The sequence below is a fragment of the Natator depressus genome, chromosome 5, assembly GCF_965152275.1.
Source record: "Natator depressus isolate rNatDep1 chromosome 5, rNatDep2.hap1, whole genome shotgun sequence".
NCBI classification, from domain to species: domain Eukaryota; kingdom Metazoa; phylum Chordata; order Testudines; family Cheloniidae; genus Natator; species Natator depressus.
Window position 1 is genome coordinate 96,369,140 of NC_134238.1, and position 72,089 is coordinate 96,441,228.

Genomic DNA, 72,089 nt, shown 5'->3' on the forward strand with positions numbered 1-72,089 from the left:
GATATAGGTGTGAGGTTTTTTTTGTAGGAGTGGTGGGTGAAATTCTGTGGCCTGTGTTGTGCAGGAGGTCAGACTAGATGATCATAATGGTCCCTTCAGACCTAAATATCTATGAGAATTTTTCTAGGCCCTTGATCATTCTTGTTGGTCCTCCCCTCTAATTCTGCAATATCCTTTTTGAGATGGGGGTGACAGTACTGCATACAGTATTCCAGATAAAGCTTTACCATTGATTTATATAAATGCATTATAAAATTCAAAAGCTACACATCTTGTCATGCGTTATTGATTACCTATAGGAACACTTAAAACTATACATGTTTTGAAGTCCTTGTCTGATTATGCTGGTAATATCTTTGATTTTTGGAACTGAAATATTCTTTAAAAGAACTCCAATTTACTTTTGTCCATTTATGTTGCTTTTTGTTGTGCTTTGCTGTCCACACTACAGGCTAAATTTAAAAGCCTGTTTCCACAGAGCTTTTCTTAATTCAATGAAAATATTTCTATTCATATCAGGTTTTATAAATCCATTAAAGGACCCCTCCTCTGGTCCCCACAACCTACACTTGAGCATAAACTACTTGACGGGGTTCCTTTAACTCTTTCCTTACTAGCAGAAATTACACTCCAGCAACGAAAACATTCAGTACAAATGAACAAATACAAAATCTCTCTCTTCAGTCTACAATGCCTTCTGCTGGCAAAAATCACAGAATAACTATAAACATTAGGCCAAGGCAACATTTTAAAGTGCAGATCACCACTTGCTACACATGAATAATTCAAATAATGCTGCATAAAGCATAGGCAATATTTAGGAGCAATTTCATTAATAACTAAAAGCGGAAGTTTAACAAGTGACACAGTAAGATAAAGACATAAAATTTCAAATAGATTCCATTTATAATAAATAAAAAGTGCTGGTCTTAACATAGTATACATTAAGCATATTGGTCCAGCAAGCTAGCCTCCCACAGCCCATCTTTTTTTCTGAATTGCATGCTGCCATTGAACATAAATGAAAGACACAAATAACATCAAAGATTCCATCCAGAGTCTGGGTAGACAACTGGAAGCAGTTGGTTATATATGCTTCAGAGGTTCTCTCGCCCATTTGTACTCTTTGGGCCAGATGCTCAGCTGAAGTTCATTGTGCTATGGCAAGTTACACCAGCTGAGGATCTGGCTTTGTCCTTAGTTCCGTTTCGTATCTTCTCTTTATGCCTTGTGGCCAGCTCATATTTTGTTTGTGGTGTATTTTTTTTTTGGGGGGGGGGGAACACGGGACGGGGGGAAGAGGTTGTGCTTTGTCTTTATTTAGGCAATTTTGTGCAAATGGTGGGGGGGGGGGTGCAGAATTTCATAGAAAACCTTTGGGGGAGTAAAATTCCACAATGGGATCCTCAGTTACTTTTCCCCAAATTGTTGTGCTGTGTTTTGGCTGCTATATCTTGCAGATTTTTAGGGATCCTCTGGCACTGTAATGGGCAACCTGCAGGCCGCCGCTTCCTGCAGCTCCCATTGGCCGGGAATGGCGAACTGCGGCCACTGGCAGCTTCGTATGGCTGTGCAAATGTAAACAAATGGTTTGGCGGCCCACCAGCAGATTACCCTGACGGGCCACGTGTGGCCCACCGGCCGCAGGTTTTCCACCACTGACCTACGCCAATGGGAGGCTTCTCCTATCAGCATAGGTACTCCACCTCCCTGAGAAGTAGTCGCTATGTCCACAGGAGAATTCTGCAGTTGACCTAGCGCTGTCTATGCCTGGGATTAGGTCTTCGCTCAGGGGTGTGGATTTTTCACACCCCTGAACAATATATAGTTTATACTGACCTAATTGCCTAGTGTAGACCTGGCCTAGAGGAAAGGTCTCTGAGGGTATTTAAATTCAAGTGCACTTCCATTGTGTTACAAAGCAATCATGAAAAAGAGGCATTAGGCCAGCAGGAGGTAAACCAACTGCCTAACCCCAGAAGCAAAATGGCAGAGCTAAAATGTAGGGAAATGTGCTCTTCAAGGGAAGAGTTTAATCACTTTTTCAAAAATTAAAAGGGCATCTTTAAACTGGAAGCGAACCGGACTGGGATTATGTCTGCCTCTGTGCTCAAACACAGATAATAGTTCCTGACAAGCGCTTGCAGGAACAAGTAAATTCTATAAATTTTAAACTTCTCTGGTTTTGCTATTAAAAATCTATCTCAGTTCAAAACTATATTCTACAGGAATTACAAATACTGTGAACACACAGGGAATATTTATGGATCCTCTGTTTTTAGCCACTCATTTCTCTCATAAAAAAGGAAAAGCTTTTTATACAAAGCTTCTTGATCATTTGGAAGTTATGACAGTTGGGGTGAGAGAACTTTCCCTTTCTGGCCTTAAAAACTATAAATTTTCTTTACCAAAACTTGGTTTATGCAGAAATCATGGGGCCTGAGTCTGATCTCTCACCAGTTTAAATCAGGAGTAATCCCACTGAAGTCCATTCAGTTAACTGGTATAAATTGCTGTGTGCGAAGAGAATCAGGCCCAGAACACAACTAAAAACATGCAAGGTTTGAATTCCATTTGGCTCTGGCAATCTGTGAGCTTCAGACAGCTGCACGGTATTCATCTGGAACCTCTGCTAGAGTAGGTATACCACACTAGCTTTAATCTAGCTGCCCCTGCTTTCTCTTCCACCCACCCCCCACTGCTCATGGATGTGAATTGTAAAGATGGACTTAAAAGCCTTTTTCCTTATACAAATGTGATCATCTTGCTAAGGTAAACTGTAATCTAACAAGGCTCGTAATTATTTTGCAAATTCATAGCATTAAACAAAGAAAGTGAGGTGTCACTCTTGACAATGAGGCACTGCATTTAACCAATCCCTTCAAACTTAGATGCAGAATGATCCATAGAATGTTTTGCAGAAGGGAAATGAAATTATACTGAACTTGAAAAAGGAACCACTTGCTTGCCTGCCACATATACTTCATTAATATTCCGATCATCACCTGAAACAATAAAGCCAAAAGATTTTTGCATAAATCTATATGTCTTATGCAACTAGTGTAAGTGACACAATACTCAGCATCAGGTGTGGAACTGATCACTTCCACAGACTGCAGCACCCAGCCCCCTCTTAAACTGGGAAAGGGTTCATGTGGCATGGGCCTTCTATTAGGAAGATTTCTCTCCTGTACGCTAAATCTTAAAAGGACGAAACTGGCAGTGCTAGTCCTGTAGATCTAAAGGCTGGTCTACACTCAGTTTTTGCACTAATTAAAAAATTTGGTTATTCAAACAATTCCATTAAATTGATGCCAAAATTGAGTGTAAACAAGCCCTTAGTACAGCCAATCCCAAGTAGAGAGTGTGTATGTTTTCATGAGAAGTGACTTCCCATCTTTCTTGCTGAGAACAAAGGCATACTACATGAAAGGGCATTTGGCTCTTTATAGACTGGGCAAGTGATTTGTGTTAGCATTAATACACTGTTAAACACCACTTAGCTTCCAGTGTAGACACAAATAGTCATGGTTAAAAACCTGCTAGCTGGTTGGGTTAACCTTAGCCTAGCAGATCATAGGATTTTGTGTAAAACATATGTTGTGTAACCACAGAACAGCAAAAATGCTGTACTTCTCAATTCTTATTTAAACATTTGTGATTTTAAAAAAACAACAAGGAAAAGCAATCAATCTCTATATTATGTCAGAAGATTATCTAGATAAGTATGAGATGAAAAGAATTTTTCTGTATAGTGAAGGTTGGGACATACCTAGATACAGGAACTTCTGGATAATATCCTGAAAACATGGAAAAAGCACAAATTTCAGAAAGCAGTTCCTCTCCTCCCAAAACACACCTGTATGAAACTAAAAAAAGACTGCAAAAACAAATTCACATAACACGTGCTTTTTAACTGTAAAATCAAATTTTGATTTGTCTATTTGCTAATAACTATGTATCTTTTAAATAAAGAGGCTATATCTTTTAGAAGAGCCAATATCAGAAAAATGTGGCGCTATAAGTTAGATAACACTTCAACAGGCATATTGTTCAAGTCATAACATTTTCCTCTCCCCACTCTTTTGTCTTCCCACTGATCAGCTAATAACCTTGTTTAATTCTGCCCATTAAAATCTTTGTTCTTTTCTCTTTACTAAATAAACCCAGCTAAAAGGTTATGCTAGCATTAAAAAACAAGTTTTATGTCACTGGAATCAACAGGTTCAAATTCATGACACTAGATTTCAGTGGAAGAGTCCTAGGGATTAATCTGGCCTATTGTTTTTACCAGAGGTAATGGGATAATGCCAACATTCAGGAGCAACTGGTCATTAGGGACTAATGGGGCTAACCCTCACGCATATTGTCACTGAGTAGTGTGGCTGATATACTGTAGGATGCAGTATCCTGGCTGTCACTTAGGTACTCCTGGAAGAACTGGTGCTGCTTTAGCCCCTGAATGCTACAGCATCCTGTCACCTTCCCGGATCTGCAGCTTGCTGTTTTCAGCAACTTTTGGGAGCATTTCAATAACTCAGTGCTTTGATTACCTCAAAAGTATCTGCAGCAAACAAGTCAAAAGGACTGTCTGAAGCCTTGGGGTTGATCAGCAGTGCATCAAATTCTTTGCCAACTTCAAAGTTTCCAATCACATCATCTAGTCCGAGGACTGTGAAACAAAATTAGTTAATAAACAAGCCTCTGGTCTTCTGCACATTCCACTTTCCACTTTGTACAAGTGTCTGGCAACTTGTTTGGGATCTATGTCCAGGTGGAAACCTGCAGATGTTTAGACTACTATGACAAAAAACAGACCTTTAAAATAGTGATATAACGTAACATCTGAATTCTTAAGAGACTTTTTTTCATACAAAATGTCTTTCTTGGGATTAGAGAGAAATGATAAGCAAGTAAGGCAAGTGAGAATGAAATTTATGGCACCTTTTAAATGTTAATTAAATATCTTTTTGTTTTACCTTTTTTACATCATCCTATGTCTAGGTTCCACTACGTCATAAAGTGATTGATTATTCTAATTTCAAACACCTAGGATGAGCAATCTCTTACATTTGCAAAAGTCCTTTCATCCTGAAGAATCCAAAAGCAAAAGAATATAAAACTACATACTTATCCCAAAATGCAGCCACTTATGGGGATAACATGGACATAATATTTGCCTATCTCGCAATGGGGATGTTAGGCTTAGTTCATTAATGTCTGTAAAGTCCTTTTGAGGGTGACGGAGGGTTATATAGACTAGAAAGTATTTATTATGACCATAATATAGGTATGTTTTATTATTCTGGAAGGTGTAACAACCAATAAGCACCCAGAACATTATTAGGGAAAATTTTGGGCCAGGACAATGGAGCACACCCCTAACTTTTTATTAAAAATGTCACGGGATGTCTAATGTCCACACAGTGAAATTGGTTTACATAATTTTACGCAATATGAACCCACTCAAGTATCATAGGTGCAAATGTTTTTTTTTAAAAAATTCAATGACACTTGCAATATAATGGGCTTAAACTATAAATAGAAATTGGTTTGTGTACTCAGACTAGCTTTGCAACCCCCCAAAAACTGTCCTAGCGGCTTCCACAACCTCACGCTTCAGAAGGTTCACTCTATCCTGATTTTTTTCAAGTTCAGATCTAACAGATCCTCGCATAAAGTCAGATCATGCACAGTGCTGAGTGCCCTTAATGGCAGCTGAAAGTGCTGAGTACCTCACAGAAGGAGTGAAGCTCTAATTCTTTAGTGTGAAGGGTGCAGAGCTAAACTGACCCTGCCAGATTTGAACATGTGGTGTGAATAGTTTAGCTAATGCAACCCTGAACACAGTGTGGCCTCAGTCCTGCGCCTAGATCTGCATGGGCAGTGCCTGCATACAGCCCCACTGATTTCAAGCATTTGCCTGTGCAGAGCCATTTGCAGGATAGAGGAGATGGCTTAGGCTCCAAGACAACTCTTGGGCAAATTCCAGTTATGTAGTTATTACGTTTTGCCTGCAGACCTATCGTTCTATAGGGCCAATCAGATAAAGCATTCTTCACTTACAGGCTGATTCAATGTCTAATGAAGTCAAGGGAAAGACTCAAATGGACTTTAATGGGCACTGGATTAGGCCCTTTAGTTTCAATGACTGGTGTCTACATAGGTTGTCATAAGGCGGGCATGGTGTGCAGACTGCTTTGGGATCTCTGGGTGAAAGTGCTCTTTATAAAGTCATTCGTTATCAACTAAAACACAGCAAAAATTGTGTTGTGATGTTACTGAGTCTGCAACCAGTTTATATTTTTCTGGTTCATCTCCAACTGATCTAGCATTCTGCTAATTAATTCAACTGGGTAAATCTCACAAGAAGGTACTGGATATGAAGCCTTGCTGAAAAGAACTCCAGAGTCTTTAAGGCTGTATGTTGTCTGCAGAATTGTTCCTTGCACTTGGACAGCAGAGCATGAAATGAAGGCCAAACAGAGGGCTGAAAGGCTTGTTTTATTTGTTAGCAGGATCTCTTTCCCTCCCCTGGCCCCTCCATCCCCCTACTTTTTTTTCTTTATTATTTTGAGCCTCATACAGTAATATAAAATGACAGCCCTTTGGGTCTGATTTTCAGAGGTGCTAAGCATCCACAGTCCCTGCTGAAGTTAATGGGATTTGCTCAGCACTTCTAAAAATCAGGGCTTTTGTCATTCTAGTCTCCTTTGAAATGATCTAGGATAATTTTAAGTTTGTATGAATAATTTGTAATGTGAAATAAACTTTACAAATACCCCAAAATTGTCTTAGAAGGCATTGGGATTGCATAGGGTGTAATGTTGAAGCAGAATTTGCTCTTTTGGTTTTTTAGATGGTTAATGGGTGGCAATGGAATTTCAGTCTCTGAAGAAATTTGAGAGCTACAGACATTTCACAGCATTCTAGAGACATTTTAAAAAAATACCAGAAATGATAAAACGTTAGCTTTGTGGAATATTAGGTTTGAATGAAATTAAACACCAAAGGTATGTTTAGACAGCTACTAGACAACTGTGGCTGGCCCAGGCCAGCCAACTCAGGCTCACAGGGTTTGGGCTGCAGGGCTGTTTAACTGCAGTGTAGATGCCCACGCTTCAGATTGCAGGCCAGGGTCTAGGACACTGCAAAGTGGGAGGGTCCCAGAGCTCTAGCTGCAGCCAGAGCCCGGAAGTCTACACTGCAATGAAACAGCCCTGCAGCCCGAGTCAGCTGTCATGGGCCAGCTGCGGGTTTTCCTTTGCAGTGTGGACATATCCCTCGTTCCCCTGACAGGGTATAGTGAGATTTTTCTCTAGTGTGCAGTTTCTATGTTAAACACAAGAGGGTGTTAAAAGATCAGTAGCCTCAGCAGTCAAATCTAATAATAACAGCACATGTCAACAAAAAGAAATCTACATAATCCACAGTTTCCTAAACTGCAGAGGTCTAAGAGAGATAGGGGAATGTGTAAATAACTAATTTAGAAAAAGGAGATTCAATAAAATTAAAACAGTTTTAAAAATCGATATATGACATAAGCCAGGGGTCTCAAACATGCGGCCCGCGGAGTTATTTCCTTCGGCCTGCCATAGCTCCCCTCACTCCCCGCCTCCACCCCCCAAAGCGTGCCACGTCCCCGCTCCTCCGCCTACCTCCCAATGCTTCCCACTGCCAAACAGCTGTTTGGCAGTGCTTAGGACTTTTCAGGAAGGAGGGGGGAGGAGCGGGGATGCAGCGCACTCAGGGGAGGAGGCGGAGACGAGGCAGGGCTGGGGCAGGGATTTGGGGAAGGGGTTGGAATGGGGGCAGGGAAGGGGTGGGAAGAAGTGGGGCAGGGGTGAGGCCTCATGCAAGGGGTGGAGTGGGGGCAGGGCCTGGGGAAAAGGGAGGGGCTTTTGTATCTTTGTATGAAAAGGTGTCAGTGATGAGGCCTCAGGCCAATATACTAGTCCTCATGTGGACCTTGTGGTGATTTGAGTTTGAGATCCCTGACATAAGCTCTATAACGGTGTGTCTCTTTAAAGACACCATATTGCTGGAACCTGAGAACCTCAGTTTGTGGCAAATGTAGAATAGTGCAAAATGTGACTGAGGACAATGCCTCTGCTAGTTAAACAGTATTAAATCTGTACCCGTGCTTGGATTTGCTTTCCACTGAACAGTAGAAAGTACATTAAATACCTTATTACAGAAAACATGAAGTGTAGGTATTCATTCAAAACATATCATTAACTGGAACACTGCATGTGCTGGCTATATTCCTATCAGTTAAGGATGCTACTGAGTCTCACAAAAAACATGTTGTATATGTTGTTTATACTTTCTTGGAGCTCAAGTCTGGCTGAGAAGTGATTTGGCAAGAAGGACTGGTTTGTGAAAAAGATTGTGGCAGGACTCAAAAAGAAGAAAGAAAATCACGAATGTGATGACAAATATAAGATACATGGTTTTGCAGTGATTGCGCAGTGTTTTGAAGCGTTGGCTGCTGAGAATACAAAGCATTTTAAGTTACTGCAACATTTAGAAATCCATCATTCGCAAGTGAAAGAAACGTCTGAGGATTTAAAAAAATGAAGAAGCACTTAGCCAGTTTGAGTAGTTGAATCTTGTTAATTTCTACCTCCAACATGAATGTCCTTCTGACATCATACGTTATCTCCATGAAACATCCACCAGTGTTAGGTTCAGTGTTAGGTTTCATGCAGAAAATCTTATCCTTCTGTGCACAACAGATGTGATTGTAAAAGTAAGAGCCAAAAAAATTCGACCAAACTGAAAGCAAGGCCATTGTCAAATAACTCCATGTTGGTGCCAAAAGTTTTACAATGGAGGGATCCTAAAATCTGGCCCCATTTTAAGGATGGAGGACAGTATACTGCAAAGCTGTAATCAAAGCATCACATACATATTCTAGAGGGGAAAAAAAAAAGTTTCTTTACCTTGGCTCCCTCCAAGAGTTGCTAGTCTGAAAGCTTCTTTAAGAGTTAAGCCTGTCTCGTTCACTTTATTAATTTGAAAGATATTAGATGCAGACATCGATTTCCTGATAGCATCAAGCATGGAGGCTGAATACCCACCAGCAACATCTACAATAGATCAAAATCTTAACAATTAGCTTTTGTTGGGGATAATGATCTGGGTGGAAACTGTATAAGTTTTAATTTAATATTACATAATGGCAGACAAGCTAAAAAGAAAAATGTTCATCATGATGCCATCTTCAATGAGTCTATTGCCTAATTCCTAAAGAAGGTTTTATTATCTGTGCATGAGCATCTCTGTAAGGGTAACAGAGATCATAAACAGAACAATACAGATTATCTTCCTACAATCTAGAAAATAATTCCAGACCCCATTCCAGTTCTTTTTTGACTAGTAGAACAAAACTAGCTTCCTTCACTTTCAAAACATGTCTCTAAAATTTTTTTTGACCCGTTCCAGATGCAAGGCAATGGAAAATCAGGTGCATTGGTTGGGAGCATGTTAGTGCTTTGACGTGAAAATGTGGCGAGCCATTTGTGCACTAAATGGGCTCTAAATAAGTGATTTGCAGTAAATTACTAACCTGTGCCAAGACCAATCTTCACATTGTGCTTCAGAACATTTTGTATGTTTAAAATGCCACTGCACAACCTGGATTGGAAAGAAACAGATCCTCCATGACAAATACAGAAAAAGACTTAAGGCTCATTCTTGCATTCAAATAGTATGTAGGGGGGAAGGGAGGGGTTTCCAGTGACAACAGAAAAAGAGGGCCCTAACACAGTTCCATGGCAATGTCTCTTCAGTATACTAAGCACTTCCCAAAATGTATGTAGTGGATGATGCCTACACAATAGAAATAAACAATTTGCATTCATAAACCTGAATTATAAAACCTTGATCATTAAAAGGATAAAGTAAAATTAAAATAAAAACTCACTATGCTACTTTTGTAGTGTTGTATTCATTGTGTGCCTCACTTACTGAAAATCAGGGCCTTAATACATTCAAGAAAGAAGACGGCAAAGAAGGCCAAAAATCAAAAGCAAAGATGAAGATATGTAAATTATAAACTGGCCATGTGTAACGTAATGCCATAAATGAATCAACTGAGCAGGAAGGGAAGGTTCCATGGGACTTGGAAGGTGGTTGATGGGGTTACTGGGCGTAAGGTGCATTGACATGATTGCTTAGATACTTGGCATGTCACCAGGGACTGTTTTGGGGCTGAGATTGGTGACCACAGCTCTCCAGAGACCCCATGAAGGGACAATGGTTACATTACACAAGAGGGCAGGAGCTAGAGGAGAGCAAGTGGTGGGAGAAGCCACTGAGGAGGCTATGAGTTAAGGCAAGGACGGGGGCTAAATTCCCTGCTTCTTTAATTTACGTCTTCCAGCCTTTGGCATGAAAATAATACCAGTAAAATAAGACTTCTTTATTTAGGGCCTGAGTTTGATCTTGCTTACACCAGTGTAAGTCAGGAGTAAATACACTGAAGTCAACAGAAGCGGTTAAGTGCTTTTGAGAATCACGTCACTTATTTAGTCCCCTAAATAAACACTGAGAGCTTAGCTGCAGGTTTCCATTTTTAATATCTTGGCCTTCTCTCATATATAATGTGATATGTTGATGTAGAAAGTCAAGATAGTTGATCTATAAATATGAAAAATAAAAAAAATCCATTTTATGATAAAATCTGTTTCAGGAGAACAGTTTCAACAAATCTGGGATTCCTTATGGAGCCAATTAATTGAGGCTACTGGGTTGCAGGGCTTGTCTAGTTCTAGGGAAATTATGCAACGCTCTAATGTAAAACCACTCCACTAGAGCAAAATGGGGCTTGCCCCAGTGTGACTTATCTTGGTAACATGCAGTGATAGGTTTCAGAGTAGCAGCCGTGTTAGTCTGTATCTGCAAAAAGGAGGACTTGTGGCACCTTAGAGACTAACAAATTTGTGCCACAAGTCCTCCTTTTCTTTATGCAGTGACAGTGTTTCCAGGGTAAGTCACACCTGTGCAAACCCTAATGTAAACAAGCATGGAACTAGAGCTGTGCAAGAACTGGAATTTCTGTTTCATGGGCAATTCCATGATTTTGAAATCTGTTTTCAGTCCAAATAAGAACACAATCAGAAAACTGAGAAATTTCCTGAAAAGTATTTTTGTTTTGAAGTCAAATGTTTAGTTCAAATGTTGATATTTTTATATTATAATATAAAGTAAATTTTGAAACAAAAGATTGTTTTGAAATGAGAAATTATAACTTTCCATTCCAATGAGAACATTGTCAGAATGCTTTGTTTCGCTTTTTTAAAATAAAATTTAATCAAAATCAACACATTTCAGGAAGCTTCAATTTTGACAAAACAGCATTTTTCAAATGAAAAATGTTCCATTGGGAAATTTTTGATCAACTGTACATAACACAAACCTCACTAATCTGGACAACCCCTCAGTATGCAACATTCTTCCCTTGTACCTTCCCCAAACTGCTCGGCCATGTCAGCTGGGTGCTATTCAGTCCTACAAGGAATATGTGGAGAGAGTGAGGGAACAGTAGATGGAGATTTCCTGTAAACCAGAGGTGAGAGTGGGGGTTTCCTGCTAAATCTGTAATGTGCTTCAACAAGGGCAATGTACTAAAAGGGGAGATATCCCAGTTCTTACAGTTCAATGTTGGACCAAAGAGCTCTGTCAGCACAAAGCAGTTCCTATTCCACATCATGCATCAATGGAACATGAGCGAGTATTCCTCACTCTAGTGCAGGGTAGTCAGTAGGCCGACTGAGGGACAAATCTGGACCCCCAGATGCTTTTGAATGGAGCCCCTAATCTTTTTATTTACTTATAATCATGATTATTGGTGGTGTTTTATTATTTTATCTGGAGTCTGGATCTTGACCAAGAAATTTGGACCTTGACCAAAAAAATTGACTACCCCTGGTTGCCCATGGTCCTATAAATCCTGACATCTAGTCACTACAGGTAGAAGTGACGCCACTGAACCACAGCCCTGCCTATTGTATCTCATTAGCTATTTCTTTACTTACATAAAGTTTGAATTGGGGCAATGGGCAATTGCAGCTCCTCGAAGACTAAAAAGTTTCAGCTCTTCGTCAGAGAGATAACAGCCATGGGCCATCACAGTCTGGAGAGAAACAACATAACACAGAAATTACTACTTTTTTTTTTTGCCTGTGAATTTATTATTATTTTGTTTTTATTATCCACAATGCCATTTCCCATTGTCAGAGGCAAAGCGTGTATTAAGGACTTCATCCAAGATCTATTGAAGTCAGTAGAAACCTCCCATTAACGTGAGTGAGCTTTGAATCAGGCCTTAAATGACTAATCACTTCAATTGGCTTTCTCTCCTTGCTTTAGACGAAAAATAATGGAGCTGATTCTTGCCCTGGCTCTATAGCTGGTCACACAGGAGCCACAAGGGACTGGGCAAGAATTCCCCAGGTGCATGAGCAGTGTACGTCTGATTTAATCACCCTTATGCTGCACCCCACACAGCCCTGAGATAGGGAATATGCTGGGGTACACTGACGACAAGAGGATAGCACTAAACACTACAGAGATTCTGGGTTATTTTCTAGCAGCAACCTGTTTCCTGCAATCCCGGTTTATGTTTTGCACAAGTATATCGGCTCTGGAACGTTTTTAAATTAAAGTTTGGTGTGGCAATTACGTTTTTTTTTCTTTTTGTAACCTCCTACAATGTGTGTGTGTGTGTATATATATACACACATATATGTATGTATATATAAAGATCCTATACCTATATGCTTTATGTTATTTAACATGGACATAAACCCAGTGCTCTCCAACCAGCAGTCTGACATTTCAAAATATAACAAGTATCTCTCCCTTGCCCCAAATAAATCTCAGTTATTTTTTTAAAGTATTTGGCGTCATCTTTGGAATGATCAGATTTCCTGGAGGAGCCAAAGGGCTATACTGTTCATTTCACTGTTTTAGAACACAGTATGTTAGGGTGCCCAAAAGCTTAAAATTGCTTTTGTAATTTGGGTAAAGAGCTTGCAGCATTTTGGATCACAGTAGAAGTGTGTTGATGAAGTATTTATCTGTCACACACTACTTTATGACTGAGGCATGCCACCTAGCCTGTGAAGGTGCCACCTAGCCTGTGAAGCATCTAGAAATATAGTAAAAGTTTTGGACAGTGATATTTTGCACAGTGAGCACTCAACATTTACAGGGGCTTCAACTCAGCAGAAAACTTAAGCATATTCTTAACTTTAAACACTTGAGTAGTTCCACCTGAGTAGTCCCATTGGAGTCATGGGCTGGATTCTCTATTCTGCGGAGTCTACCTTGTGCCACATAATTATGCCAGATGCCCCCTCCACACCTGGTGTAGGAGTGAGAGTGGCTATGGCAGAGTGGAACTCTGCTAGGCCCAATCTTCTGCTGACAAATAAGTTACAACTGTTCCCTTAAAGCCCTAACTTGCACAAGGGCCATCTGGCTCAGGACTCCCTAAATTCAGACTCAGTCGAAAATCCAGCCCAATGAGACTGGTCACATTTAAAGTTAAGCACATGCATAAAGTTATCCACTGAATCAGGTCTTAGAGAAGAAAAACCCTTCATCTCCAAACCTGAAAATGTGTATTTTGAAATGTTGGCATTACTTGTTAAAAAGTAAAACACAATGACATGTTGTTTTAGAAATTTTTACTCTTTAATTATGATTAGTTTTAAAGGAACAATTTATAGAGCAAGGAGTCTTGTGTCAGAAAGCACTGTTTGGTTCCTAGATTTTCCATAGGAATGTTCAGTGCTTTACATAACAGTACAACAGGGCAGGGATATGTACTTTAGTAAGTCCTGTTTTATCATTAGTCAGCCTTGATCTGTGGTATTGTCAGGTGCATAACAGCTTATTGTGCATAGACTTTATCATTGTATGATAAGGGATGTTAATACTGCATTATAAACTAGTAATTTTATATTTATTTGTCTAATAAAAATGCTATGTATATGTGTACACTTGGAGGAGGCTTCCCAAGGCACAAAGTTCAGTGCCTCATTCCCAATGTCTTTCAACTGCCCTTTGTGCCTTGGAAAATCTCCCCCTAAGATTTTAAATGTTTGACAATTTTAAGAAACGTATGCATATTTCTGCCCCAAATGTACATGTTAATATAAACCTAATAGTAACACTAAACACAACTGTATCCACTGATAAAGCAGAAGTTGACACTGCACCCTTTAAATATAGTTTGGAAAACATCACACACCCAAGATGTGTGTGGAAAAACTGGGGATTTATATTGCCACTAGTTCAAACACACACGTAGATAAACAAGTTTTCATGCAACTTATTAGGAATTTGTAAACATCATTTGAAATATCTTGAAATTGCATGTCTACTACTCAGTGGGAAAAAAAGCGTGGGTGGGACAGGAGCTAGTAATAAAAATTAAAAATGTGCAATTCATATAGTTTTAAAATGAAGTGGATCATACACAAGTCAATAGGCCAAACCCTCAGGCAGCAGAAAGGGGTAGGAAAACTACAGGAGCAGGGTAGCTGGAGATTTCTCTGGGGAAATCCCCAAATGCTGCATAGACAGTTCTAAACCATCTGCTCCTATCCCTTCTCCACCCCACTTCTCTAGGGGGCCATTACAAACCAGATTGGGAGCACAAATTGTCTTTACCTTTGTCCTCTCCTAAAGAGTGCTGAGCATAGCTCTGACACACCTGACTATTTAAAGCTTTTATTGTCTGTGATCAGTAACTATCTCTATAGTAAATCATAGTTACATTATCTTCTCTCAGATTTCATTGCATCTCCTTGGATGTACAGCAATGCAACTCAGTCAAGCCTGAGGGCAGTGAATAAAATTCACCAGTATATTGTCCATATTGATAAATCTCATAACCTGTACTATAGAGTGTTCCATAACTACCTTGCTTGTAAGTAGCTTGTTTTTATCATATAAATCAGTATAATTTTTATAGGCAGGAAACATTTGCTTCACAAGTTTGATTTCTCCATCATTCTCGCTTATATGACTCTGTAAGGGGGGAAAAAAACAGTAATCAGTATTTGCTTTTTTATTTAGATTTAAACAATACAAACTGACCATACAAATACTCTGGGTGGCCTAACAGTTAACTAGACTTGCAACTGTGATGCTGGCAGATCAGGTGTCGGCTCATGCCAAAGCCCCAAGCCTCAGTGAACACTGACAAAGAGATAGCTGGAAACCAGTCTGGCTTACTTGTGCGTTAGCATTGTTAAGATAAATATTAGAGTTGTAAGAATGTGTTTGGTGATTAGGTCTTATGAATAGTGCAGGATGCTGCATGTATTGATCTCTCTCATAACCTCTGTAGTACGTCCTTTGCATTGTAAACGTCTGTAATTGTGTAACTCACCGAACAGGAAAGAAGCATTAATTAGTGTAAAGTGCTGGTCATGCAGACAAGAGGGCCTTTGAAACCAAAGGAGCCATTGTAAGACATCACAATGCCAAAGACTTTGTTGATTGCCTTCCCCACTCATATGAAGAGGAATCAGGGGCCAACACTTGTTCTATCAGTTTGGACTCTGCGGAAAAGGGAATGAAAATCCCTGATAAGGAGAAACTGGATCTTTATGCTATCTAGAGTCTGAGGAGCAAAGATTCCTAAACATAAGCAAGAGATCCCCATGCTGTTTGGCATGGGTCAGCCTCAAAGGACATGTAGAGCTGCTTATTATAGAAGATCATATTACCTTTTTAAATCTAAGACTGGTACTCATTTGTGTGCATTTGTTTCCTATTTTAACCTTGTAAATAACTCCCATTTCTTTTCTTAATTAATAAATCTTTAGTTAGTTCATTACAGGATGAGTTACAAGCATTCTTACTGGTGTGAGATCTAAGGTGCAAAATTGACCTGGGCTAAGTGACTGGCCCTTTGGGACTGGAAGTAACCTGAATATTTTTTGTCTTTTGGTGTAAAAAGTGACTATCTGTCACACAGACAAGCTTGCCTGGATGGCAAGAGAGATCAGAATGCCCAAGGGTACCGTCTGCGACCTCACGTTAAGGCTGCATAGTGCCTGAGGAGTTTACACTAGTTACTGGGTGGATGAAATCTAAGTATAGAACATGCAGCCATTTGGGATTTCTGTCCTTTTTTGAGGGTCTGCACTGACGTTGGCACTCATGGTCATGAGCCACTCCAGACAGCATGACAACAATCACAGAACGATGGCTAGACACTTTGTGCTCCTCTACTAGTGCAAAGCAATTCTAAACCTGTGGACTCTGTCTCTGGAAGGTCTCCCCACCACAGGAGAAATCCTCAGATGGCACAGCACCAGTATAGCAGCTCCTACACTCCTCTTTTCCTAAACCTGGCATGCGTGGGACCAGGAAAAGGGGGTATGGCTGGGGTATCCAAGCACCAGGAGCGCAAGTACAGTGGTACCCTCCAGTACCCCAAGAGATTTCTATTCAGTATGGGGTACCGGAAGGACGTGGGGCTGCCAGATGGCCCCATGCCGGCAGCTCCGCACCTTCCCCCCACCCCCACAGAGCTGTGTAGCCCTGCTGGAGGTCATGTCTGGGGTGGGCAGGGCTGTGCTCTGCTCCTTTCCCCGCTGCCGCAGCAGGGAAAGGAGCAGAACGCAGCTATGGCATTCATTCTTAACAGCACAATACATATGCTAACAAACTTAAACCAAGGCTTTGTTTAAGTTTGCTAGCATATGTACTGCTGTTTTACGTTGGTCAGGAACAAGTCAAAGGCACAGGAGTTGGTCATTCGTGTCCTCCACCCACAAACAGTGCTATTAAGAAGCTGACTGAAATCAGTATGGGCACAGAACTAAAGGACTTAAGTGGCCTGGTTGACTGGATAAATGAAAGATGCACTTTTGGGCAGCAGCTCTTGTGGTTTTGCAGGCTGAGCAGCCTCTGTCCCTCCATATCTGGCTACATGCCTTTGGGGTTTGTTTTCTATTCCGCATGTGACAGCTCTGCTGCTATTGTTTCCAGATGTGACCTTCATGTTCTGGAAAAATGTCTGATGATGAAGCTGGCACTACAAGATGAATCTAATACCAAACAATAAAATAGGGGAAAGATGTAGGTCTCTGTCTAGAATAATATACAAGGGAGTTCAATCTAATTATGCAACAAGAAAATTTAGCTAACCTGTAGTGAAAAAAAATAAATTTCCCCTTGTAACACTTGGAGCTATGTTAGACCAAATATAGGGCTGAAATACTGGGGGAATTATTGTATATAAGCCACTGTCTAGAAACAATGCACTATACCTGGCTAAAAGAGAGAACTCAAGGATCAAGAATGATTCTCCTATAAATCTTTCCTCCTTTCATTTCCTCTCCTTTTCTCCATTCATATCTTCCTTCCCTCTCTGCTCCTTCCCTTATCTGTATCCTTGTGTGCAGTAGATGTGACAGTTTTATTTTTTGTATCTTTCGATTTCTAGGAATTTTTCACATCTGCAGAGCTCATTGCCTGTTTTGTTCCCAGAGGTGCTCAGTGTCCATAAACCAGGAGACATACACAGACTTTGTTCTCCCATGAAGATTTTATTTTTGTTGTTTTCCTTTGTCAAAAGTAAAACTCATTTGAGGTTGAAAAAATTTATGCTTTATTCTTTGTATGTGGAAGCATAGTATCCCCTTTTATAGTGGAGTGAGATTTGAACAAAGTTCCAACAGATGGAAAATCAGTTGCATTTTACAGCTGGCCTCAATGTGTTTAAGCATTAACCTGAATGAGTGCCAGTATGCCTTCACTGACTATGTTCAAAGGTGCAGTCACACCTGAACAGCTAAAAATTAACCTTGCCCTTTTAGGCTAAACAGAGTCATGTCAGTGGCTCCATCTCTGTTGTTACATAAGAAATATCAAAACTCCAGTGGGGCATGGTGCTGGCACATAGAGTCTCAGGTATGTCGTGTGATTTTTTTTCAGAATCACTTTTGGGAATAGTCATGTACGTGAAATAGCTGGTACTTGTAATGGTTGTGCTAATGGTTGTGCTATTTCTATGCATGTATATTCATCTTGGTATCTGAAGTTATGAATATTAGCTATGTTTACTACATGTTTGTTCCTGTGGTAACGCCCACAAGGTATTTAGCCAGCACATGAAGGGACAAGTCAAGTCGAATGGCCCATTAAGGAACACTTAGCTCAAAACGGACCCTGGAAAACACCTGTCTACATTTAATGGTCTTTTCCTGTGAACGTTGTAACTACAATATGGGTGGGGGTGATGGACATGTAACTTGCCCATGTGACTCCAAACACCATCTTTCACAGTGAGAACAGATTTCCCTTCACTTGGCAGAAGCTAAAAGGTCCTGAAAACATCTCCATTTTGCCTCTTTCCTGCTCAAGCCTCTGGACTATGAAATATACTAATGGGCGCATTCTAACCAAGGGACTGAGGTCTTTCCAATGATTTTGAAGCAACCAGAGACTTGACTTAAGCCAGCAGTTTATTCCATCACTGCTATAAATCTGATCCAAGAACTTGGCAATCATTTTGTGCTTAATTCCTTTAACCAGAGCCATCCCTAGGGTTGCCAAGCCAGCTCCTTTCAGCTGGCTAAATTCACAATCCCAGCAGCCGGACTCAAACTCTCAGCCTCCCTCCGGAAAGGTAAAGCAGTTGCATTTCCACTAGGCAGCTTTGCTTTCCTAGTGTCTGGTGGAGAGCAATACTCAGATAAAGGCAAGATGGCAGAAGCTTAGTTTGGACATAAGGGAGGCAATGATAGTGTGTTAAGGGAAAGTGGGGTGATTGTCCTTCCTATCCTTCTTTCATTTAAGAAGTTTTCAATTTGGGGATCCTCAATGACACCTGGAAGTACAGGTAGCACCAGGAGCCCAAAGCATTATTTTACAACTGCATCTGTTTAACAGATGCAGTTGTAAAATTTTAGGCAGGTATGGGGGCTGTCAGAGGGGGCAGGAAGAGCGTGGGGGCCCCAGGCTGGGGGTGGGGAGGAATCACATGGACGGTCATGTGGGGAGGTCATGTGCCCCACCCCCTGTATCCCTCCCATGAGTGCAGTACCGGCAAGAAATGATTTCTACTTGCATCACTGCCCAGCACAGCAATCCCAGATGCCACAATAGCCCCTCAAGGTCACTGGTGGTTGCCAAATGTTAAAGCAGCACTTTGGACCAGTGGGATAAGGAGAGAAGTGCCAGACCAACACAGACTAGATCCAGGTTCAGGGCAGCACAAAGGAGACCTTTGCCCCCACTTCCTCTGATCTGCTGTGTACTCCTCTGGTGTGGCTAAGAATCTCATCCATTCTGTTCTGTCTCTGGAACATATGTTTCCAATATTTACAAATATCCCTTCTTGGAATGTTAAATAACCCAAAAGTAGTTTGAGTATACTATGTAATTAAGACTATGTAACCAAAAAGTGTCTGCCAGCTGTAAGCTTTAAAAAGCACTTTAATTCTAAATTGCAGGAACTTAATGACACAGTAAGATGCACTTCTCTTTTAACAATGTTAAATTAAGATGCTTTGAATACAAAGGTTCATTCTTTTCTGTGCTGAGATCTGCTTTGTGCAGGAGAAATGAGGAGCTATTGGTTATAGTTCTCCAGGATGATCTCACCTATGCCAGAGCTGGCACAGGGATATAGCAGCAACATTAAACAAACAATTGGTTATGGTCCCCAAAGACCATGCACCAGCCGGCATTGCAGAAGCACACAGTGGTCCAGCTATGACCCCCCCCCCCCTGCCCACTCCCTGTGTTGGAGAGTGCAGGGGGCTGACAAGTTCAGTGGAATTTAAAGACAGGCTCAAAGTTAAGTGTTTTGCTCAATTGGGCAGTATGACAGATATGGCAATTTCCTGCAATATCTTTGGGAGATCTTATTGAATTAAGTTTATGTATCTTTGAAGTTCATTGTGTTAAATGCAAAGGTTATGTATGTAAGGGCCTCAGTGATCAACAGACTACATTGAACAATGTGGCAGACAAGAATGAACTTTTGAGAAAATGCATGTGAAGTGGATTTCCTGGGAAATATCTAGGGGGAAGCTAATGAACATCCCCACCCCTGCCTCTGGTTATGCAAAATCCCAGCCCTGTGAAGCTATGCCCTGAGGAAAGAGAGACTGTCTGCCTATTACCTGTTCACAGGGTCCCAAGCTCAAAGGTCCAAACTGTATAAAGGAGTGACTCACATATTTATAGGTGTGCTTGTTCTGAGCTAACAGCTGAAAACCCTTGGTGGGGTTTGAAGGACTGACCACTGACCAGACCCCATGTTGGAGAAGGGGGGTGATCTTCGGTAAGCTTATCAGTTTGCGTGTATGTTCCTTTATTGTTTTAATACGTTTTCCCTGTAATGCTTTTACCTTAAGAATAAACGTGCTTGCTTAGAAAAGGCGATTGGTAACTTCTAACTGTGGGCAATTACACTGTATATAGCCTTGGAGGAGAAATCAAAGCAGGCCTCGTTAGGCAATCTGACTTGCTGGGGAATTCACAGAGTAGGCAGGGAACTGCACAGCCTGGTAAAACCCCAGTCAGGAAAGACAGACACACATGTATCCATCCGAGACAGGTGAGATGAGGATCTGGGAGTCTAGTGTGGGTGCCCTTGCTGGGCCGTGAGAAGGAATACAGGTGTAGTTGCCCTGAACTATAAAAGGCAATATCAGATAAACAGTGAAGCTTTTGAAACTGATTTCTCATGAATATTTCCTGACCTGTGAGTTTTCTCCCAGTGAAAAAAGTTATTTAGACAGCTCACAAATCCTACCTGCACGTGAATATCATGAGCCTTCGCAAAGTCACCAAGTCTACTCAGCAACTCCTCAGTGCAGGAAGGTCCAAAACGAGGCGTCACTATGGGTTGTACCTTTTGATACTGAAAATATTCAAATTGCATACTTGAGATTGCAAATAAAAATCCGTATATCAGGGCCAAGAGTGCACTGACCCTCTAGCTTATATGATGATGAAAAAGGAGTGGGCTTTATTTTGCATTGTTTTCTTTTCCTACTGCATCCATTGCTCATATGAATGAATCTCTATACAGCAATTTTCTGATTTTTATTACAACCATTGTCACAGGAATAGAGAATCAAAGTTTTTTCAGTAAGTCATTTTAGTGGACTATAAAGATTTTTTCTATAAGCAACCTTCCCTGAAATCACTGAGATTTTAACTGGACTGGAAGAATATATTCATGTCCATTGTCTAAAGGCAGCCATGCATTGGTCAGTAAGGGGTGAATTAGGTAATTTAATAGGCCTTTCCCATCTCTGATTTCTATAATCCAGATTGTGCCACTAAGCGTGTCTACACCACAATAAAATACCCAGCGCATGGCCACTCGGGCTCGTGAAGCTTGGGCTGTGGGGCTATAAAATAGTAATTATTACTATTTTAAATTAAATTAAATTATTTTAATTACAAAGTAATTACTAAAATAGTAAAATAGACATTTGGGCTCAGGTCGTGGGGTCTCAGAGCCCGGGCTCCAGCCCAAGCCTGAATGTCTACACTGCTATTTCTAGTCAGGCAGCTTAAGCCCTGTGAGTGCAAGCCAGCTGACTCAGGCTCTTGGACTTGGTGCCACAGGTTTTTTATCACCGTGTAGACATGACTTAAGACACAACTTGAAGTAGGGGTTGATGCAGGCTGCAGGTAGTTCCAGGAAGCACTGGATTTCCTGTGCCTTCCTCTTGTTCCAGTTTCTCCACTCTATGCAGGTGCATTGGCTACAATCTGGCTCCTGGCTTCCATAGACAGGAAGATTAGTGAGATGACCAGACATATTAAGCAAGGAAGGCATTTGTGACCTATAATATACAGGAAGTCAGACTATAATATGATCTACTGGTCCCTTCTGGCCTTAAACTCTAGGCCTCTAAGATAACTGTACTCAACAAAGTAGAATTAGCCATTAAATTTAAGCACGGCATTTTGGGTTGAAGATTGCCAACAGAATAGCAAATAGCATAACATTCACATAACAGTCAAACTGCAGCTGGGCAAGTGCCTGGCAACTACTGTTCTCCCTGATGGCCCTCACGTGCAGCATGCCAGCCTGTCGCTGTGCATGCGACACCACTAGAGAAAGTGCCAGATGTTTTGGCCTGCAGTCTCTTTACCTCAGCTCCCAGCTGCAGTTTGAAAATCAGATCACTGATTTAGGTAAGTAAATATGGATTTAGGTGCCTAACTTTAGGCATCAAGCTTGAAATCTTGGCAACAAGTGTCATACAAATGAAACCACTGAAAAAAGAATTGTAACAAGGAAAAGCCGTAACATTCCTTGACTATAGTAACAGTGCCATAAAATATATCTGCAGTTTTTCTTTAGAATCTTCTTCACACACATGACCGAATGTACTGATCCAAAAAACTAATGTGGAAAAGGATTATTAACTGCAGTGTAAAGTTGTGGCACCATACTGCCATTATCTTAAAACACAACTATTTTTTCTGAGTTAAACAAAGATTTCTCTTCATAGCATGGTTTATAAACAGTGAAATGATTTATTAGCTTATTTCTTCCTATGACCATAGAATTGTTCTTTGTAGGAAGCTGAGCAGTTTTTAAGAAAATAAAAATTATTTTTCAAAGTATTGTATTCTGCAGTGCTCTGACCAAACAATATTGAATGTATGGTGTCACACTGACATTTGCCAACTCAAACCCACAGCTCCCAAACAGGTTTGTGCAGATTCAGGATTTAATTGGCCATTGAATCTATGTTTACTGATTTGTCACTAGCGTTAACAATTTTATTCATCCAAACTGGATTGTTTTCTTCCAAATCTTTATTTTATTTCCATAGAAAAAACGGAATGCAAAAGTGAATATAAACAAAGAAGTGAATTTTTGCCATTTCATTTCAGAGCAAATAGGGGAAAAAAGTACACGACAATATGTAAGTTATGCTGCTGATAAAAAAAAGCAACTCTACTTACTTTCTTTTCTAGTAGTTCTCTAACAAACCTGAAGGGGAAAAAAGTAAAACCAGTATTACAAATTAAGAAATCTAGGAAAAATATTTACCTTTAATGTTTTATTAAGTGTTTCACATGTGAATCAGTTTTACGTAGAAAGTTGAAAATGGTAAGGGCCGCTTTCTGAGTCAGTGTAATCAGCATAAATCTATTGAAATCAGCGGAACTACACCAATTTTCATCAGCTGAGAATCCGGCCCTAAATATGCAGAAGTTTTATCACTTCTAGTAATTAACCCCAGACATGTGGTAATTACTCTGTGTTCTCACTGGAAACCAAATACATGTTATACTAAATCAATGGAAAGCATGATTATATGCTATAGCAGCCCTATTAAAAAAAGACATCTTAATTTTGGCTGCACATGAATTTAAATCAGAGCATAGAATCTATTCTATTATTTAAAATCCTATTTTTAGAACTTTGCAATATTTTATGCTTCATTTACAGTAGTTACATATATTGAGATTTAAACTGATAGACGGTCTATCCTTCATTCACTTAACATGCCCAGAGGGGTATCCTTTTATTTTCCAGGGAGCATTTATGTACGTTTTAGAGTATGCAATATTTACACATTTGAAAACATAATGTGGATTTATTTGTTCCATTCAAAACAATAGAGTAGAGCACAAGTGTCTCTACAAATATATATATATATTTTTAAAATCAGGTCAGGACATTAGAGATGAGCAAAAGCTGTCCCCCAGATCATACCATGTCCCCACATTTTGGAAGGTGGGAGTATTCTGAGGGCCTGTGATGCAGGGAGACAGGATTCTAATGTTCCTGGGGGCCCACCAGTGGGTGTCAGGGTGGCGGCAGAAAAGGTCCTTGGTGTCTAGAGGTTCACCAGGGACAGAGGTTCTTGCAAATCTTGGACAGTTCAGGGGTTTACACGGAAAACTGAAACCAATCAGTTTCATCTACTGTAGTTTCAGGTTTAAATACAGTTGTTGTTTTTTTATCAAAACTTCAGACTTTCCCACCTACTTTCCTCCCAGTTCTGCCCACTTACCACTTTCTCTCCACACTTTTTGATACAAGATAAATGCAAGGTATTTATATATCACCTCCATATATGTGATCGAAACAATTCACTGTAAGTTATTGGAATCTATGTGATAAATTATGGGACTATGTGGTAAACCACATTTATTTCATTCTTTTGACTTCCTAACCTAACTATGCTCACGAATTTACCGCTAATATTCTAAAACTCTGAGCAGTTCTCAAATCGTGACCATATTTTAAAAAAAAATAAGTTGAACATGCCAAAAAAAGTTTCCTTTTTTAATAGAAAGGAAGAGTTTTTTTCCCACAGTTCATGGCTGAAGTCCAGGTCACACAAAAGCAAACCTTCCAGGCTGGACACAGCTATTTTATCCATGAGAGTTGAAATTCCTCTTTTCCAAAATTATAGAGCATCCATTCTTATTATAGTCCTGAGATACTGAATCTCATACATGACAGGAATGTACAGAAAAGCTGTTTTAGATCATTCTGATGTTTTAAACAAGAACCAGAACTAAAGGTCCTCTCACTCTAATGCAGCAGTTCTCAACCTGTGGCCCAATTAGCACACAGCTGTTGCCCAGCTCAGCTGGGTGCTCAAGGCAAGCCCGCATGGCGGAGTCCGGGTTCCATCGCTGCCCAGCACAGTGGGGTCCAGGCTGCCCCACCGCCCAGCGTGGCGGGGTTGGGGTCAGGTCGGGGCTGGCAGCCCGCCCCACATGGCGGGAGTCCAGGGTTGAGGCTGCCGGCTGGCCCCATGGGGTCGGGGGTCCGGGGCAGCCAGCTGGCCCCACGTGGTGGGGGGTCCAGGATCTGAGGTAGGCAGCCCCCCGGCTCTACACAGCGGGGGTCGGGATCCGGGCTACTGCTGACCTACCACTCAGCCCCTGCGGCCCAGGTAATACAGTGTGGGACACATATGCAGCTCACAATGATAAATAAGTTGAGAACCACTGCTCTAATGCCTATACTTCTGCAGTTGGTACTAAGGAAACCTGGGTGAACAGCCAAGGGAAAAAAAACATTAGTACAATACTAATACCAGTTTTTAAACCTTTTTTTAAAAAAATACCTCTTCTTTAAATATATGCCATTAAAAAAAAATCCATGAAAATTTGTAGTGGTAAAAAGATTTTACTAGCATTCACCTGGGATAACCTACGTAAGTAATGTGGAAATTCCAAACTCACTCCACAAAATATTTAGATTGCTGTATGTTACATTATCCTGTATTCCCAATATGGTCCTGATGCTGTAAAACACTTAAGCATGTGTGTGAGTACTCATATGAGTAAAATTACACGTGCTCAAGTACTTGCAGAGTAGTGACCTGTACATTCACAAAATGGCTCCCAGATCAGCATGCATCCATTTTCCCAATCTGGTGCCCAATCTAATTCATTATTGTATCAGGTCCTTCATGTTAAACCTCAGCCTTTTCAGAAGAGTCATTAAAAGAAGCATGTATACTCACGAATTCATACATGTGCACTGTATGGATCAGATTCTTCTCCCATTTACACTGTTGTAAATTAGGAGCAATTCCACTGATGCAGATTTGTTGCATTAGTGGAAAACTGGTATGAGAGGAGAATCGGATGTTTGTTTTTGTTATTTTTTTAAAGGATGAATAAAAGTTACTTCCTACACCTTAAAGTTTTAGGCTTAATTCTTAACTAGCCTTCCTGTGCTCTCTCACTTTTATTAAAAATACAATTTTTAAAGATAATACTATCAGTATAATCATTTTACCTTTCTGTCTCCTTGACAGATTCATCAGTGCTTTCCTTGTATTCTGGAACAAATTCATTGAGATCCATGCAAACTTTGCCAACAAATGCTCGCTGACCAAATTTATCTGTGAAATGTATAACAGAATAAAACTCAAAATCAGTTGTTTTCCAAACAAACTGCTAGCAAGATCTGCACTTAAAACCACAGTAACAAATTCTGGCCCAGATAACTTCATCTAAGAGTGAACAATGCCATGTTCTTTTCTTCATCTTTAGACTGAGACTTTTTAGCCTAAAAGGAAAATATTTTGAGAAAGTAATGAGCAACAGAGATTTAAATGGAAACTCTGAACAATACCCTAGTACTTGCTACTGAAAACATTATAAATAAGGGCTAGATTGTGCCAGTTACACATAGTCCAGAGTGCAAAACTGCTGAAGGAAGAGCACTGGCAGGCAGACTGCCTCCCAGAATTCCCCAACCCACACAAGGATCATGCATGCCACCACAACCGTTTGTGGCTTGCAGCCTGCTCCTTCCTGTATGTCATCTGCCTGCACAGGTCAGTTGGAGGTCACAGCCTACCTTCCTGTCCCTTTTGGGCAGTGCTTAATTTGTAATGAAAGAGATGCTGGGGCTCAAGCAATTTTTTTACATTCATAACTTGTGCAGCAAGCCCAGAGGTGCCAGGGCTAGGAATTGCCAAGCCTAGAGGTGTCAGGGCTCAGCCCTGGCAAAAATTAAGCACTGCTTTTGGGGCACTGTGCATCCATTAGGAATTGGGGAATGACTGTAATTCTGCCTGGATTTTCCATGGGCCACACCAGGGTGGTTGAAAGAGGAGTCTTTGTCTTCCCCCCACTGCTGCACACTTCCAAAAGAGCCAGGCAGAATCTAGTCATTAGTGACCACCCTGTTGCCGTCTTCATTGGCATGGCAATTCTCCAAAGAGGGCCATATTATTGGAGGTTAACGTACCCCCCCCCATCCATATTACATATCATTTGAAAGCTTATTTTATGTCCATTTAGAAGAGGTATAATGTGGAACTGTCCAGCTGTGCTGTAGGCCTGTAGGTGAAGTGAAACAATGGTACCCAGAATGAGAGCATGACATTTTTGCACAGTTCCAGAAACACTGCAGCATGACTATGACTACAGTTTTTCTGTTTAATTTAAACACCAGATTAAGGTGTTAAAATTATAGGTCAAAGATACCAAATGACAATACATTAAAAGATCTTTTTGGGTTTTTGCATGGGCAAGCGTTGTTGTTTGCCAGAAACGAAGAAGTTGTTTGGCATCTGCAATATGCAATTTTGCAATATACTAACACAGTGGTTCTCAACTTATTTATTACTGGGGGCCCGGAACTCAGACCCCACCACGCAGGCTGGCCTGTAGCACACAGCTGAGCTGGGTCACAGCTGTGTGCTAATTGGGCCACATGCAGCCTGCGGGTTGAGAACCGCAGTATTAGCATGAAATATTTTCACATTATATATTCTTAATTGTCAAAGTACCTCACAGTGATAATAGTTTTTTATATTTTCAGTTGATATTTTCTGACCAGATCAGTCTCATACTGAAGGTTGTGTACCCATAGCAGTAGATTGTGCTCCAACAGTTTATACTGCATAGTGGGTAGATATAGATGTATGTGAATTACTAATGCAATGCTTCCATTTGTAAGTTTTTGTACATACAATGTAGCATCTAGTCTGCCTAATAGAAGGTTTTAAACTGTAATTGCCTAGGCATACAAGACTAGCCTTTGAAATATTCTAAAAAATTAGCTTTTTAGTTCAATGACACTTATGCACAGTTCAGTATTCGTATTAGAGATGACAATACACGGCTTCAATCAAAGTGCTCACTAATCAAAAATGACCATTTTGATACTGACATAAAAATATACGAATGGCCATACTGGGTCAAACTAATGGTCCATCTACCCAGTACCCTGTCTTCTGACAGTGTCAAATATCAGACACTTTAGAGGGAATGAATAGAACAGAGCAATTATAAAATGATCCACATTCCCTGTTATCCAGTCCCAGCATCTGGCTGTCAGAGGCTTAGGAGCGCTGACAGCATGGGGTTGCATCTCTGACCATCATGGCTAATAGCCACTGATGTACTGTATCCTCAATTAACTTATCTAAATCTTTTTTGAATACAGTTATAGTTTTGGACTTTACAACATCCTCCAGCAATGAGTTCCACAGATTGACTGTGCATTGTGTGAAGAAGTATTTCCTTTTGTTTGTTTTAAACCTGCTACCTGTTAATTTCATTAGGTGATCCCTGGTTCCTGTGTTATGTGAAGGGGTAAATAACGCCTCCTTATTCACTTTTTCCACATCCTTAATGATTTTATAGACCTCTATCATGTCCCCCCTTTTGTCGACTCTTTCCCAAGCTGAACAGTCCCAGTCTTTTTCATCTCTCCTCATACAGAAGCTGTTCCATACCCTTAATCATTTTTGTTGCCCTTCTTTGTAACTTTTCGATTTCTAATATATCTTTTTTTGAGATGGGCTGACCAGAACTGCACACAATATTTAAGGTGTGGGCATAACATGAATTTATATAGTATCATTATGATATTTTGTCTTATCTATCCCTTTCCTAATGGTTCCTAACATTCTGTTAGCTTTTTTGTCTGCTGCTACACATTGAGCAGATGTTTTCAGAGAATTATCCATAATGATTCCAAGATCTTTCTTTAGTGGTAACAGCCAATTTTGACCCAATTATGTATGTATAGTTGTGATTATATTTTCCAGTGTGCATTACTTTGCATTTATCAACATTGAATTTCATCTGCCATTTTGTTGCCCAGTCACCCAGTGTAGTGAGATCCCTTTGTAGTCTGCTTTGGATTTAACTATTTTGACTAATTTTGTATCATCTGCAAATTTTGCCACCTCACTGTTGACCTTTTTTTTCCAGATCATTTGTGAATATGTTGAGCAGCACTGGTCCTAGTACAGACCCCTGGGGGACATCACTATTTACCTCTCTCCATTCTGAAAACTGACCATTTATTCCTATCCTTTTGGTTCTTGTTTTTTAACTAGTTTCTGATCGAGGACAAGATCATCCCTCTTATCCCTTGACAGCTTAGTTTGCTGAAGAGCCTTTGGTGAGGGACCTTGTCAAAGGCTTTCTGAAAGTCCAAGTACACTGTATCCACTGAATCATCCTTGCCCATGTGTTTTTAACCCTCTCAAAGAATTCTAGTAGATTGGTGAGGCATGATTTTCCCTTTACAAAAGCCATGTTGACTCTTTGCCAACAAATCATGTTATTGATGTCTGATAATTCTGTTCTTTATTATGGTTTCAACTAATTGCCTAGTACTGAAGTTAGGTTTACTGGCCTGTAATTGCCAGGATCACCTCTAGAGCCTTTTTCAAAAACTGGCATCACATTAGCGATCCTCCAGTCATCTGGCACAGAAGCCGATTTAAATGATAGATTACATATCACACTTAGTAGTTATGCAATTTCATATTTGAGTTCTGTAGCGAGGAGGTGTGGCCTCCCTCACAGGCAGAAGTGGAGGGGACACCACAAGCCACCTGGTGGGTGGAACCAGGAGGGCCATGCCCTACATGCTAGAAGCAGAGGGGTAGGACAGGAAGGGGAAATATAAAAGGTCAGCCCAGCCCAGCCCCTCAGTCTGGAGGGAGCTGCCAAAGGAGACAGATGCATCTTCCCCGCTGCTGGAGTCAGAAGTCAGGGAGAACTGCTGCTGCCATGAGGACCAGTCTGACCTTCCAGAGAGCCCTGTCACTCCCAATGCTGAAGAGCTACTACCACTTCCCTTGACAGAATATCCTGAGGAGACTGAGGGGGAGAATAGGAAGCAGCCCAGGGGAGCCAGACTACCATCTGGCTATGATGACGCCAGAAACACAGTCAGCGTGTTTCAGGTGGATTCCCGGCTGACCCAGTTGCAGACCACTCTTCCACTGTTAGGGCCCTGGGCTGGGATGCGGTGGAGTTAGGTGGGCCCGCATCCCCACTACCATCCCACCCCTAGGGTGGCAGTAATCCCCCTCCTTAGCCCAAGATGCCTGTGCTCCTCGAGCGTCCCTACTGGAGCCCCAGCGACGGTGCTTGGTGCTTGCCCTCGTACTTGAGCCCCACAGACTGTGTTTGCTGCTCACTCCTGCTGGAGCCCCACTTAAAGGCGGGGTGAATAAACTGCTACAGCTCTGCCTGACTGCAGGCCACAGCCCAGCCTGTTTACAGCCCTGCCCTGCTTGAAGGCCAGGCCCCCTTGAAAATCAGTAATTCTCACTTTTTTTTCTTTGCTTGGAAAAGACGCTAGCAGACTAAGGAGGAGGCGTGGCCTCTGTCAGAGGCAGAAGCGGAGGGACAGCCATGCCAGCTTACAAGTTCCTTCAGAACTCTTGGGTAAATACCATCTGTTCATGGTGACTTATTATTGTAAATCAATTTGTTCCAAAAAATTCTCAATTGACACCTCAGTCTGGGACAATTTCTCAGATTTGTCACCTAAAAAGAATGGCTCGGGTGTGGAATCTCCTTCACATCCTCTGCAGTAAAGACTGGTGCAAAGAATTCATTTAGCTTCTCCTCAAAAGCCTTTTCTTCCTTGAGTGCTCCTTTAGCACCTCGATCATCCAACGGCCCCAGTGATTGTTTGGCAGGCTTCCTGCTTTTGCTGTACTTAAAATTGTTTTTGCTCTTCGTTTTTTAATTTTTGGCTAGTTGCTGTTCAAATTCTTTTTTGGCCTGTGTAATTACCTCTTTTACACTTGACTTGCCAGAGTTTATGCTCCTTTTCCTATTTCCTCAGTAGGATTTGATTTCCAATTTTTAAAGGATGCCTTTTTGCCTCTAGCTGCCTCTTTTACTCTGTTGTTTACCCATAGTGGCATTGTTTTGGTTCTCTATTTTTTTAATTTAATTCAAGTCTCTATTATGGTGTTTTTAAAAAGTTTCCATGCAGCTTGCAGGCATTTCACTCTTGTGACTGTTCCTTTTAATTTCCATTTAACTAGCTTCCTCATTTTGGTGTAGTTCCCCTTTCTGAAATTAAATGCTATCGTGGAGGGTTTCTTTGGTTTTCCCCCCTCCTCAAGAAAGACGTTACATTTAATTATTGTATGGTCACCTGTTACTGAGCGGTTCAGCTATATTCACCTCTGAACCAGATCCTGTGCTCCTCGTAGGACTAAATCAAGAACTGCCTCTCCCCCCTTGTAACTCCAAGAAGCAGTCATAATGGGGTCTGGAAACTTTGTTTCTGCATCCTAACGTGAGGTGACATGTGCGCAGTCAATAGAAGGATAATTGAAATCCCCCTTATTATTGAGTTTTCTATTTTTATAGCCACTCTTATCTCCCGGAGCATTTCACCATCACCATCCTGGTCAGATGGTCTGCAGTATATTCCTACTACTATACTCTTATTATTCAAGCTTGGGATTTCTAACCATAGAGATTCTATGGTATAGTTTGATTCATAGAGATCTAATTTAGCACAAATCTCTATGCTTGTATAAAAAGAAGAATAGTGCTGGTGGTGGTAATGCTACCAATATACTTTGGGAATTCTACCTCTACAAGGAATTAGTCTATGAAGACACACAGGATACAAGCCCCTTAAAAGCCTAGATCAAAGAGAAAAGATTCCCCTTAAACTCTGGAAAAATGTGTTTTTCAAGAAAATCAAAACAATGAAAAACTGTCAAAAGCCACCAGTGCTGGATAGAATTCTGACAACAGAAACCAGGAGACATGAATTGTATTGGTGGCTACTGAATGAGTTTTCTAGTTTAGATGCTGCATCATCAAGACTTTGTCACAGGGGCTGCTTTCAGAAATACACAAGTAATTTGTATTTGGCACATGTCAGAATTGAACCACTGGGTGGAGGAAACAGACTCTGAATCTGATCAGAGAGCATCACGTTCATCTGCTTCATGGCCACCAGAGCAAGCACATCCTCCAGCAATTGATCCTGTTGCATTGTTTGCTTGAAAAAAAACAGACAAACTCCATAAAATTGAAACAGTTGAGAGAGCAATCTAAGGGAGGTAGCACTTCAAAGAGGAGATATGTTCTGCAGAATATCTGTGTAAGACTTGTTTGCTAAGGATGCAGTTTATCACTCAGTGGTTTTCTTCCTACTTAAGTAAAATGAATCTTAAAGCAAAATCATCTAATTACACTGCAACAATAATCACCTTATGGCACTGAATTTATCAGCTAATGAGAGAGACTACATAAGATCATTGTCTAACTATAAGGTGGTTCTTCTGTCTATGCTACTACAAAGATATAAAGCCCTACTTTCCTCAGACAACAGTAACTCAGTGAAAACAGCAGAGGGAGACAGTGCCAGACAGGATCTAAGTTTGGATATAAGAAATAACAGGTGAATGGTAGATGCCCTGTGCTTCTATGGAAAAAGTTTCTAAACATGGCATCCAAAAAACAGTCACTTGTAAAATTCCTCTGTGAATATTTAGTTCAAAAATGCACCCGAGAGTGTAGGAGCACATCCAACCCAAACACTTCTCTTTGTTGGAGGCTTTTCCAATGGTAAAGTAGCAAAGTCCATCACTACTAGAGGTGCTGAAGAAGCCCAAGACTTGTACAGTACTCAACCGGCAGTGGACACAAGGATGCTTCTGCATGCTGTATGTTCCAATATGGCTTTTGGGTCTCTTAGTGTCAAAGGGACCATAGTGATTATTAGGTCACCTGACACAGATGTTTTAGTGCTTCCAGGTCACTACTTTCCAAAAATGGAACACACAGATAACATGTGTATTGAACCAGGCACCATTACCAGCACACTTGACAAGCATCACTTCATACTTGTTCATGCAATTTGTGACACATTCACTCCTGATTTCTGCAACAGACTTCCTGCAGTACATTTCTCCGTCATCCCTATTTGGTATGGGGGGGGCGGAGGGGGAATTGTGTTTAATGTCAAAATGAAAGGAGCTTACTGCTTCTGAGATCTTGCCAAATCGGGACAGAGTGATGGACAAGCTGCACTTTCTGTAGTGAGGAAGTAGGTAGTGGTGCTGTATGACTACAGCAAGAAAGAAAAGGAGCTCCACAGGGACCTGAATTGCTTGCGCCTCAATGTAGCTGCCGAAAAGGACAAGTCACTGGCCAAACTCCCACCACATGAGGACAAAAAATTATCTTGGCAAATACCAAATATGGTAGCCACAGTTCTGGTTCTGTCCTTTTGTATTTGCAGTTTGTTTTTGCAGCCATGATCACTATTAAAGCAGCTCTTGCTCAAATCCCAACCCAAATGGCCCTTCCTAACCATTAAAAAACTCACAACTTCCATGAGGCAGATGGCACTCTAAGGGCTTGTCTACACGTGAAATGCTACAGCAGCACCACTATAGTGTCTCACTGTAGACACTACCTACACTGAGGGGAGGGGTTCTCCCCTCCGTGTAAGTAATCCATCATCCGAAGAGGCAGTAGCTAGGTTAACAGAATTCTTCCATCAACCTCACGCCATCTACACTTGGGGTTAGATCAGCTTACCTACGCCACTCAGGGGTGTGGATTTTTCAAGTTCCTGACTGACACAGTAAAGTCAACTTACTTGTCCAGTGTAGATCCGACCTAAGTCAGCAAAATCATCTTGGACTCCCACTGGGCTGTTTCCATCCAGTCTTTGCCTATTTAGACCCCAGTTCAGGAAAGGATTCAAACATGTGCTTAAGTCCATCCCTATTCAGCATAGCACTTAATCAAAGACTAAACTTCAGGCAGCTGCTTAAGTCCCATTGAAGTCAATGGAAGGTAATCATGTGCCTAAATATAGCATGTGCTTAAATGCTGTGCTGAATAGGGATGGCCTGATCTCCGCTGAATTAGGGCCTTAGATTGTAAACTCTTAGGAGCAAAAGACATGTCTCTGTGTGTGTCTTGTACAGCACTGAAAACGGTGTTGGTGCTTATCAAGTAATAATGAGATCAAGCAAACCCTCTACATATTGTCATTTTGAGCACTTACATTTTCACAGAGTAATACCATACAAATCCTATATTTGGTTTAATATATAGTTTGTCTGTGATGTAAAAGTAAATGTAGCATCTGCATCCTCAAACAAGACCGTATTTAAACATCTCTGAAAAGGTCAGCCATAACAGGGCACGACTTGTTATATACCTTGAGTCATTTTCAATTAAAAATGAAACAAGAGCGTTCATAACTGGGTTGAAGTCTATGCCCCTTTTTTGAGGGGCACTCAAACTTAAGATGTCACAAAATAATGAATAATCAGATAAGACTGTGGGCCACATGAGTCTCTTGTTTTATTCCACTGGCTTATCTTTGACATTGCTCCTGGAAAATTATATTAATCCTTTAATCAAGGCCAAATAGCTACACATATTGAGAAAGGGAAGTTGGACATTGATATGCAAAAATGAGCATACAATTGTGTGCTGATATTTGCATGTGCAATTACCATAAATGCACATATAAACAGGGCATTTGTACAGATGACTCGCCAGTTAGGGCCTGATTCACCAAAGTTTAACATATACAGTTTCACACTTGGTTACCAAAATTTTGTTGGCTCACATTATTTTGCTCCATTTGCATGGGATCGCTACTATATGCAAAATTAATGGTAATGGCCCCTTTCACTCATTCCACTAGGAATATGTTCATCATGGTCACAAAAGTTCACATGCTTAATGTTCCTAGGTGTTAAGGAAAGAGCCAAGAGTATATTCCACATTTATTGCATGCAAACTATATCAGAACAAATCCATCATGCTGTCTAAAGTGTTCAAGTCATACAAAGTCATTACTCTGATTTGTTTTGAATTGGAACTGAGGCTGAATTTTGTCCTTATGAAAAAAGAAGACTAACACCACCACAGGATTTGCACGTCATCATATGGGCAAGTGTTATACAAAAGTGTCTGCCCAAAGACATTTCAGTCGTGGGCCTTCAGAGCACAGAGAATCAGTTCTACGTTTGATTTGCACATTCACATGACATTTGCAAATGCAAACCAGTTTAGATTTTGTTTGCATGTGCAAAAGCACAGCTGTAACTTCAGAAGTCAGCCTGAGGGCACACTGAAAATGTGCTTCTGCACAATAAGCCACCTCACAGGAAAAAATATGAAAACATTACAAATTCCAATGGTCTGAATAAATATTTTACTTCCTTGTTTTTGTAAACTTGTATTTCAGTAACTGCAGTCAGGTAAATAGTTCTCCTTTGCCCCAGCTGAGGTTTCCCCAACACTGGGCATCCTGGTGGCAGACATATGCACTGACCCGTGCCTCCTGTGCATGGGAGCTCCTTAGCCAAGAGGCTAAGTACACCAAGGCCAGTACACCAAGAAACATAACTGACCACTCCCCGCTAAGCCAAGGGAAAGAATCAAGATCCTGCCTCAGCTCCCCTTCCCCAGGCCTAGTTGCAGGGGAGGGGAAAATCCTTGTGCACCTCTCACTTACCCCCTTTCTCAGGATTGATGACTCCAACCATTCAAAAATCATGAGTACAGTCTAAACCCGCCCACGAGATTGTTTTAAAGCTAGTCAATATTTTTAACCCAATGAGACTTAAACAAATATTCGGTTCTTTTTTTCCTGTCTTCAGATTTCTTAGCCTTCACGGGTTATTCGTGTCAAGTTTTCTCCACAAGCAGAAGGGCTAGAAACTTACTTTTTAAAAATGAAAGCTGAGATTTTCACAAAAATCACTTGATTTTGGAAACTGAGGATTTAAGAAAGATTCCAAGTTATCGCAAGCCATGCAATAACATAGTGGGAGTTGACAACATTGCTTTCCCTGTGGATTGGAGAGAAGAGCTTGGTGCAGCTCCCTCTCTCCAGATTTGAGGGGTGAGTGAAGATCTTGGCACTGACCCCCACCCCAATGCCTGAGTGGGAGAGGGAGCAAAGATATTGGCTGTTTCTCCTGCCGTTTAGGCATAGGATCTTCCAGTACCCAAGCAGCAACAGAGCAGGAGCAGCAGAGCCACATAAAGAGATGAGTGATGTACTAGTTGATTTGGGAGCTACAATTGTTTACTGGGACATGGGGTGGCAGTGGTGGTAATTAATGGAGCAGAGGGTAAATGGGAGTCAATGAGTGGGAGAGGGATTGAACAATTGAGCAGGGATAGTTGGATTTCAGGGAGAGAATAAATAGAGGGGCAGATTCTTAACTGGTGTAAATCAGCATAGCTGCATTGATTTGAGCAAACTCACTCTTACATTCTTACCTATAATTTCAGCAAGTAGCAAAGAAGCAGCTGTGTGAATTGTTGCAAAGTAGCATGCTGTAGTCGTGCCATTCTTTAGCGTTCTTCTCTATAAAAAGAATTCAGTTTTGAGCTGTATGAAAAAAAAGTGTCACATTGCCAAAATGACAGAACATGCAATCAGTGATTTTAATCCACAAGATGGCTCTACAGAATTTTGCACTGACTTGGACTGAAAGAGAAGTGAGGAGCAAAAAAATACTAATTTTATAGCCAATTCTTATTAATGTATTTAAAGGGAAAACTACAGCTGATATGGGCTGATATACTTATCAGTTCAAAACTGTAACAGTTCCCTTCATCCCACAACGTGTCCTTTGGATTCATGTCCTCCCTCGATGGTAAACTGCAAGAAGACTATAAACATCTGCTTCAGGGAGTAGGTATCTCTTAAGGAAGCTGCAGTGAGGTGAGGCCTCTACTCAAGAAACCAATGTGTGATGCTGACAATACACTACCTAATCTTTCATCTTTGGGTCAGATCATAGAGAAACCGTATCCAGGTATAGTCTCCCTGAAGTAGATGTTGATAGTCTCCTTTGGCTTGGGGTTGTGCAGCAGTCACTGGCTTTACTTGTGTTGATTGCATTTTAAATTTTGGCAAAGGTGCCTGGAGCCTAGGATAGGTGATATATATGTTAATTGCTGCCTATCATGTGATGAAATGAGTTCTGATGTAAGCAACTAGGCAAAAAGACATATATACATTATGGATAATTTGAGTGAATTTATACTTAGACAGTCTTAACTGAGAAGTTCACAACTATTTCATATTAATTTTATGGACTTTTACAACGGTTGAAGTAGGAACTATCTTGGTGATGCACATTATAATAAAGGGCTATCTAGATTCTTATATTGGTCCCCATCACAGTAGTATCTTACTTTTTAGCAAAGTACACATTTAATAAAGGTGAGACAGCATTGTCAATTAAATGCTGTTTTACTGAGAAACACATATTGACAAAGTCCACAAAGCTGGTATTTTCAAGTAACAGACTTGTGCAATAAGTTTCTTTTTCATTCATATTACAATTTTAGTGGAACTACATCATAGTTATACTTGTACTAGATTGCTAAACTTGAACCAACTTTGCAAGCCACTAAAACCCTAAAAAACAGAAGCTAAGAATACCTTGAACTTCGCTGAGTTCACACTCTTAGACATCAGAATTAGAAAGGGATAATCTTGAACAATGACAATATTCCCAATTTATTTAGTTCCTATTTTTCATAATATAAATTTTAATATACTTCCTTATTATTTTTTTTTAGTTGTACTGTCAGCTTCTGAAAGCTGATATAGTTCATTAATGTGCACTTTACCTTATAATAGTATGCAGAAGACACTTGCTGTACTTACTACAACTCTGGTGTATACTTCTTCAGCAAAATCATTATCTTTGTATTTGACTTCTGTTGGAAATGTATATGTGTTTAACCATTCCAAAAGAGGTAGATCTATTCTTGATCCAGCAAATGCATACTGAGGTGCATGGATATGAGTATCAACCATTCCTGGCATGAAGAATTCACTGTTTAAAAAAAAAATCATAGTAGTTTTGGATTTTTAAATAATTGCTCTTAAAGAAGAACTTATGTTTTTGTTTTGTACAACATGCTTGTGTGATGGCCCCCAGCATGACTGGTCTGCAGGGTTTGAACCCCAGATCTTCAGCATCCAAAGTACAGACGTCTACTAAGGAAGTAAATCCTTTTACTGTGTGCAGCATCAAGTACTCTAGGACGCTGCCTTGTGTCACCACAACTACCCCTCTGAGTGGATTTCCAGCACCAGAAGCCCTGGGTCATGGGCTCCGCCAGGAATTAAAAGTAAATATGATGTCAAATATTTTTAAAATCATAGAAAATAATAATTTTCCCCTCTTGTAGTCTCTCAAAACTCTTATTCTCATACTCTGAAGTTATTTTCTTGGAAACTAATTTCTATGGCTATAAATATTTCTTCCAAATGTGACGAGATGTCTAAAAAAATGCATTTGGCAATGGTGCTGAGTGAATCGTCCATAATAACGTATTTGCTGAATTTCACTTTTTTCTATTTATGAAATGATGAACAAACCATGAAAGTCTCAGATGTATTTGTTCAAAATTATTCACAAATTTCTTCATGAGTTTTCCTGTATGAAGTTTGTGCATTGTTAATTAAGAACATTTTATATTCAAACTTTTGAAATTTGCTCTGTGTTAATTTGTTCCATAAGTCACATGCTACAGTTTCTGCCCCCTGATTGGGTGACATATGTAACTAACCTACACAGCATGTATTTTGAATATTACAATTAAGTATACAACTCAAAATTCACATCTGCCAAATATTCAGGCATTTTTGTTTCAAATTTGCTTCTTGTTACTATTTTGATAATAAATATTGACAATTTGAATGTTCTCAAAGCACAAACACAAGAATTGTAAGTATAGTTGAATCAAAACTCATTTTTGAATTTGGATTAATATTGGCAGAATTTTGTTTGTATGTGTTATTTGCTCAACTGTTCAATAGTGTGAAATGTACAAATGTGTCATATTTTGAAATCTATGCCTCAGTCTTATCAGACAGGTAGGTAACGCAAACAGAGATCATGCTAACTGCCAGCTCAGACAGAATTTTAAAGTGAAGTGCTACTCCAATTTATTAACTCAGCCATGGAGTTTTCCGCCTGCTGCCAACAAAATGGACAACAGAATGTAAATTTACACCTCTAAAAAAGATAGAGAATATTGTTTACAGTGATGCAAAAAGAATAGGTTATTTGTCAAGCCTAAATAAGGCTTTACAATCTGAGAGTTATGAATCAGGTAGCACAATTCACTCATTGCTAAACTCCCAACTCATGGAATGAAAAAAGCGTATTCATGGTCCACATTTAGGGCCCAATCCACAATGCCTTGCACAGGGAAAACCACAAAGGACAGAATGGAGTCTGGATCCATAAGTGCAAATACATATGTAATACTTCAGTCATCCAGGGACCAAATTGAAACCAAAATGACTAAATGAACTTAAATACAATACCTACTGATTACTAAGCTCTCTTATATCAGATGCTTTGAAGCCCCACTTCTTAGCTAGTTGCTCTTGCTGATCTGCTTGCTCCAAAAACACAATCTAAGGAGAAAAACAAAATAAATGTTAAATGTTTTAATATTGCATTTAAATATATACACAACATTAATATCACATGATGACAAAATAGTAATCATTTTACAACATCTGATTTTAAGTGCATGCTTCTTTACAGCAGAAATGGGCTTATATTAAAACACGTTCTACCTCATTTCTCAGGTCTGACTTTGAAATGCCTATTCACGGTCCTAAGCAAACCAACCCACGAAACTAAGGAAACCAACCCACCTTGTACCTGTAACTTCTTATGGGAAGTGAATCCAGGCACTATATACACTCAGTAACAAGTCCACCACTATGTGATTGGCATAGTTGCAGCATCTACCTTCACACTTCATAACAGCTGGTGTACAACAATTCTGCTAGTAGTACTGGGTTTCCCAGTTACAGCTCTATGGATCTGTTTTAGCGCCTGCACTGTTCAATCTCTATATCAGCAACACTGCAGTCACATCATCCTGTAAATTCATCTATGCAGATTATATTGTGTTAGCAACGCAAGCATCCTCTCTGAAGGCCACAGAGAAGGTTACGAAAAATGACTTCCAGACACTTGAGATGTATTTCAAAGCTTGGCAACTGAAACCCTTCGAAAACACTCATCTCTGCCTTCCACTTGAACAACTACGAGGCCAACGTGCCGTCAAAAGCGGACTTTTCTAGTCTGCCTTTATTGCATGACCACAATCCATGGTACCTTGGAGTTACCATCGATTGGATGCCAAGCTATTGCCAATACCGTGACACCACCAAAAAGAAGGGTTAACATCATTCAGTAGCTTGCTAACACATCCTGGGGATGTGATGCCTGTGTTGGGATGGTGCCAAATTGGTATGGCCATATTGAATGAATCGTTTGAGTATAACTTGGCATGACTTAAACATGGGTGAATGGCTGCAGAGGATCCTGGGAGCAGGTTCCCTTTAAGCAGAAGCAAATTTGATAAAGAACTGGCAAAGTCTGCATGTACGATCGATATTGAACCTATTGGTTGGCAAATATGGGCCCATGCAAAAGTAAATATCACATGTATAAAGTTCCAGCGTGGAGCGCAGGTCAACCTCGTTATAATGACCATACAGCAAGGACACCATGCAGAGAGCCAGAGCGAATGACTGATAAGTGTGTAAATGTGGGGTGATCTTCATTCAGTACCACCCTCCCCAGCCCCTTCTAAAACACTAATTATGTAAACTTAGTCACCACACGCCCACAGAGCATGCTTTTAAGGCATGAAACTCCTTTGAGGAAAAAGAGTGTAAGAATGAAGCAAAGTAAATTGCTGTGGTTGATATTCCTTAATTGACACTTGAAGCAGCAACGCTGCTAGACAGAGTAGCCAGAACTCTGCTCCGTGAGCTTGAGTAGGACTGTGAACCAGAGGGGTCTCAAGGCAAGCAAGGCCTTGCTTCGAGGGAATCCGAGACAGACCAGAGGGCTGAGAAGAACAGACCAGGAGGGAAGAAGCCATCTATGAAATTGGTAATCACCTTCTCTGTTTCCCAAGCAGGAACTGCGTGAGGCTAGCGCAGGGCCTGTTTCTGTATGTTTGTGAAAGAGAGACTTGTTAAGAGAAATGTATTTCTCTTAATGTATAGCTCTTTATGTCTAACATAGGAGTTATGTGCTTCATATAACCCTTTACTGCTTGTGTAATTCCTTCTCAATAAACTGCTGTGTATTGAAGATAATTACTGTGGACCTTTTTCACTGGTATGACAGTAATCTGCTCCACCGGCAGCCCGTAAAGATCCATTTCAGGGGTAGTAGTGCCCTCTGTTGTCAACAGCATGCAGACTTTGAATGTCAGTACAAGCCCTTGTTTTGTCACCGGTGGAGTACTGCGCACCAGTTTGGTGCAACAACTCCCCCACCATTCTCATTAACACTGAAATCAATGCCATGCTTAAGATTGTTAGCAGCTCTCTCAAATCAATGTCAACACCATGTCTACCAGTTATGGCAGGCATTATGCCTGCCAACATCAGGCAAGATGCTGCTGTGGTCCAGGAGCACAATAGGATCCTGGCCGCTTGGGATCTGCCGATACAACAAGATCTCAATTTGCTGCTACTCTCCCGATCCAAATCCAGGAAGCCTTTCTGGATCCATGCATCACCACTACAGGCCAACCAAAAGGATGCCAGCACTCACTGGCTTGAATTGTGGGCCACTTGTGATGTCCCAAACAAAGACTTGGTTGAAGATCCAACAAAAGAAGTCGCAGGATTCTGCCTTCCCTGTAGGAAGGGGCCTGCACTAAACTGCATTCAGACTATGCAGGGAAGGTGTGGATATTTCCTCCACAAATACAAAATCCAAAAACCACCAAATTGTAACTGTGGTGAAGTACAAATCATGCAACACATCCCAGACAATTGCCTCATTCACACTTGCAGTGGTGGTACAAAGGGGATCCACCTAGCTACCGCAGAAGCATTAGAATGCCTTTCAAATCTTAAAATTCAATTATAATCCCAGGCCATTGCTTTTCAAATGCCATATGAAAGAAGAGGCAGCTCTATGGTGGCCTTACTGGAACTCACATTTACAGTATCCAGCAATTTAAGGGCCAAAAGAATTGCCTAGCATAAATATAAGGGAATAAACTATAATGCTATAAGCAACTTTATACTGGCATAATTGCATCCATACTAGGGCGGTGTAAATATTAACTATTCTAATTTCTAAACACATATAGTTATAGTGGTACAAAAACTGTACATTGATCAGTCCTTAGACAAGATTTAACAACCGATGTAACACACAATAAGATGGAGCAGGGATAGGGAAGACAAGGACGACAAAACAGCAAAAAAGCCACCCATGGTTTAACATGGACCAGCTAGGTACCATGGATACATGGTGCTTATAAGTTAGCTTTATTTAATGAAAAGATATAAACAAGGGTCTCCATGAAGAAAATCTAAGAATTTGTAAACAATAATGAAGACTTTAACTGAAAAAGCTGATTTTTTTTTTCATAATGCTGCATATTTTTGAATAGTGTGTGATTGCAGATTTTTCACTAAGTTCCTCTGGAACCTTAGGACACTACAATAAAATAAATATTTAACAATAATCACAGAAGTGTAATAATCCATTGACACTTCACATAAGGCAACATCTCTCTCTCTCTCTTTTGAAAGTGTGTTTGGTGTGTTCAGTCCGTTGAACACCTTCAGGTGTTTTATAATTCAGACCTACTGGAATTTGTGATTGAGCAATAAAGAAAATATCACAGAGATACTGAAGTAAAAATGGGTGGGAAATGACTAACGCTAGCTACTGAACAGAGTAAGTGAGAGAGAGACAAACATGAACTACCAGATGGCAAATGCTGGAAACAGACTTGTTGCCATGGAACGGGAGTGGGTATTTTATTCATAGCAAACCATTACTCAAGATGTTTTTGAAATGATTCAGTTCTGGAACAACAGAAAACCTTACTGTAATCAGTCATGCAGAATTCATCCTAACAGAAATATACAGTCCCTAAAGACAGAAAAATTAAGCAATAACATAGGGCTGAGTGAAAGATTAGTCTAGAACCATGAATGAAATTAAATCAGAGTAAGGGTGGGTTCTAGTACTTCCCCTGAAAATCAACCTAGGTCAATGAACATCCATAAACATGGGCTCATGCTGTTCACACAAACATAGGTTCCCCACAAGGCGTCACATACACAGCCTTCAAGTATCTTTGCTTTTGAGTTGTATGTTCCTGTGTATAACAACTGACACCTAATTAATAATGGTCGCTGGGTCATATTTTTCATTACTCATTGACATCAATGGAAAGTGGATGCAAAATACTGCCATATCAAAATGGTAATGTATTGCACTCTTCTTGCACTGGTGCAAACAATTACACTGGAAAATCAGGGCCTCTGTGTCTGAGAAAGAACTAGAGAACAACCAGGGACTTTATGATGCAAGAAAAGTTTTTAATTACTTCCTAACCATTCAAACAGGTGACTGCACCATGGAAATTAATTCAAACTATGTTATTTTCAAAGGAATCAGATAAAATCCCTTTTCCCACGCAAGTACAGTTACATGATCTGGAACTAGTTCTCCCATATGACCAGGGTGGATTGGTTGTACCAATGACAGAATACTAAACGGGCACTGGTGCCCAGTTTCCATCTAGTGCACTGTAATAACAAGAAATGGAATCTTCAGATTAACCCAGATACCAATGGTACTTCTGATCAGTACTGGGAGAGATTGCCAGTACTCGTGAGTACCTTTTGTCTTTCTGAAGTTTATTAAAAATGTGGAATGAGTTTATACAATTCTGTATAATTCAAAATAGAATTGCAGTTCTCCACATCAATCACTCACCCATAATTCCTGGTAGCCTAAAGCACTTGTGACCCAACTTTTACAGTGTGGGAAACTAAGAGAAAAATTGCTTTACAGGTTTGTTTGTAGGTGAAGCTCTTATTTCATGGAAGCAGTAAGTTGACATCCCACACACTTCTACCTTTTTCACTACCTACTACTTCATATGTATATACAAATCAGAATAGAAACATGCCCAAACTTCATTTGATTATATTGAAGTACAGTAGTAACTGACTCTCCACTGCTGAATAGAGGTGATAAGTCATTTATGTACCTTTTTTTTCTCCTTAGTGAATAAACCTATGTCACCAATGAGAGATGAACTTAAACATGATTTATTTCAGATCATAACCAGTCTGAAATTTGCAGTCATGTTCCAACTCATTTCAGTATGGTCATTAATATTTTTATTTACTGTGTTTAATTTATACAGCATCCAAAACCAGGCTTGGCACTTCACGGATGAGGTTGCAAATCTGAGGTCCTAATCCTGCAAAGATTTGAATCCCATAGAAGTCAATTAGGATGATTCATATGCTTAAAGTTAAACACGTGTGTAAGTCTTTGCAAGATCGGAGCCTAATTTTAGACAGAAAGGGACAAACCAGTATAACATACAGAAGAGGTGGGATGGGAAAAAGGTCAACAGCAATAAGATCACATGGTTATTCAACCGAGGCAAGTTCACATCTAATGGTTTAATTAAATTACTATCAATTTATGGTGTTACTTACAGAATCTGTTTTACCTCAACCAGGCTAAATTAGCTTCATCTTGGCAGATGCACTTTGTACCAAATGTCATTAACCCATCTTTATATGGCTGGACTTTTCCCATCTTGGATTTTATATATTATAAATGTAAGTATATTTTGTTTTGTTAAAAGCCCATAAAATTGTTTCCTTCTTTCTTCCAAATGTGAATTTTTCCACAAAATTCTACTGGCCCAAGGCTCAATATGGATAATATTCAGTCCTGGTCCAGTGCATACATAAGTTCTATTATCTCGCAAAACACCAGAGCTAGTATTTGGTCTTGAGACTCCATCCTTTCTCATGCTTCTATCTTTGTCGGATTGTGAGATTATCAGACTTTAAAATTACAACATTAGAAACAATTATTTTAGAGCAAAATATAAAAACTATTTTTAATATCTTAAATTTTAAGTGATAATTTTTCTTGCCTTCCATGGGTCTTTACAATTATATGAATGATAGTAAGAAAAAGTAGTTTTACAGGTTTTTAACCCTCAGAGGAGTGAAGTTCTGGAATAGCCTTCCACGGGGAACAGTAGGGGCAAAAAACCTGACTAGCTTCAAGACTGAGCTTGATACATTTATCGGGGGGATGATATGATGAGACTGCCTACAATGACAATCTGCGACTGCTAGCAACAAATATCTCCAACAGCCAGCGATGGGATGCTAAACGGGTAGGACTCTGCGTTACTACAAAGTGTCTGGCTGGTGGGTTTTGCCCACATGCTCAAGATCTTACTGATCACCATATTTGGGGTCAGGAAGGAATTTCCCATGGGTCAGATTGGCAGAGACTCTGGGAGTTTTTCGCCTTTGTCTGCAGCATGGGTCACTTGCCTCAGTGTAAATGGTGGATTCTCTGTAACTTGAAGTCTTTAAACCAGGATTTGAGGATTTCAGTAACTCAGCCAGAGGTTCGGAGTCTATTTCAGGAGTGGGTGGGTGAGGTTCTGTGGCCTGCAATGTGCAGGAGGTCAGACTAGAGGATCATAATGATCCTTTCTAACCTTAAAGTGTCTGAGTGCAGGGAGATGAAAAAATTAGGACCATTAAAAAAACAACCCTAAAACCTCTGTAAAATATGAAATAAACAGAATATAGGATGATTGGTAAGAAAGAAGTGGATTTCTTGGTACTTGTTTTGGATGACTTGTATAACTACTGCAAAGCAGTCATTCTAAATTCATGCTAATAAAACCATCATAAAACCCCACACTATCATGTTTAATTGAATACACATTTGAAAATGCACAACTGAGCATGCACAGTGTTACATTCCATTAAATTGTTAGCTGCCCACTTAAAGATCAACATACTGCACATCTTTGCATAGCTTGTTAAATGAGCAACTGGTTAGATAAAAGAAAAGGAGTACTTGTGGCACCATAGAGACTAACAAATTTATTTGAGCATAAGCTTTCGTGAGCTACAGACTAAATGTGTTAGTCTCTAAGGTGCCACAAGTCCTCCTTTTCTTTTTGCGGATAGAGACTAACACGGCTGCTACTCTGAAACCTGGTTAGATAAACATTTGCTGGCTCAACGAACTGATAAACTGAGATGGTCAAGCCAGCAGAGCTTATATGCTACACAAGACAAATAGCAGAAAACGGCCCTCGCAAAATTGTCTGGTGAAGACAGAAATGTCTGTGAATTACACAAGCCAGTTATGGTCCACTTTTTATTATTTTTAATAAACCATAGGAACTTAAATGCAAAAGAATGTTTACTGAAATATGAAGGTTGTCAGTAAACATTCAAAGGTTAAGGAATTACAAAATTAAGGTTGCTCTAGCTATGCTAAAGTCAGCTATCTATATGAAGTCCCTTTAACTATAAACATTAATGTATTACTTTTACTATTAACTTTTAAAATACACAGAATATGTAATAAAAATGAGTTAATGTTGCTGGAGCAACCTTAGCAGTGGAGTTTCCAGAGCATGAGTGCTTTCTGTGTGCCTGATCTCGCAGCTCTGGGGCTTAGTTATGACTCTTAGAAGCATGCAGGGAAGGAGTGAGCTATAGGGCCTGCATGGCAGTAGCTGAAAGCATTATGCTTGCATAGTGCAGAGACAGACAGGATAATACCTCCAGGAGGGAGGAGTTCAGCAATAACATGGCCAAAAAAAGATGTAGTATCTCCTCCCCTAACGTTGACTTCTGGGAATTGGCTGTGTGTAGGAAGATTAGGACCCTGCCTATGACCCAAACCACCCAGCCATCGCCCCTCTGAGTGTGCCGTGTCACTGGCAAAGCTAGGTGTGTCCCCCATTGATGCAAAGGGCATGCAAACTGTCATTCTCAAGGGTTGCACACTTCACTGCTTATGGAGGCTGAGTTGTACACCCAAAGAGGGAGAGCAGCATCTTAAGCAGCTGCCTGCAATATGTGTAGGCCACAGCAGGGGCACCACAGGTATTACCTTCACTCAGCACCAAAGGAGCACTCTGTGGGCCTGATTTTCCTCTCACACCAGTGAAAATCAATCTTCTATGGTTTTCTGGTTTTCACCAAAATCATTAGGCTTCTGTCTATTGGTGCCTTGAACATCCCTGGAAATTTTGGTATTGATTGCACGTGCAGTGCCACAACCCTTCCCAGGCTAAAGTTTGTGATTGCTTAGGAGCCACCAGAATTGTCTGTTGCAGTAGAGGGTGGGAGGGGCAGGAACTTACTCTCTATCCTGGAACCAAAATGCCCTGTCCTTCTACAGCACCACCTAGCTGAAGATCTCAAAGAGCTTTACAGGCCTCAGGGAATTCCCCTTCCCACCCCACCCAGGCCAACTGGATGCAAAGGAAAATAAGATTCATTGCCATCAGTTCGTGCTGCCTTGATCCCCTCCTTCTCTACTGCTCTGTCCTAGACCTCCCCAGCATGCAACCTCCATGATGCCCACACCCAAGCTGCCATTGAATACTCTGGTCTTCTAACTCTGCTCCCTTCTTAAGTCATCTCTCCCCTTGACTCCTGCAACCGCCTTGTCTCTGGCCCAGCTGAGACGTGTTCCCACTTGGCTCAGCCAAAGTGCTGCTGCTAAAATCACCTTTCTCCTCTGCTGTTCTGTTCATATCACTCACTTCTTCAGAGTCTCCAATGTCCTTCTCCTGCTTTCTGCATCCGGGTCAGACTTCTCCTCCTCTCTAAGACCCTACCCAGCTCCTACCCTCCTGCTTCCACTTTGCTCAGCCCAAGCCCTCCCTCTCACCGCCCCTTTGTAACCTTCTCGCCATCATCTTTCTACTGCCTTCCACGCCTTCCCTTCTGCATGGGAGTCTCTTCCTCTTCCGATGGGTCACATGACTTCCAGCTTCTCTTTCACATCCCTCCCCAGGACTCACTCCTTCCTGCAGTGACCTCTATGAGATTCCTGCACAGACCCCTGATGTGCTCTGTGAGTCTGAACTGTCCCATTTTAGAGAGTCTTATATTTTAATTCCTCGACAAAAATATTGAAATATTTCCCAAATATACAGAATATATTTGAATGATAAGGCTAATCAAGTTTCTAATCTTGCAGTCTTTACACAATCACTGATTCCAATGGGAGCTCTGCATGAATTAAAACTGCAGAATCAGGCACTATGTGTGGGGAAAATACAGTGATTCAGTGGACACTGCAATAATAAAATATAACAGTAGAAGTTTAAAGTATTGAACTCACTAACCTTGAAATATATTAAGCAAACTCTTTAACCACTCACTCAACTATGTTGTCTTTGGTTGGCAGCCACCCCGATGTATAGAAATTTAACTTTTTAGCCAGAGACCTTTGAAGTTAAGAAGAGTCTTTCCATTGACTTCAGTGAGTTTTACACCAACCGTTAATGAGCCATAAGAAGGCTCCCACAATGGCTCATGAAAGAGGAAGTTAGGTCCTAATCCTGTAATCAAATCTGTATTTCATGAAAACCCAGTCAGATCAAAGTGCAAAGTTCAGGTAATAGTGAAAATAAGAAGCGTGGGAGGGGGAGTGTGTTTTTAAGGGCTTCAAAGTCTGCTAGTCATGCCTGTCAAATTTCATGCAAGCCAGACATAAATTGCTGTATTCCTCCTTATAACAAAAAGGGGAAATGGTGATGAAAATGATCTTTCTATAATTTATCTACACATGAAGCTACATTGGAGTCAGTGGGATTCCACAAGGCTCAAGGATCTACCTGTGCAGAGCTCATTGTAGGATTGAGGCCAACATTTAGTACTGTTAGGGCAATAACATAGCTTCCCCATCATATTTGATCTTGCACAATTAATAAAAATAATTTTCTTTTTTTTAATTGGCTCACATAACTGAATCAGTAATCTATCAGTTATATTAATAATTCTAATTTTACAGAGTACTTTTTATTTTCAAAGCTCTGTATAATCACCAGTCAATTATTACTTTGTATGTACATTTTTGTTTCTGACAAGAGAAAATGTCTAGGGCAGGGGTGGCCAACCTGAGCCTGAGAAGGAGCCAGAATTTACCAATGTACATTGCCAAAGAGCCACAGTAATACGTCAGCACCCCACCCCCATCAGCTCTCCCACTCCTAGTGCCTCCTGCCCACTGGCAGTCCTGCCGATCAGCACCTCCCTCTCCCTCCCCACACCTCCCAACCAGCTGTTTCGTGGGGTGCAGGAGGTTCTGGGGGGAAGGGGAGGAGCGAGGGCACGGTAGGTTATGGGGAGGGGGCGGGAACGGGTGGAGTGGGGGCAGGGCCTGTGACAGAGCCAGGGGTTGCGCCGCGAGCACCCCCTCGGCACATTGGAAAGTTGGCGCCCATGTCTCCAGCCCCGGAGTCGGTGCCTATACCAGGAGCCGCATATTAACTTCTGAAGAGCCGCATGTGGCTCCGGAGCCACAGGTTGGCCATCCCGGTCTAGGGAGACTATTCAACACTACACAAAGAGTTATGTGCTATTCTAGAAATAATTTAAAACGATATATTCTGAATTTTATTTTTACTGAGAATGGAAAATCAAAATTAAAAACTGGAGGAAACATTTATGGTCCAAATTAACTGCTGTTTTGAAAACAGTGAAAACAAAGTAATCGATACATCATGGGCAGGTTCCTCCAAAGATGCCAAGTAGTTTATCCTGTCTGTGAAGCTAACTCTTTGAATTACCAGTTACCTCTAGCTAATGCCTACCGATCATAAAATATTTGCTTCTATTGCTTCCCCCTATTTACTTTGTTTCCTTAAATATTTTCAACCGCTTCCTAAAGATTTGCAGCAAAAATGAGCCTGAACATCTTTTCCCCCTCCTCCCACCCTTTGCAGAGAATTGACTCAAGAAATCAAATTACAATTTCAAGCCACAAGTGAGAGCAAATTAATACTTCGGGAGACATCTGTGTAGCTGGAAATGAATATGCCACAGCATTTCAAATCTTCTTAAAGAAAGGCAGAGATACGCCAAAAATTCATCCACATCATTTATGTCTGGTTTTTGACAGCTCTTCAGGCCACTCTGCTTCATGCCCTCCTCGGCTAAAACCCCACTGCAACATCACAAGGAGAGTCACTCAAAAACACAGCATGCATGCGCCCACGTTAACCACACACCTGTTAACCTGACAGGTGGCAGGCATGTACATACCCCCACTAGAACACACAGATGCAACGCTACCGAAAACCCATCTCGCCCCCACATGGCACCACATGCAAAACCCCCCAACCCTGTATCCTCCCACTACTATGCACACCCCCACCGAGGCACCCCAGTATGACATGCCTCCTCTCCTACTCAGTGCAATACCGTACACCCCTCCCTGCACACCTCGAGATTACCGAGCCCCTCCACGCCCGCCAACAGAACACAGAGCCGCCCCCCCCTTCCCACACGTGCCCCCGGGATTACAGCGCCCGCCCCCCGCGCGCCTCGCACTCACTCGCCCGTCGTCGCCCACGCCCAGCAGGTGGCCGTGCAGCACGGTCATGGGCGAGGAGCGGCTGGCGTGCACGAAGGTGCCTTTGAAGAGGTGAGCGAGGGGCGGCTTCTGTGGGGAGCCCATGGCGGTGCCCGGAGGGAGGCGGCCGGTGGCGCTCAGACTTGCCGCGGGGAAAGACGAGGCTCGGGCAGGGGCGGGCTGCTGCTCGGGGCTGCCGCTGCCGCTCGCTCTGCCTGGCTGCCTCCTGCTCCCAGGAGCTGGTGTCTGTTCCCTGCGTACCAATAGCAGCACCCCCTGCACCGAGCGCTGTCTCTCCACCCCCTAATGACTTTCCCTTTGGGGAGTGGTTACTGGCGCTGGAAAGCTCCTTCCTTCTCCCCGTTGCTGCCGAGTCAGCCTTGAACGCTACAGGTTGCCGAGCTCCTCCTGCCTGAAGAGGACATAGTCCGCTTACTTGCTGAGCATCTGGGCTGGGCGTAGCATATTTTGCTAATTAGGAGGAGTGGGAGCTGGCAATGATGCACCCCGGGGATGCAAACACATCCCCAAACACACACACATACACCTGCTACTCTGGTAGCAGCGCTCAGCGAAAAACACGTGTGGAAGGTGCACTGGCTACATGCAGTGATGAGTTGCCAAAATCTTAACAACTAGTTCCCTCCTCACCTCGCCCACCCCACCCCCCGGGACTTGTGCCCCATCCAACCCCCTGCGTTCCTTGATGACCTCCCCCCCAGGACCCCTGCCCGATCCACCCCCTTCCCCTGTCTGCCCCCAGAACCAGGCAGGAGGGTCTCGTGGGCCACCGTAGTGGGTGCCCATCCCACCCCTAAGAGCCAGAGGGACCTGCTGGGTGGCAAGGTGGGGAGTCCCCGCGGTGTTTACCTGGGGAAGCTCCCAGGAAGCATCTGGCAGGTCCCTCTGGCTCCTAGGGGCGGGGGAGCGTAGCTAGGGGGGAGCAGGGAGAGGCCGCTCCCCCCACTGATCACATCAAAAGTGGTGCCTTAGGCACTGACGCCATGAGTGCTCCGGGGCTGGAGCACTCACAGGGAAAATTTGGTGGGTGCAGAGCACCCACCGGCAGCTCCGCGCCTTGCCCCAGCTCACCTCCGCTCCGCCTTCTCCCCTGAAGCACTGCCCCACTCTGCTTCTCTGCGCCCCCCCCCCCCCCCGCTTCCTGCGAGTCAGCTGTTCAGCGGGAAGCCGGGGAGCGCTGAGAAGCAGGCAGCGGATTCCCGCTCAGGCCGAGGGTGACGGAGGTGAGCTGGGGCGGGGAGTGGTTCTCCTGCGTGCCCCCCCCACCCCGGGTTACCTGCTGCGGTGCGAGCGGCCCTCCTCACGCCCCCCCGTCCCAGCTCACCTCCGCCTCCCTGGGCCTGAGTGCGAAGCCGCCGCCTGCTGCTTGTATTTAAGAGCAGCAAGGATTTCACTGTTAAGCCAAGCTGGTCTCCTGCCATATTTACTATTCTTTCTTACACATCTATTCTTTCTTGTATCAACCCTGCTTTTGCTTTATCAGCATGAAAACTCAGCCAACAAGATATTGCTAAAATGAAACCACAGCAAACCACTTCTGCTGTGGCACTTTTCCAGTGTGCTCTTGCACAATGGCGACCTGACACCATCAGATAAGAAAGGAAGCATGTGGCTATTTTAATTCTGAAAAGTGTTGTGTGTGTCCTCCTTTTTTCTTCAATGTACAAAAAATGATCTATGGCTAGATAGAAAAAGATCACATCATTGTATTTATATTATGTCACAGAGAATTCAGTTTTTTCAAACATACTATTCACAAAGTACAAGATGATAGACAATCATAGACTTTGTTAACTTGGTTACACACTGGTTTTTGTCCTTAATAAATTGCTTTAATTTAAAAAAAGGAGTTGCAAGGTTTCAAGAGATATACCCATTTAATGTGGGAACACAGTAATGGGGTAGGCTACATACTTTGCATGACGACTGGAGTTTAAAACATATTTTGCACTCTTCCAGTGCAAGTTATGAGAGAACTGCCAAGGAGACAACAGTTTGTTGGCAAAGCGTCAAGTAAACAATTTGTATAAGGCAAGAACAGTAACCAGTATAAAAAGTACTTCTCATCTCAGGTTTGTTTAGTAGGTCCCAGAAGGTAAATTTGGGGCCCCAGCCTGCAGCCATGAGCCGTAACCAGTAGGAGAGCAGTTGACAATTTTAGTAGAATACACCCAGTTTTAACGGGGCTGTGATTCTTACGCTACATATGCTGACTAGCACCTATGCTCTGTTCAAATTCCTACCCTGCACTGGAAGGCATTTTTGTACCCTTGGTAAGCTGATAAGGTAGTTCCCTTCCTTAATATGGACTGGTTGCTACTTCCTTAGTTCCTATGCCAGAGGTGGGCAAACTTTTTGGCCCAAGGACCACATCGGGGAATAGAAATTGTATTGCGGGTCACGAATGCTCATAAAATTGAGGTGTGGGAGGGGGCGCGGGCTCTGGGGTGGGGCTGGAAATGAGAAGTTTGGGGTGCAGGAGGGTGCGCCGGGCTGGGATTGAGGGGTTTGGAGAGCGGGAGGGGGATCAGGGCTGGGTTGGGCTGTGGGGAGAGGCTCAGGGGTTCAGGCTCCAAGCGGTGCATACCTCAAGCGGCTCCCGGAAGAAGTGGTATTGTCCCTTCTCCAGCTCCTATGTGCAGGCTTGGCCAGGCGGCTCTGCACGCTGCCCTATCCGCAGGCACCGCCCCTGCAGCTCCCATTGGAGTGCCGGAAGGGGCCATTGGAGCTGGAGTGGGGCCATGCTGCAGCTTCCAGGAGCCGCGTGGTGTGACCCCAACCCTGCTCCCCGGCTGGAGTGGGGCTGAGCCATTGGTGCGACCCCCAACCCAGCACCCCAGCCGCAGCGGGGCTGAGCCGTGTGGTGTGGCTCGCAGGCTGTCTTAAAACGGCTCGCGGGCCGGATCTGGCTTGCGGGCCATAGTTTGTCCACCCCTGTCCTATGCTGTATATGAGTGTGAATCCCTCATTGTGCAGGATATAGGACCAGAGACAGCGATGCCAACAGGCAGCCTGAAAAGTGAGGGAGAACTTCATAGGCAGTGAAAGATGAAAAGCACCTTGAGATGGGAAAAAGAATGTGGGACATGGAGAAGGCAAGAAATAGGGCCTTAAGGAAAAGGAAAGACACAAATCCAGTGAAGGTAGAAAGGATAATTGCTCAGGGGAATTTTATTCCATTATATTCTGTTAACAGATGTCTGCACTGGTTCCTTCTTCTTGTCCCAGATGTCATCGGTAGGAACCCAAGGAGACTCTGCCCTCTAACAAGAATCCAGGGTCAACATCAAAAGTCTGAAACTTGATTTCAAAATCAAGTAGCAAGTTGGACTTTTTATAATTAAAAAAATAATAATAGATATCTGGGGTTCTTTATTGTAGGGCTTTACATTTTTGCAAAGTTGTGGGAGTGATGAGAGCAACACTTTAAGAACTGCTTGAGTGCAACATGCTGAAAAGTGTGAACTCTCAGAAATTTGTTACCAACAAAAGGCACCTCATGCTCTGGGCCTGGCCCTCCTCTCATTTAAGTCAAAGGAAAGGTTTAAGTAAGGAACGATATAGATGTGTGTTGAGTGAAGCTTTAGTGAGAATGTTGGGAGCACAGTCCATAGGGCATAGCAAAACCTCATTGCAAGAAAAATCAGGAATGTTATACTAGAGCTGATCGAATCATGGAATTTATGTTTTGTGGGAGCACATGGGTGCTCTGCACTATAAAGTCTCTTTCGCTCTGTGACCCAATGACTATTAAGTGAAACAGTCATTGGGCCAGAGAAAGAGAGTGAGAATGACTCTGTAGTCCAGTCGTTAGGGTACCCACGTGAAAGACCTGGGTCCAGTATTCTTGCGCCAGTCACTCTTTCATTATTTATCCACAATGGAACAACTTCAACAGGAGACACTGAGGAGGCTCCCACATCAGAATGTCCCACAGTTTAGTGGTTAGAGCACTCTCCTGAGAGGAAGGTGACCTCTGTTCAAATACTTTCTTCTCCTCTGGCAGAGGGAGAAGTTGCACATCCCAAGTGAGTGCTCTAACCACTGAGCTAAAAGTTATAAGGTGGGTACCCCAATCACCCCATTTTGTATGGAGTGAGGCAGGCACTTAACTTGTTCCTGCAAGAAATGGCTTGGGAACCTAAACCATCTGACTGTTCCTGGACTCCTAAGCAGAGATAGGTCCCTGTCTGTGAGAGAAGGGTGAGGCTTAGCACACACCCTGGTTGTTTGCATAGCTAAGATGGCTCCCTGCCAGCCTGCTGGCTTTTGTGGATTGCATTTCTAGGCGCCTGTCTCTCCCTAGGCATTGTACAGTCTAACTTGGCTTTGTGGATCGGTGTTGTTTCTGTGATTTTCAGGGCACTTAAAAGTTAGGTTACAACATGTAACTAGATTCTATCTCTTTCCCTAATGTGATGGAATGCATAGACTCCTTACTGGGGTTGGAAGAGAGGTTAACATACTACTACTTCTTCTTTTTTATTTTTTAAGTAAAGGAATGGTCACAGCTGCTAAATGCTGGGGTTGTCAGAGTAGCAGGGATGAGCCAGCTGGGATGAATCAAGTTAGTTCCCTCAGTAACACTATAAACATGCTGTCCTGGCAAGTTCTTGGGTTCCTCTGAGTTAGGAACTTGGGTCTCCTCAGGGGAAGTAGAAAATTGCTAGCTGGCAAGTATTTCTGTTTGCTTCAGTAATGTCAATTTTTATTGCACAAACCCTTTTTTGGTTAAATTCATGTATCAGCCAGGGTGAAGGAAGTCCTTTTTTACCTCTCATTGCAAACCATTCCCTGTGGCGAGGTTTTGTTTGTTTCCAGAAAGCCTGGTCACATAATTTACTTAGCCTTAAAAATCCTTTGGTGTCGTCACACATTCACTTTATGCTACACCACCAGTTTTGTTGGTTTGGGGGGGAGGGGGGTTGGCCTACTACTATATAAAATCTCAGTGTCTCAATCATTCTTCAGTAGCATTTCAGTCTCTCTTGCTCTTATTTTTTTAAACCCTCTGCATCCTTCTGCTAGATTTTAACAGTGGGGCTAGAATTTGAATTCTGATGCTGAGCAGCAATAGGAGATGCAGTCAAAATAGTTCTAGGAACAGCAAGAGAGATTGGAGCAGCATTAGAAGGTGGTCATATATCCTGTCTGTTGCTTCTATTTTTCAATCTTTCATTTCACTTAGTGCAGTTTGCTCTCTTTATTGTACAACATATGAGTTTAATGAGTTGCTTTCAATGTTTGAGAGCTACTCTGTAGATCGGAATAGTAACTGATCAGTAACCTGAGCAGTAGTAAGTCCTACCCTACTTTGGAAAAGCTGAGAAGTTGGGGAGTCTTTTTATCCAATTTAGATAAAATGTACTACAAGTTCTGTGGCATTTGCTCAACCACTTCAATGATGATGGAAGGTTCAAACGAATTCTACAGCATACAGGTTTCAAGGAACAATAGTTAATTAACTTTTTATATGTGCTTGATTACAAAACATACACAAGATTTGCTTTGATAATTATGCAGCTAGGGCAATAAAGTTAGCAAGTTACAAAATGTCATGTGCTGCTTGGAAGATGAATGCAATAAATAAATGACAAATATTATTAGGGCATTCAGAGAACAAAAAGAATGAGTTGTATACCATTTTTTGATTCAACATAGAACAATAGATAGAAAGATGTAGAATGTATCAGGAACAAAGGTTGCACAACAATATCAACAAAGATCCTCACTGGCGCCTAAGCTATCTTGGCACAGGATCAGAGCCGTCCCTAGGGCGGGGCCTGGGACATATTAGCCTCCCCACTAGTTTCCTTGCTGTCCGCCCGGCGTGCCTGCCTGCCGCTCACCTCCTCACCCCCTGGCCACCAGTCACTCTCCTCCTCGCCTGCCTGCCTGCCGCTCGCCTCCTCCCCTGCCTGCCCACTGCTTGCCTCCCCGCTCGTCTCCTCACCGTCTGTCTGGTGCACCCTCCTCCACCCGTCCGCCCAACTGCTGCTGTCCTCCTTGCTGTCCGCCCACCTCATGTCCCCACCCACCTCCTCACCTGAATATTGGGACAAATGGCATCCCTATCATACATCGGTCAGGACGCAGGACAAAGGGCTAAATATCAGGACAGTCCCAATTTTATCAAAGCGCCAGGGCCCCAGCAGTTGCCCCAACTTGCCCTACCCAAGGGACGGCTCTGCACAGGATGGCGGTAAATATTTCAACAGTGTCTATTCCTAATAGATTATTTCTCCAAGTACAGTAACTCCTCGCTTAATGTTATAGTTATGTTCCTGAAAAATGTGACTTTAAGCGAAATGATGTTAAGTGAATCCAATTTCCCCATAAGAATTAATGTAAATAGGGGGGGTTAGGTTCCAGGGAAAAAATTTTCACCAGTGTGAAAGTAGAATGAATTATATTGAAATTATAATTCATTAAAGAAATGCTACTTGAAGGGTTTGTTGAAATATAGTTGTCAGGAAGAGAAACATTAAGGAGTGTGAGACAATGGGTCCTCAAACTAATTAACTTAGAGCTCCTACTGAGGTAGGAGATTGGTAAACGTTAGTATGCAAATAAGATATGTATGTATATTTGTCAGTTTCTGCTTTCTTTTGTCTCTTATGTTAAATTGGCTTTGGCTTAGCTGTATAAATAAGTTATCTTGAGCCTCAGAGAGGGGCTCACATCTGGGTGCATTAGCAAAGTGCTTTGCTAATAAACAGAGTGGTCTGACAAATTATGTGAGTCCTCAATCTGACTTTGACACCAGACAAAAGACACTATATATATACACACACACACACACTATAAGTTTTAAACAAACAATTTAATACTGTACACAGCAATGATGATTGTGAAGCTTGGTTCAGGTGGTGAACTCGGAGGGTGGAATATTTCCCAGGGAATGCCTTAGTGCTGAATGATGAACTAGCACTCGGCTGAGCTCTCAAGGGTTAACACATTGTTGTTAATGTAGCAACACACTCTATAAGGTAGCACAAATGGAGGGAAGGGAGACAGCATGGCAGACAGAGACCCACACCCTGTGTGTGAGAGGGAGAGAGATGCGCATTGTCCCTTTAAGTACACTGACTTCGCTCTAAGTACATTGCCTTTTTAAGTAGATCAGCAAGTTGAGACAGCAGCTGCTGCTAGCAAGCTTCCTCCGTCCTGAGCCCTGTCGTGTGTCTCCCCCGCCACCCCAGCTCTATGGAGATGGGATAAGTGGGGGGCAGGAGCAGGGGGGAGGGGGACACCCTGACATTAGCACCCCTCTTCCACCCCTTCCCCCCCCCCACACACACAGCAAGCAGGAGGCTTCCAGGAGCAGCTCCAAGGCCAAGGGCAGGAGCAGCACATGGCAGCGTGGGGAGGAACAGCTGAACTGCCCGGCAATTGATAGCCTGCTGAGCGGCTGCCACACAGTGAACTTAGGGGAGCAGGGAGCTGATAAGGGGGCTGCCGGTCCACCCTGATTCTGAGCCCCCACCAGCTAGCTGCAATGGGCTGTTCTTTCTGCAAGTGATGGACAAAGCAAGCGGCTGCCAAACAACGTTATAAGGGAGCATTGTGCAACTTTAAATGAGCATGTTCCCTAATTGATCAGCAAAGTAACAATGAAACAACGTTAACCGGGACGACTTTAAGTGAGGAGTTACTGTATCCAGAAGTCCTTTGTTTACCACACAAATCAGCCAATACTGTGATTACAAAATGAAAAGCCTTGTTTGAAAGGCATTCTACACCTGGAAAACTATTAGGTTCACTCTTCCTTTTGCAAGCATAGAAATGTGTAATGTGGGATATGCAGCTCAGCCATTCCCAGCCCAGGGTACGCACAATCTAAAATAAGGGCTGAGAGAATTAGTTAAATCAGTGTTTCACAAAATAATTATATCAGGCAAGGAAGAGATTAGAAATGTGACTGTCTTGAAGCACTTTCCAGCAAGAGGTATTGATGGACAAAATGCTGAAATAGTTTCTGATATATGGTGCTACAATCCAGAACTGCAAAGAGTTCATGCAAAACTAAGACTGTGACAGGGAAAAAAAGTGTAAGATACTATGACCAAATGGCCAGGCTACTGCCTGTTTTCTGTCATGGGGATCCAGTATGCATTACAGTACAGAGTTGGGAGTGTGGAACACAGAGTCATGAGTCTACAGCCATGGTCATAGTACATTGACACATCTACAAGTGGAAGTTAAAGACACATTAGAAGGCACTTATGAGCGGAGCACACATTACCAGTAAGAAAAACATAGCCTGCCAACTGTATCTGAATAGCCACCTGAATAGTGTCATGAACCACCGCAAAACATCCTGTTTTCAGACTGTAACCGTCTCACCAGAAGGCATGTCAGCCACATCAAATATCACTGACATAAATTCCCCTGAAGAGGGTATTGGCTATAGCTATCATGCACTTATAAATACTCTATATTGCATCAGCAGTAAAGGCTGAAATCCAGTTGATTAAATGCTAGTAACTTCTGACCCACAACTGTTAAGACTTTCATGGATCAAGTGTGATCCCAGAGACACTGATAGTTGATATACTGTCACTTACTGGAAATGGGGGAGAAGAGGGAAGTGTTTCGTTGAAATATAAGAGAGAGATGTGGTGTTGTGCATTACTACTTTAAAATCAAGGGTGTGGGGCCAGCATCTCAATGCATCCCGCTGATAGAAGAATCCAGATTCAGGCACAAAGAGTTTTGCTCCAGTTGAGCTCCTGAATTGACCTGTCACTCTGGTTCTAGTTAATAAAGTGTTTACTGTTTCACAAGTTGATCATGGACCTGAATGAGCACACACTGATGGGTTGAGTGACTGTGCCAAAGGAGTTCTCACAAAATTTGCTGGAATCAACTACACAGGTGATGAATAAAGCATATCATGTACATCAAGTAGAACAGTGAGGGTATGACCTCAGTGTTGAGGCCTTTGGTACACACACTTGCACCCCTACCCACATTTAGAAGTGGTAGTGTAGAACAGTTGTTGTGTGACTTTGTCACAGAGGCTTGTTGTGGATGAGCAAGACCAGGATCAAGCAGCGGCTGCAAGGTACATGATCCCATGCACTTATAAAACTTACATGCAGTATAAGGAATAGAGAGAGCAGATTTTTGCCTATTAATGAATTATTTTATTTATTTATTTATTGGTCATGCCAATATGAACCACTATAATGAAATCTGTTACAAGCTTTCCTTCTAACCCTTTTTTCTCATATTCATAACTCCCACACAACCAAAATAACAGACTGGAAAGTTTGATAGTAATGTCCGTTTTCATAGTTTCTCTTTAGACATCTATCAAACTTTCAGTGTGCATTGAATTGCTAGCAGAAGTTGAAAACATTAAGACACATAGGTAAAATGAAAATATCACAGGAAACGGAAGTCAGCAGCGGTATTGGTTTCCTCCTTAACGATTCATCTGCAAATGAAACCATTTTCTGTTTTATGCAGAAAACAGTAAATATTGCTACTTGCCTTGCCAGATCATATTGGCAGCCTGTGATTGGCTGACGTTGGTGTCTCATGACTAAGAAGTCTCATGAACATAGCACTCCAGCATGCTGAGAGCTTCTTGAACTAAATTCTTCAGAATTAATTTGTGCTTAATGAGCTGTACTGAAAATGTCTGCACTCCATGTGTAACTGCACAGTACCAACACCCAAATCCTCTTGCTATGTGCTGCTTAACAATTGGCATATCTCACCCCAGAGGCAGCTGCCTGTCAGTGGTGAACAAAGTGATTCTATATATGTAATTTATACTGTTGGTAAAATCATTGTAAAATGTTTTAGGATCAGTTTGGATGAAGTCTACTTTAAATACAAGAACATTATCATCATAAGTGTTTCTTTGTCCCAGGAGGTGCCAAAGAATACACATTACCAAGATTTAAGAAAACTCTGAACAATTAGTTGAATTCCAGTGGTATTGCTGGACATATGAACAGGAATAAATAGTTAACTATAGTGAGTCTTGCTCTCATGTACATGATTGAACTGATTACAGATTTGGAGACAAGAAGGAATTTTTCCTATGCCTTATTGGCAGCAGGCTTGTTTTGTCATCTGGAGCAGTGTTTCTCAACCTTTTCAGGTTGGCAGCACCTTACTCAAAGTTAAAAATTTTCATGCCCCCCCTTACATTTGCTATAAAAGTAAGAATAAAAAATATATTGATTATAAGACTATATAATTTGTGTGTGTGTTTTGAGAGGTTGACAGGTCAATCTTGACCTGTAAAGATAACGATACATGGAGAGTAGGGGAGAACCACATATTTTTCACTTTAGATTGTCAATACCTTGTGACCCTCCTGATTGCTTTTCCTGACTCCCACCCCTCCTAGGGTAAGCAATCCACTGGTTGAAAAATGCTGATCTAGAACATTGGTCATGCATCATCTGACAGCATCGTGAGGGTATATCAAAAACATGGTGGATTTCTTGTAATTACAAAAGGGTGGGCACTGGTGGACCTAGGTCTTTTCTGTGTCCTTTTTCTTATTTCTAGTTACGAGCAACTTGTTTGCCATTTGTTTGTTTTTCCTAGTGTTGCTATTTTCATCTTGCTTGTTGATGCTCAGGCATTCAGTGATAGTCCTGTGAAGCACCGTTGGGTACCATTGATCTGTGCAGTGTTGGAACACACTGTAGATTATTAGACTATTTCTGAGGTATGTGGAGGCCATTCCTTATCTACTGAGATAAAAATAATAACAATAATACTTTTCACTTTTATATAGTGCTTTCTATCTGTAGATCTCAAAGTGATAGTCATGTGAGACTAACATATGGTAGGTGCTGCTGCTGAAGCCTATAGGAGAGTAGGCTGATGGAGTTTACTGAAGGAAGAGAAGGCATGTTTCAAAGTCAGTGCCACAGGCTAAGTATCCCTGTTTACTTTGCTGGAAACACCACCAGCGAAGGTGCCCAGACACCATTGTGGCAGGTGCACTATAAATGCATAGGTAGGTAGCAGGCTGTCAGAATGATGGCATTGGAGAAGTATTCTTTGCAGCTGAGTATTGTCCTGTACTACCAAGGACACTGTTTCTTTGTGTGGTGACTGCTTTGTTGTTTTTTCCTTCATCTTTGTTTTTCAGTTAGAGAAGTAACTAACTGCTTTCTTTCATGTGTTATTTCAGTTCTATTTTTATCTGGCATCTATTTATATTACAGCTTTTCTGCAGTTGGATTCCGCTTTAGGTGTGCCTCCAAAATTGTTTGATATTTCAGAAAAGTAGAATTGGAGCATTTAGGGTTCATAAAATGTCTTCCTCTGATGCTCTTAGAACCTTACTAAGAATGCTAAACTTCACCTTTAGAGGAGCTATCCTTTTCAGTTTACTAGAATAATGACATTTAGAGACATCATCAATGGTTCCCACTTTAAGCTGAAACACACCCTCCGCGAGGGGCTTGCAGTGCTCTAATAGGCATGTCTGTGCTGTTCCCTTGACACACACAGCTAGAGCAGTGCAAACAATCACAAAAAACAGGTGAGAACATTTGGGTTCAGCTCACTGTTACTGGGGTGGTCCTATTTGTTTTTTTGCCACTATTTGTATGACCACTGGTTCATTCATAACAACATCCACAGGTGGCAAAAGTTTTGAAAAATTTAATACAAATTAGATTTTGCCAGAAATGTTATACCAGAAATTCTCCATTATAAAAACCCTTTGTTGATTAGAAGGCAATAAAGAAATGAGGGGGGGTTAGGAGCAGAGGAAGAAATGAAGCTTTAAAAAATAAGACTGCAGTGAGCAGCTGTGACAAGAAAGTGGAGTGAACTGTGCCGTGTCACTACTTGTGTGTATCTGTCTATCTCCATCTAGGCTTTTGTACCACACCCATCACCTCACTATCTGATTCACTGGGAATGGCAGTATCAGGGTGACTCGTCTGGCAGTATTTCAGAGCCCATATTTCCTGGATAATCTAGCCATCTGCATGGAATGGAGACTGGACCTCAGGAGGGGGAGTGATTTCAGTATCACATATGCACTCTGATAACACCTGGGAAAGGGGCAGTCAGAGGTGTATGCTATATAGCACCAGGATGGGCAACCCCTGCTCTGACCTCTAGGAAATGTTGGGCCAGACTCTCTGCTGCATCCAGCATCTCTGGGATCCAGCTCTGGGGCAAAGGGCATACTGTCAGAGATCTGAATATGGCTTCCTGATTCACTTCCAGATCCCAGGCACAGATTAGAACAGTCATGGGGCTACTTTCACTCACACCAAGTGTCAATGGTCCCCAAAGGACCATCTGTCAGCTGGGGATGGCTCCATGTCTAGCTGGCAGCCGGTATCAAGTGGAGTGCCCCAAGGGTCGGTCCTGGGGCCGGTTTTGTTCAATATCTTCATTAATGATCTGGAGGATGGCCTGGATTGCACCCTCAGCAAGTTTGCTGATGACACTAAACTGGGAGGAGTGGTAGATACGCTGGAGGGTAGGGATAGGATACAGAGGGACCTAGACAAATTAGAGGATTGGGCCAAAAGAAATCTGATGAGGTTCAACAAGGACAAGTGCAGAGTCCTGCACTTAGGATGGAAGAATCCCATGCACTGCTACAGACAAGGGACCGAGTAGCTAGGCAGCAGTTCTGCAGAAAAGGATCTAGGGGTTACAGTGGACGAGAAGCTGGATATGAGTCAGCAGTGTGCCCTTGTTGCCAAGAAGGCTAACAACATTTTGGGCTGAATAAGTAGGAGCATTGCCAGGAGATAGAGGGACGTGATCGTTCCCCTCTGTTCGGCATTGGTGAGGCCTCATCTGGAGTACTGTGTCCAGTTTTGGGCCCCCACACTACAAGAAGGATGTGGAAAAATTGGAAAGAGTCCAGCAGAGGGCAACGAAAATGATTAGGGTGCTGGAGCACATGACTTATGAGGAGAGGCTGAGGGAACTGGGATTATTTAGTCTGCAGAAGAGAAGAATGACGGGGGATTTGATAGCTGCTTTCAACTACCTGAAAGGGGGTTCCAAAGAGGATGGAGCTAGGCTATTCTCAGTGGTGGCAGATGACAGAACAAGGAGTAATGGTCTCAACTTGTGGTGGGGGAGGTTTAGGTTGGATATTAGGAAAAACTTTTTCACTAGGAGGGTGGTGAAGCACTGGAGTGGGTTACCTGGGGAGGTGGTGGAATCTCCTTCCTAGAGGTTTTTAAGGCCCAGCTTGACAAAGTCCTGGCTGGGATGATTTAGTTGGGGATTGGTCCTGCTTTGAGCAGCGGGTTGGACTAGATGACCTCCTGAGGTCCCTTCCAACCCTGATAGTCTATGATTCTATGATTGCTGGAGCACATTGCACTCTAGCCACACCCCCCACATGCCCCCTCTTTTCAGGGCTGCAAGGAGAGTGACACAGGTGCTGGCTCTGAGGCCACTGGGGACTCCCCCAGGGCAGAGGAATTCCCAGCTAGGAACTTGCCATCAGTCTCTGCTCCCTTTGTGCTGCCAAACAGTGAATCTGCCCCACTGGGTCTTGGTATCAAATGGACTTTGTTTTGGCGTTGGGCGTCACTGGAAGTGAGGCCCTTTTTTTTTCTGTTTAAACATTTCATTTCACCATAGCAATGGAAATCCTGATTTTAAAAAATGGTGGGGAAACAAGACCTCTTCATTCCTTTACTTTCCCCACTCCCTTCGGTATTTGTGGAGAACAACAGTGGCGCTTGTTGCTTCAGAACACCCACTTGCACCAGCTCGGTGAGCTCATGCTAATACATAAATGTCACTTCAACAATGCCGTCAGTATTGAGTTAAAAAATTACAGAATAGAGTTGTTAAGGAAGGTTGTTTCTGTGACTCATGGTTATTGACATGACTCATAGGCCCTTTTGATATGTAGGTTGTGAGCTTTAAATAGTAAGCTCTAGCACAAAGGCAAAAGAAGCAGGAAATTGACTTATTTTCTTTGAAAACTCTCCTCTCAGGCATGTCACACTCATTCACAAAAAGAAAAGGAGTACTTGTGGCACCTTAGAGACTAACCAATTTATTTGAGCATGAGCTTTCGTGAGCTACAGCTCACTTCATCTCATTCACAGACTCCCTGTGTGAAAGTGCTGTACTTCGTGTGTTTTGGATCAGATACAAAGGATGCACAGAGGAATTATCTTATACTAATAAAATGGATGCAGCTCTTGTTTCCTAGTCACTTGCACAGCCACCATTGCACCTGCACAAGTTCTCTGAGAATGCTTCATAATGAATATAATGCTTGCGTGGCAATGAATGGCATATGAACAATACGTCAAGCTGTTGCACTATGGCCATGTCTATGCGGAACCACTGGGATAGCACCAGTGTAAATACCAACAGTGCAGCATATCCACATGCTGCTTTAGGCTTAGGACCATTGCATTTTTGCCCTGAGACCCACATTTTACACTGGTGCAGTTAAACTGCCCTCTGAATATCTATCCCCAATTGCCAGCTTCCCTGAAATAGTAGGAAGACCTTCTGAGGTAATTTGGGAGAGGGGAATTGAGAGAGGAGAGAGGAAATTCCCACAAGTCCCCTGAAGCTGGCACCCTTTCCTGGTCCTTTTCTCAAAATGGAGGCCAGGTTGAATGCTCAATGTTTGTTCCTTGCTCATCTGGAAAGGTTTCTGCAGGAACTTCTGACAAGCAGGCAGCTGCAGACAGGCAGTGGAAGCTGGTGTGCCTGTGGAGAGCCAGAGACCAAAGCAAGCAGCTCACAGAGCTATTTGCAACTGTCTTGCACCTCCCAAGTAGATAGCTACATGTATTCAAAGATGATGTTCTTTGAGTGGAGGGCCGCTTTTGGGTCCAGACCACAACCATAGACTGGTGGGACCAAGCTGTACTTGAGATCTGGAAAGAGCAGCCATTCATGGTGAAGATGGAGAGTTTTCTGTAGCTTTAGTTAGCTGGCCCCAAAACTGCACCACCAGACCATGAGGATGAGAGCCATCCTCACTGTGAAAAAGAGAATGGCAGATGTCCCAAAGGGAACTGGCTGTCCCCAGTAGTTAACAACCTGTTAGTCACCATTTTGGGGATGGAGATCTGCAGTAAGTTCTATTGTCTTGTGATAGAGGTTTTGAGGACAATGCATAGTGTGGTGTAGCGACATATGAACAGGGTGGCAAGTGTGCCTGGGAACACTGATTAAGCAATAGGGGGCTCCTGGATTATGTAGGAGCCACTGATCAAACCCAGGTGCCCACTATGGTGCCTTCCACCAACATACCCAGTATGGAGTATATTAAACAGAAAGGTTTTATCTAGTACTTAGTGGATCATCATGGAGTGTTCACTGACATGTATGTAAGGTGGCCAGGTAAAGTGCATGGTTTGAGAATTTCTGAAACTTCTGGACTTTTAAAGGGGAATTCTATTCTCACTGAACAATATTGACCTCAGTGGTGTTTCTGTCGACACTGTGATTCTGGGTGACCTGGTATGCCTCTTTGGCCATGGCTAATGAAACCTCTTCCTGATTAAACACAGATAGATATGTGCAGATTCAATTGTACATTCAGCTGTAGAACATGAGTAGACTTTACACTTGGGAGACCTAAAGCAAGATGAACTCTGAATCACGTTTAAATCACGCATAAACGTTTAGTGATGAATGTAAGTGATTCTCATGTATGCCTCCTGCATTCAGTTTAACATAGGTGAAAGAACAAGTGAGGTTTTCAGCGCAGACTGGACTGCCCAGGAAACCAGACTGGCATCTATCTATACATAGCTGGCAGATTCACCTGAATCTGTTCGTACGGCCAGTAGGCTGCAAAAATCAGAAATGCTTTATGCACACAGCCACACTGATAGTGGGAACTGGATATAAAGCAAAAGTGTAACACATTTTGATGATCAAAGTCTCTTTATCTGTATGCTGCAGAGATTTCTGGAGGAGGAGACAGTGCCAGGGTAGTGATGTATTATGATGGATGGTTTTATGATGGAATAATTTTGTACAGAGGATTTGTTTATGGAAGAGTGAACTTGTATTTCTATTCCCTTACAAAAACTTAATTAACTTAGAGTTAAGGTTGATCAGCTGCATTTCCAATCAGCATAATTGATACAAATCAAGGAAATCACTAGTTTAAAGCTATATTAATATTCACAGTAACTTCAATTCACGTGCTTCAACACCCACAAGCATTCACAGACTCTTCACCTCCATAACAAACTTCCATTCACTGCCCACATACATCCACCCACACTGCACACGTCCAATTCCTTTAAATCACACTCAGAAGTACCAGTTTAAATACTGACTTGGAGTGATAAATACATTACTGTATATACTTTTACTGTGCAAGTGTATCTGCTAGCAACATATCTCCCTGAGGACGTAGCTAAGCTTGTGCATTTGAAAACAGTGGTTTGAACCACCCCCTCAGCTGGTGCAAATCAACATGACGCCATTGAAGTCAGTGTAGCTATACCAGTTTATATCCATCTGAAGATCGAGCCCATGTTTCTGCTTGCTAAGTAATTAAAAAACACTTTGCTTTTTACTGTTTATGAGTGTATGAAAATGCATGTTTAGTACTGTTAGAATGGTATATATCGACTGCTCTGGAGAACGGTCATTATTGTATCTAGGGAAACGCAGTAGAAAGAAATTAGAGCGGCATTCTGCACAATATGTACTAAAAGCACTTGTACAATACATTATGTGTGTACTTAAGCAGCGCACTCAGCACAGCCTGCATAAAAAAGAATAAAAAGGAAAAACCAAATAAATAAAAGAAGATGTATTTGCATTGAATTGGCAAAGAGTCACCTGATCTTTTATCTGGTCTGGAGAGTCACGAGAACTGGATTGGCCTACATGCCAGTGTTCAGTATGAAAGCCAGGTTTTCAAGGCTGATGTGACTACAGATCTATTTTAATAGAATCGTCAGTTTATTGTATTACATGCAATTCTTGTTTTGAAGGTTTTATCAAAGCTTCTTTCTCTATGGCAGCAAGCACAAACCCAGTGAAAATACAGACACATATAATGTGTGAGGATCGATTCAATCTACAACCAGAGTACACATCTGTGCATAAATTAGACAGCTATAAGGCAACTGGTATTCATTGCTGTGAGTGTAAAATCAGAAAGGTGCAGTACCTGTGCGCACATGGGTGGGAGGGGCCTGATTTATGTAATGAGTGCACACAGCAACATCGCACTTAGGGATCATTCCTGCGTGTGAGCTTGCCATTGCTATGCAAGGGTGCAGAAGAGTTTCACTTAATAGGCTGATGATGAGGGAATAAAGGGATTTATGAAAGACACATTATTGATATTGTTGATCTCCACAGTGGACTTCAGTGGAGTCCTGGCTAACGACATACTGCCAATTCACTTTAAGATTTTTTTTTATAAGATAGTATTATGGGTTGGGTTAAATCTCACTGAAGCTGGTGGATGTAACAATCGCTTTCTATTCAGCATAAGTGTAAAAAAGCAATTGAGCTCCTTTATGGAAACAGATAGCTGAAACAATAGGAGTACCACCCCAAACACAGACACATGGCTAGGCTTGAGTTGAAGTTGAACCATGTGGCCCAAGGGTTTCCCTGGAGATTGATATAGCAAACGCAGAGGCTAGGGCATTGATTTGTGGAGCTGTGTGTGGGAGAGAGAAAAGCAGCGAGAAACACCACAGAGACAGAGCAGACACAGTGAAGGAGACAGAAAGCCAAGGAGACAGCCAGAATAAGCACTGGGAGCAGAGATAAAGCCTAGAGAGAGACTATTTGGCTACAGTGCTGGCTAAAACTGAGAGCAAAGGAACTGTCTCATATTGTTTGATTCCTATTTTGGTCACAGAAACAGGACTTTGTGTACATTCTTTGTAAATAAACAAGATTACATCAAAGAAATACCTGACAACATCATCAATTTCTCCTCCTAACGGAAACAACCTGCAAGACCCCAAATATTGGCTAACTTGGGTCGAAAAGCAGCAACAATAGCATGCTTCTGTGTAGTGGCTGTTTAGAGACCAACTTTCCATGGTAGCGGGCTGCAAAGCTGGGTTTCTGAACTATTTCGTACACTGCATACTGCCTGAAAGCCAGTGTGATGTCAGAGTAAAACTGGGTTTTGTGTGGGCAGGGCTAATTTAAACACGCGTTAGTCATCACACTTATGCCACAAATGCAACTGCCAGAAAGACTGGTTTCATTGGCACCTACACGAGCCCTGGCCCTTTTCTAGCCTGCAGTCTTCCTCTGATTAAGGGGACTGCCAACATCTCAGTCATTGCACCTCATTGTGTCACCCGTTACACTGAACTGAGAATTGCATTTTCTCCCAAGTTTTCTTTAGATGAGAAACAATTTCTGCCTAATGTACATAATAATAATGTGATCCTGGATGAAATCCTGTAATTGTTTAACGGATTATTGCCTTGTATAGATTATCTGATCTAATCTATGATTTATATATATATGCTATAATCTTGTGATTTATAGTTAATACTTGAGTCTTCAAATACAAATTTGAAACATTACATTCAATGGCAATTTTGAGATCAGATCGATTCTGCTGGACAATTAATTCTAAATAAGGGATTTAATTTACTCTCCTTTATTTTATTCCTGGAGCACTGCCTCTGGAATTAGTGTTTTAGCTATTGGTATTGCTTACTTTTTATAAATGTTTACATTTTAAAACTGTATCACAACACAACACACACTATTCTTAACGGAACAACAGCAGAGAAGACATGAATGCCTCAGAGAAGTGGTAACAGGTTACAGTCTTTCGCCCTAGGTCAGTAATTCAGTTCCAGGCTGTTCACAGATTTTTTTATTCTTTGTTGGTGGTATGGTGGCCCATGGAAAAAGAATTTGTGGTCTCATTCCAGTTCTTCCCAGAAACTGGCAACCCTGCTGACAGTCTCCATAGAGGGGCCAAGAACTGAATTCATGGATGCTATATGCTTTCACTCCAGGAAAGACCAAAACAAGGTGAGACATATCAGTTGGGCATTGCATTGCGACTACTCCTGCGGGAGACTTGTGAGCACCAGAACTAAAAATGACCAGTTCAGTACAGTGTTCAGTACTAACTGCAAAACTTATTTATTCAACTTAGTTTACAATAAGTTCTTCTCTCACCCACAACATTAATAATAACTTTAAAAAAACAACAACCCTGGATCATCTGATCAGGTAACTGACTTTCATGTGCTGGAAGGAAATGAAGGAGATATTGTTTTGTTATTTCTTTGTAAGTACCTGAGAGGCATTCCAAAGCAAGAAAACCATCTCAAACACAGATAAATTAGGTAGCTAGATAAGATTAGGCCTGGAAGCACAAAAGAAACTGGTGTTGGGTAATCATATTTGGCCCAAGGTGCTCAAAAGTGATACTATATTCAGTGATACAGTTGCAACTGCCTCAACATAACCGAACATGGGTTTCTGCAGTGTCCCTCTCCCAGACCTCCTGTCTGGGAAGCTAAAATACTTTGCAACAGTTCCCAATACTACAGAGCCTATACTCAGGTACTGTAAAAAGAAAAGGAGGACTTGTGGCACCTTAGAGACTAACAAATTTATTTGAGCATAAGCTTTCATGAGCTACAGCTCACTTCATCGGATGCATTCAGTGGAAAATACAGTGAGGAGATTTATATACACAGAGAACATGAAACAATGGGTGTTACCATACACACTGTAACGAGAGTGATCAGGTAAGGTGAGCTATTACCAGCAGGAGAGCGGGTGGGGGAAACCTTTTGTAGTGATAATCAAGGTGGGCCATTTCCAGCAGTTGACAAGAACGTCTGAGGAACAGTGGGAGGGTGGAGGGGGGGAATAAACATGGGGAAATAGTTTTACTTTGTGCAATGACCAATCCACTCCCAGTCTCTATTCAAGCTTAAGTTAATTGTATCCAGTTTGCAAATTAATTCCAATTCAGCGGTCTCTCGTTGGAGTCTGTTTTTGAAGTTTTTTTGTTGAAGAATTGCAACTTTTAGGTCTGTAATCGAGTGACCAAAGAGATTGAAGTGTTCTCCAACTGGTTTTTGAATGTTATAATTCTTGACGTCTGATTTGTGTCCATTTATTCTTTGACGTAGAGACTGTCCAGTTTGACCAATGTACATGGCAGGGGGCATTGCTGGCACGTGATGGCATATATCACATTGGTGGATGTGCAGGTGAACGAGCCTCTGATAGTGTGGCTGATGTGATTAGGCCCTATGATGGTGTCCCCTGAATAGATATGTGGGCACAGTTGGCAACAGGCTTTGTTGCAAGGATAGGTTCCTGGGTTAGTGGTTCTGTTGTGTGGTGTGTGGTTGCTGGTGAGTATTTGCTTCAGGTTGGGGGGCTGTCTGTAGGCAAGGACTGGCCTGTCTCTCAAGATTTGTGAGAGCGATGGGTCGTCCTTCAGGATAGGTTGTAGATCCTTGATGATGTGCTGGAGAGGTTTTAGTTGGGGTCCAAAGGTGACGGCTAGTGGCGTTCTGTTATTTTCTTTGTTAGGCCTGTCCTGTAGTAGGTGACTTCTGGGTACTCTTCTGGCTCTGTCAATCTGTTTCTTCACTTCAGCAGATGGGTATTGTAGTTGTAAGAATGCTTGATAGAGATCTTGTAGGTGTTTGTCTCTGTCTGAGGGGTTGGAGCAAATGCGGTTGTATCGCAGAGCTTGGCTGTAGACGATGGATCGTGTGGTGTGGTCTGGATGAAAGCTGGAGGCATGTAGGTAGGAATAGCGGTCAGTAGGTTTCCGGTATAGGGTGGTGTTTATGTGACCATCGCCTATTAGCACCGTAGTGTCCAGGAAGTGGATCTCTTGTGTGGACTGGTCCAGGCTGAGGTTCATGGTGGGGTGGAAATTGTTGAAATCCTGGTGGAATTCCTCAAGGGCTTCTTTTCCATGGGTTCTGTTTTAAGTCGATGCCTTCACAGGCAGAATATTGTGTCCACAAACACAGGACAGACATGAGACGGGCCCTCAGAAAGTCTGCTTTATGCTTGTGTCCCATGCAGGTACTGTGTATTGGCCGCAGGGACATAACCAGCTCCTCCTTTTCTCTATTCAGCAGTTAAAAAGACCTGTTTTGACATCATAGGCCTAAAAAAATAGAAATCCAGGTAACATGTAGGCATTTTGTTTGATGAGCAGCCCAGGTATAGGACAAATACAAAATTATATAAATTTTATTGCTACAACTTAAAACTCCTTACGAGTAAGGTTGCAAGTGGACAAAAGCCAAGGTTTATTAATCACCATTAATTAAACAACTTTATGTTGTACAGATACTTACACACACTATCACAAATTTCTGGTTGAGTGCTCAATGCATGCCCAAACATATCCATGTTCTGTAAAAATTATATTCTGTCCCACTGGCTTTCAGGGTGATAGCCCATTTCATGAGTATCTACTTGTAACTATCATAAATGAACTGCTGCTCCTGTGTCTCTCGACTCCCCTCGGATAGCTGATTTGTTAGTGTGCCTGCAATTTTTCTTTCTGTTGGTGTCAAACAGAAGGAACTGACAGGACTTAGGATCCAGATATGCCATGGGCAGGTTATTCATAATTGTCCATTACTGGGTTTTTCACTCCTGCCTTTGAAGTATCTTGCACTGGCCATTGCTAGAGACAGAGTACCAGACTATGTGGACCACTAATTTGGTCTGGTTTGGCAATTCCTGTATAACACTTACGTTTAACACCCCTAATCACCTGTTTGCATAGTCCCAGCGAGTTGTGCGTGCTATAGCTATGTGCATCTTAAGTGCTGCTTTTCTGGGTCTAAGCCAGGGGTCAGCAAACTATGGCCCAGGGGCCGC

The 72,089-nt window shown here is 41.9% G+C and overlaps 1 protein-coding gene across 1 annotated transcript; it reads right to left on the bottom strand.

The window, feature by feature from the left end:
• Positions 1-1,292: 1,292 nt before the first annotated feature.
• GDA (guanine deaminase) lies at positions 1,293-50,613 on the bottom strand. Its single transcript, XM_074953243.1, has 14 exons — positions 50,223-50,613; positions 39,123-39,211; positions 37,445-37,616; positions 36,043-36,130; positions 25,784-25,889; positions 22,978-23,005; positions 20,798-20,905; positions 14,938-15,045; positions 12,042-12,139; positions 9,572-9,639; positions 8,946-9,092; positions 4,554-4,672; positions 3,773-3,800; positions 1,293-3,005 (listed from the first exon to the last, which is right to left on the bottom strand). The coding sequence occupies exons 1-14, from the start codon at positions 50,343-50,345 to the stop codon at positions 2,935-2,937; spliced, it is 1,353 nt and encodes a 450-aa protein (XP_074809344.1). The 5' UTR covers positions 50,346-50,613; the 3' UTR covers positions 1,293-2,934.
• Positions 50,614-72,089: the final 21,476 nt, after the last annotated feature.

What these genes read in the sequence shown, in the direction of transcription:
- GDA (XM_074953243.1), bottom strand. Translation starts at nt 50,345, where the DNA reads ATGGGCTCCCCACAGAAGCCGCCCCTCGCTCACCTCTTCAAAGGCACC. An exon ending in ATAAGAGAGCTTAGTAATCA is followed by an intron (nt 37,617 to 39,122) that starts GTAGGTATTGTA and finishes TTTTTTAAACAG; the next exon opens with TGAATTCTTCATGCCAGGAA. An exon ending in ACAAGCTACTTACAAGCAAG is followed by an intron (nt 12,140 to 14,937) that starts GTAGTTATGGAA and finishes GTTTCTCTCCAG; the next exon opens with ACTGTGATGGCCCATGGCTG.